Here is a 72,089-nt window from a genome sequence, read left to right as displayed (position 1 = left end):
TGCAGATTGCTTTATTAATCACAATAATTATAAACTTGCCCATTATTTGCACTTGTATACAGCTGTTCACTTTCAGGGAGCCATTACAAAATATTACTTGCTTCATTCTAATGTAGTGCCAGGAACATGCCACATTAAAATTGCTTTTAATTTTATTTTTCATTGTTCCCATTCATATTCATTGGCGTACTTTATGTTTTGCCACTTGTGCCTCTCCCTTCCGTCTCTTTTTCTGTTGTCTTTCACACAGTGATCATTTGGATTGTATGGTCTTCAGGACCTTAAAACAATGACACCCGTACCCGATTCATTCACATTTACATGGAAGTAATGACATTAGCATGCACGAGCCACAAGTAGGAGAGTTGGTTAGAATAGAGGGCCTCTCTCTCTCTTTTAGAACTGTGCTGATACAGGCATTAAGCTGAAGAGGTGGAATCCAAGATGGTTTACATACTGCGCATTATTGTGCTGTCCTCCAAAAAAGCTTGGAAGAACCATTCCTATTGTAGGCATGCCAGGCATAATTTGATAAGGCAATTATAAGTGGGTACGGAGTTAAATCTGGAATTGTGATTTCATAGTATTATCAGTGTTTCAATTGCAGCTACTTGTTGTAGCTGAGGTTTTAGGTTTCTGACACACCAGGCTAGGACATTGGAGGATATCCTCAAAGGCAATGGCTGGCTAATTCACACTAGGCTCATCCCAGAGCATGGTTCCTATACCCCTTGCCTGCCCCTGCCACTTACCAATTCTAGCAAGCTGTGACATTCCTCGTTCTAAAGAATCATACACAGAGATGCCCTGAAGGCAAATAAGGGTAAAGATTTCAGTTGTATAGGTTACACAAGACAACAAGCTACACTCAAGGTTGTGTTTGGGTTGTGGTCAAATCATGGGTTGTTGTGCTGTGTAAACCCAGCTGCGCTGGCAACCTATGGGTTGTTCATCACAAACAACCCACGGAGAGAGCCCATGATTTGTTATTGGGTTGTGAACTGTAGCTTGCTCATAGTTAACAAACCATGGTTTGTTAACAGGTCTGGGTTCATGTAGTGCAACAACCCATGATTCAAAAACAATGTATGGTTCAGCAAAAGCCCACACTCAACCCTCACTCTGGCTTGTTGTGCTGTGTGAAACCAACCATAGTGGCCATTATTGCAATGTATGAATAAATTCCAGGAGTTGGATGATTTAGAAACAGTGGTCTTAGCAGGATGGCAGGAGTGGCAGCATTTGTGGTATGAAGCTAGAGCTATAGAGTCTTGAAGTGACATTGCTACTGGCCCCATTACAACCACATAACAAACAGCTTAACCTTCAAACCCTTGCTCTGGCACAAATACCATTGAAATGAGCAGGCCTTTCCGTCATGTACCATTTTGAGAACCGCACCCATAACATGAGCCCAAGTGTCACTGAAAACCCAAAGAGCTTGAGTTGCCAAACGGCTATCATTCCAATCCTAAATATAGAAAGTCGGAAGTAAAACATTTCAGTGCAACTTGCTTCTGCTTAAATGCGATTAGGCTTTGAGCCTAAGGCCCTTGCTAGACGTGCCAGCTTATGCCGGCAGGGAGGTGGGGCCAAGGCGCGCTAACGTTAGCACGCCTCACCCAGGCTTCCAGACGTCGGACGCGCAGGGACGTTGGGTCCCTGCAGCGTCCGCCATTTTTTTTTTAAAGGGGCCGCGTGCGCCCCAAAGCCGGAGAAGGTAAGTGAGGTTTTTTCTTAACGGGGGGGGGGGGGGAAGGATGGCAAGGGGGGTGGCAAGGGGGGAGGGCGGGTGACAGAGGGAGCGCCGCACGCCGCCGCCACCCGAGCAAGCAGGCAAGCGGCGCTTGCCTGGGCAATGCCTGGCATGGGGCGACATTGCCCGGGCAAGCCCCGCTCGCCTGCTTGCTTGAGCGGCGGTGGCGCGCAGCACTCCCTCTGTCACCCGCCCTCCCCCCTTGCCACCCCCCCTGCCATCCTTCCCCCTCCCCTCTCTTCCCTCCCCCCACGGGCCGATGGGCACAGCGCTCGTATGAGCGCTGTGCCAGGTCCGCGGCTTTTCACAGCTACTCGCGAGTAAGCGAGTAGCCCCAGAAAGCCGCGGAAGTCACTAGACTTCCCCCAGCCCCGGCCTGAGGCCGGAGCTGGGGAAAAGGCGCGCCATAAGTGAATTCGCTTATGGCTGTTAGACCAGGCCTCAGTGCGGCCTGCCGCCGGATTCCCCTGTGCGTCATGTGGATGCACAGCAGGGAAACCAGCCCACAAAGTGCGCTAAGGCCTCTTTTAGGAAGGCCCTAAGACTATTCTCATCCATGCCTACTGTGGAGAGCAGTGGGAGCAAGGCAAATGATGGAATCATAATGAAAATATGTTGGTGCTGACTTCTGACACTTTTATCTGGCACTGATGGTGGGGCAGGTGGTATCTGGCACTGAAGACTCTTCCAAGTGGCATCACCGGATATTGCAGTGGGATACTACAGAGTAGTTTGAAAGGGTTTTGGCAAGCTTTTCCATTTCTTCATGAACATTCAAAGAACTGAAAATAACAACCCTTTTCATCACGGTCATTGGCAGGATCTACACTACTGCTTTATAATGGTTATAACAGTTTTGACAACTGTTCAGGCCCAGGGCACACTACATACACCGTTTTCAAAGTGTTATATTCTGTCTGAAGTCACATGATTTATTTATTTATTTATTACATTTATATCCCACCGTTTTTCCCCTCCAAAGAACCTAAGATAACATAATTATCCTCCTCTCCGTTTTTATCCTCAAAACAACAATCCTGTGAGGTAGGTTGGGCTGAGAGTCTGTGACTGGCCCAAAGTCACCCAGTGGGTTTCCATGGCCGAGTGGGGACTAGAACCCAGCTCTCCCGACTCCCAGCCCAACACCTTAGCCACAACACTACACTGGCTCTAGTAACTCTCTAGATCCTAGTGATATAGGGCTGGATACAAATATTTTAAATAAATAAATAACTTTAGTAACTCTCCAAAGATAAAAGAGGTCTCTGCCTGATTAGTGCAAGGGTGGACAAAGTTTGGCCTCTGATGTTTTGGCCTAAAATTCCCATAAGCCCTACTTAGCATAGCTAATGGTGATGGGTTATGGAAGCTGCATGCCAAAACATCTTGAGGGGCCCAAGCTGCACCCCTGGGTTAATACCTGGAAATGCTATGTATGCCACATTGGGTTCCCTGCAAGAAAGGCAGGATATAAATACAATAAGTAAAATAAAAATAAAAATGCATACCGTCAGAGCATACAATGAAGGAAAAGACACATGGGGTAAGATCCAGAAATTCTGTTGCATGAGTAGACCACATTTCTATTTCTGTAATGGGGTGGGGTTACGGTTTCTGCTGATTCAGACTATCCCAATTACAGCCCCAACTCCACATCCTATGTCGTTATGGAGTGATGGAGGGAACAGGAAGAGTCGAAAAGATTTTTTTTGCTGCTTGTATGAGTGGGGACTCCACATTCACTGCTCTGAATCCTGCCCGTTTGACAAAGCCCAGGGGAATCACCAAATGGTGGCAAAGCTGTCCCAGCTAACCGAGTGGGATTGCCATTTGGTGAATATGAATATTTAAGACACCCTTGTCACAGTTTCAAGGAAGTGCTCCGTTCCTTAGATGTTCGGGCACTTTTGGAAATGTTAACTTCTTAAGCCTTAGCTAGACCTAAGGATTATCCCAGGCAAATGGAGGGGTCATCCCTGCCTGCTCCCAGGATCCCCTGTGTGTCATTTGGATGCACAGGGATGATCCCGGGATCATCCCAGGATATAGGCCTGGTCTAGCCATGGCCATAGTCTTTGCTCATTCAAATACAAAGCCCGGGTGGAAATCTTAATTAAGAATAGCAAAGTCTGTCTTGCCAGAACTGATGACAGATCTGTTTCTTTAGCTGGTTTAGTACATGTTTTCTTCCTGAAACAAGAACCCTTGAACAGATTTGTGTTACAAGAGTAACTTTCCTTTATAATTAATTAATTGATTACTTAGTTAATACATTCTCTGTGTGATGCAGTCACTTAGACAGCATGCATTACAATCTCTTTTTCAAGTTGTTAGTGACCACGGACTAAATGTATGTCTGTTCAGTTACACAGCAGTGGAAAAAACTGGATAACCTGAACTTACCTGCATGGTACCAAAATATGTGGACTGTGGCAATAGCAAAAAAAAATAACTCATGATTTGCTTCTTATCCAAGGAAAAACAGAACTGATAGCATTTTATGCTATATGGTGGAGTTTCATTCAACATAAGTCACAACCGGACTTACAACAATATATGCCCACTTCGACTCTGAGCATTTGGACATTATAGCAACAAATGAAAATCACACAGCACACTTATTAATTAGTTTATTTGTTTATTTCTTTTTCCTTGCCTTGCCCCCCTTTCTTTTGTCTTGTTCCCCCTGTCCAAAAAAAATATTGTATTAACCAAGTTTTCTGTAACAGCTGTTTAAAACCCCAGTTGTTAGGGGACTGTTCTATTTTCTGTTATATCTAAAATAAAAAATAAAAAAAATGTCTGTGTGGGTTTTTTTTAAAAAAAGCTGTTTGAGAAAATAGGCCACAGCAAGGAAACCTAAAATGCAAAGGGAATAAAGTGTATTCATTTCTTTATACTTTGTTATTCCTTTATGCAATCTTTGAATGCCTTCATCGCCAGAGGTCATCTTCTGAATCTGCTTGTTCTTATGATAGTTATTTATTACCATTGGGTACAAGATAAAAGTAGGACAAGGTCTCTCACCAATGACTCCTGAATAAACTTAGGAATCATGAGCCAAGAGGATGGGACCCTTTGTGAATCGGTATGTGATTGCTCTCACAATTAAAGAAAGTAAGTAGTGTTGTTCCCTACAGATCTATAATAAGGGCCCTTCCACACGCCGTACTGAAGGTGCATGCATGCGCCCCAAGTACGACCCCAAAACGATAGTGTGGACTACAGCCAGAAGAGACGGTGAACGGCCCAGAGAGCTCCGGCTATTGGGCGGTATAGAAATGTAATAAATAAATAAATAAATGGAGGCGGCTGGGGAATCCGGGCGCGTCCTTGCCGCCGCCACCTCCCCGCCGGCCTCCTGCTGCCTGGGTAAGAGCGACCCGGGTCGGAGAGGTCGGCAGAGGAAGCCGAGCTCTCCGACCCGGGTCGCTCTTACCCAGGCAGCAGGAGGCCAGCGGGGAGGCGGCGCCGGCGGCAAGGACCCCAATCGTTTTGGGGTCGTACTTGGGGCGCATGCATGCGCCTTCAGTACGGCGTGTGGAAGGGCCCCACGACTGAGGCATATACAGTAGTGAGCATAAAGGTAGTGAGGATGAAAACCCAAGCATATTACAAAGACCTCTAAAAGGATGTATGCAAACTATGGTGATGGGAAAAAACATGGCAAATTATATTCAACATGGATCAAAACAACGTGGACCAAAACTTCACTTATAAACTGGTGGAGTCTAACAAGGAAAGAGATCTTGGGATACTAGTGGAAAACGTTGAGACGGTGTACAAAGGCAATGAAAAATGTTGATTTCATGTTTCAGATAATTAGGAAAGGGACTGAATACAAAGAAGCTCGTATTGTAATGTCTTTATAAAGATATTCAGTGTTATATTTAATATGAAATGCAGCTTACCTCTTCAGTATGCAGTGGACGTTTCTAACAAATCCCTGCGTCTTTAGCACATCCCCGTAATACTGTCATCAGGCCCATCCTAAAATCTTTTGTTACAGTATGGAATTATTCTATTGTTGCCCTGTCAAAACTCAGAATTATGAGGTCTAGTGTGGCTAGGTCAATTGTGCTTGCCCAAAGCCTTGGGCAAGTTGATGTGTTGAGAAAGCCACCACCCTCTTGAAGCACCAAGCGCTTCTCACATGTGAGGTGTGGAGTTAAGAGACATCTCCACCCTGTCATAGGTTCCTGCTTTTCATGTTATTTCTAGAACAGGCCTGGAACCAACAATTAATACGGCAGGTCCTGAGTCTGTTCTGGTTTCACTTCAATGCAGGTGCTGTTGGGGCAGATGTAAATTTGGTGTGAGAAATGATAGCATGGAGTGAAACTGAGGTCAAAGGCAAGGAAACTACACATCAGTAGATGGGCACATTTTAGCCATTAGATGAGTCAGAATTTTCATGAACTGAGAATTTTTGTACCCAATACAGTTTAAGTCAGCCTTCCCCAACCTGGTGCCTTCTATGTGTTTTGGACTACAACTACCATCAGGCCATAGCAGCATGTCCAATGGCCTGGGATAATGGCTGCTTTAATCCAAACCATCTGCAGGGGTTGGGAAAGGATGCAGTAATTTGAAGCAAAGAATGAGATAAATAAGAATAAGTCATGAGTGATGTGAGGATCATAGAATTATACTTTGATGCTCAGAGCCAAGAAACAGACAGATGCTTCTGGCACGCGAGGTGTGGAGTTAATGCACCAAGAGACATCTTCACCCTGTCATAGGTTCCTGCCTTTCATGTTTTTTCTAGAACATGCCTGGAACCAACAATTAATATGGCAGGTCCTGATTCTGTTCTGGAAGGCTTCAAACCCAGCTGGAATTCAGGGTTTCACTTCAATCCAGGTACTGTTGGGGCAGATGTAAAGCACTGATTTGGCATGAGATATGTTTTGTGCAGTTCCTATAATGCTGACATCCTTTTAATGGCACTAAGCAGCCAATAGGGATGCAGTTTGTTTTGAAACAGGCTAGAATTTTAAGTAAAATGTATCAAGTTGAAGACCACCAGTCAAACTCTTCAAAACGATATTGTGGAGAGAAGGTCTAGAATTGCAGCTCAAAGTTATGCTGATAATCTGTTTGTGTGGCATAGTAGATCCAAAATTCAAGGTATTATGATGGGGGAAGAATTAGCCACTGGATCCCATATCAAATTAACAGTTAACATTTTTTCCTGGTTTTTTTATTTGGCCTGGGGAAGGGGAATTATTCTGCATGAGACAGCATTTTGTCCGTTTCAACAATCTAGCAAATCTCTCACAGTCCGTATGGATTTTCAATATAGCCAACTAATGTCTCTGTTACACTTTAGAAGCTGAAAGAATCTATCAGAATGATGCCCTTTAAATACACCTCTTTTAGGGAACAGAATCAATCTCTCGGTTGGAGAACATGGCTGTTAAACAGACCATTTTGCACTTGGCTTAATCCAAAATCAACGCTCTTCCCAGTCTAAAATCCCTTTAAATCCACCAGACATTGTGACAGCCCATACATTTACTCACCAATCTGTGACCCCTTCTTTCCTCCTTAGTGATCTCCAGGCATGGCCACTTTCAGGCCTAATATAGGGCTCTTCCACACTAGACTAACCACTCCATTTCTCTTGATGGTATTGTTAGCTATTGAAGCATATTTTGTTGATGGTCACTCAGGCCTAGTCTACACCAAGCAGGATATTGCACTATGAAAGCGGTATATAAAAGGCAGGAGCCACACTACTGCTTCATAGCAGTATTGAAGTGTACTGTCAACTGTTGGGGCCCATTGACACATCCCATTTACTGCTTTCATACCTCTATATCCTGTTTGGTGTGGCTCCTGCCTTTTATATACCACTTTTGTACCTCTATAACCCGCTTGGTGTAGATGAGGCCTCAGTATAATGGAATAAAGTAGTTCACACCATTTCCACAATTTGCATTATTGTCCTTTCACTAAAGAGTTAGAAGCAACAGATTTTATTTAAAACTCACATAGTAACAACATATTCCCATTATTACTAAACACAAAGAAGGAAAACATGAGAGTTATTTAAAAACCATGCTTTCATTAGAATTGCATAGAAAAACTAGTAGTTATTAGGAATGCTACCCAAATCTGGAAATATATCGATTCCAGAAGCGGACTGTAGAGTCTGCCCCCATAGATTTAGGAAAGGATTTCTAGGAGAACCTACTGTGTCCAGTTCTGAGCACCACACATTAAGGATATAGACAAACTACAACAGGTTCAGAGGAGTACAACAAAGATAGTCAACCTCCCAGAGAGCTCCGGCTATTGGGCGGTATAGAAATGTAATAAATAAATAAATAAATAAATAAATAAATAAATAAATAATAGTCAGGGATATGGACAAATCTGTTTGCGTGGTGAAGAAAAGACTGAGGGAGGACATGGCCTCTGCAAAGATATGAAGGACTGTCACATAGGAGAGAACAAGACTTCTTTCTGCTGCGCCAGATGGCAGGACTAAATGGAATTGGTTTAAAATACAGGAGCTTTCCATTGAACACGAGTAACAACAGTTCAACAATGGAATTAATTGCCTATGGGTGAATGGGGTCTTCCTGGCTAGAGGTCCTGAAGCAGAGGCTGGGCAGACATCTGTTGGGGATGTCCTAGCTCTGGGCATCCTGCACTGAGCAGGGGGATGGAGTAGATGATCTACAAGATCCCCTCTAACTCGTCCCTGTGCGTCCACATGATGCACAGGGCATCCCAGGAGCTGGGAGGGAAGATCCCTCCCTTTGCCCTGGATATCACCCTACCCTTCTGTTGCAATTTTTCCATGGTCTTGGGATGATCCCGAGATGGTGGAACATGTGGCTGGGTGTCATGGTTTGTCCCGGCTCCTCGTGAGTAACCGTGAGGAGCCAGGAGCTCTGTGCCCGCCAGGGAGGGGGGAGGGTGAGGTTGTTGTTGTTTTTGTTTTAAAAAAAACCTCAATGTGCACTCCTTCTCGTTTTTAAAAAATGGCGGCCGTGGTGTCGCATGCCATGTGTAGACCAGGCGACGATCTCGCGATCATAAAATAATGAGATTGTCACCATAAAAACTCCTCGTCTAGCCATGGCCTATGATTCTAACTTGGAACATGGTCCAGAAAGACACATGGTTTGATGCAATAGTCTTGCTGCACATTGCTAGAGACAATGAAACATCCAATATAGCATGGCAACCCACAGGGCATCCGATTTCTTGCCTTGGTTCATTCTCTCTTCCCTCTTTCCATTTGCATTCAGCACCGTTGCCCCATGCCAATTGACTCTAGCCCTATTCCAGCATTAATAAAAGGACTTACATCAACCCACAAGCATGACAGAGTTGCTCCACCCTGATATCACATGCACCATTTAGCCCCTCCTCCATTGAATTATGTATTTAAATACTACTTTAATTGATTTTAATGAACAGATTAGTGGAACGGAACAGAATGGGATTATGGGTAAAACCTACAAAAGTGGCACAGAAATGGATATATTCACCCATTTCTATCTCTGGGAAGCACATCCTTTAAAGGAAAAGGAAAAAGAAAATGGTGCCCAAACAGCAGCAGATGGAGAAGAAAAATGCACAGAGATGTGGAATGTAGAGACATTGCAAGCATCCCCCTCCTCAGTACAGGAACATTCGCTGGGAGAATAAAACCTTGCAAACATCTGGCACAGCGTTACTGCGCTTGCTGTATGTTAGACCTCACAAGGAGGTCCCGGTCCAGAAATAATTCCAATTGACTGGATTATTCATGACTTCTAGCGGGTGCCCAGCGAAATAATCCAATAGATGTCTATTAATTCTGGAACGGAAGTGGCAGGGATCACTTTAAAACAGATAACGACTTTCAATTCTGGTTCATTCATATAAATCACTTTAATTTTTATTTATTTTTAGATTCAGAAGGATGATACGCATGCTTTAAAAAATTGACATTTTCTATCAGGTAAAATAAGTGCAATGTGTAGTGCATTTTTTCATGCTTAATTGGCTCATATTTTGCTCTTACAAAAGAAAACACAAATGATGTGTGTATCTCCTTTCTTTCCAACTGTGACTGACCTATATTAACCTAGCTATTCAATACCACGGGTTTCACCTTTCCAATACAAAGGACACAGAGGTTCGCTTCCTTGTCCCACTTTCTTATTCTCCCTTTTAGCTCTACGTTGTTTGGAAGAATGGAACATACCATTGTTTTTCCCTAATGATGCCTCTCCAAGCTGATCAGGTTAACTGTGGGTAGCAGCTGGAGTTTAATTTGTGAGCGTGCAATTGAAAATTATGCACTTATTGGATTACTGCATCTCACCAAGAAGTTGGTACTCTGCCTGCTTTGCTTAAAAAATAGAATTCATGAAGGCTTTGAAGGAATTATTGCAGACTTGTGTCATGAAGGGAAACCAAGTTTAGCCATGCTAAATTTTGTTACCATTTGTTTTAAGTAGAGGTGTGCCTGAAGGAGAATTGCTCACATCTTCCTGGAAAATTTAACAGCAGTTGCTTCTTTTTTCTTGTTTGGGATGTGTATCACTCATGTCCACTGCATCACCAACATAAATGAACATAGAAGTAGTTAAAATTCTATTTTTATTTTTTAAAAACAAATTCTTATCACAAAAAACTGGGTTATTTCTATGGTACTGGTTAGCCAAACAAAAAAGAGGATGCTCTTTATATGCTCTTGCGTACATTCTAAGCTAAATAGTAAATGAGCAGTATGGTGACTTTTTTGTAGATGTCACAATAATAACAATAGCAGTGCAAACAGGACAAGACAGTAACCCTCTCCTTTATTTTAAGCAAGGGAATTTGTGGCTTTGGCATGCATTTAATTGTTTATATTCAACAGTGCCCGAACAATCAGTGAGTTGGCCAGAAATGCTCCTGAGAAATAACCACACATAGATTTCCTCCTCCTGCCATCAGGAGATATGCCATCATGGCATTCTATGCAGCATATTCTAAGCAACGTATTGCCTTTCCTCCACTTTTGAATATTTATATTTATTTACATTCTATTATTTGGCTTTTCATTTAAAAATGCATAAATATCTGCAAGAATCAATGAGTCAGTGCAACCTTACAGATCAAAGCTAAATAATGAATAACAATTTGGGCTTTTTAAATTAAAAACAAAAAACAAACAAACTAAACAGTATATATGAGCTGACTCAGTTCCCCAGCAATATCATAATAAATACAACATTCCATCAACTCCCACATCATAGCTGTGAAATGCTCAGATCAGTTGCTCAAGAAAGAGAGAGAGAGAGAGAGAGAAATGGACTACTCATTAGAGGTGAGACCCAGATGGATTCACTTCTAATGTATCCAAAACTCCAGACTTATTCAGTTATTCTATAAATATTTGCCCATCTTTAGGAGTGCAAAGAAAACAGTGTTCTATTTATAAGAATAAAAGGCCATCCATTGAAAAAGAAAATGCCACCTATAATTAATGTGCGCTTGGTCAGGCATGGCCATACATTTCATAGATCTGCTGTAGTTCCAGCACAGAACTGATGTTTTGACATGGTTTTATTTTTTTTAGAACTTCATTGTTCCTGAACTACCTCCTTTCTGTTAACATTTGTCTTTATTCCTTTGAACTTGGTGGGTTCCCATGTAATGTGGCCAAGTACATACATGAGCATACAGCTCCTGTCCCTGGGATAACTGTATTATTTATTTATTTATTTATTTATTTATTTATTTATTTGTATCCTGCCTTTTGCCCAATACTGCATTATGCAGGGCTAGCACCAGACTCCAGTGGGCCTTTGGCACAGTGCTGTCGATGGGCACCCTGCTCATGCACCAGACATCCATTCATGACATCAGCACCCATTCATGAGCCAGAGTTGACTTTTCCTTGATGATGCACTTAGGGTGACCATATGGAAAGGAGGCCCGGGCTCCTGTATAGAAAAGGGAATTTCAGCAGCACTTCTTCATCACAACAGTTAAAGCTGCAGGAGCCATGCCCTCTTTTGCATCTTGTCACTCTAGTATAGCTCCTGCAGCTTTAACTGTTGTGATGGAGAGGGAATTTCACCAGGTGCTGCATGCATAAAAATGACACCTGCTGAAATTCCCTTTTCTGTGTAACTGTTAAAGAGACAGGAGCCCTGGCCTCCTTTCCATACGGTCACCCTAGATGCAGGTGCCACAACTTCCCAACACCACCTGTCATTTATGTCCTCAAACACACCCAACATGTTTTCAAATAAGTAGCAGTGGCAGCATTTCTTAATGGGAACTGAGCTGGGCCAGAACTCAGCTTGGCTCCATGCTAGAGAACCAAATGACCCAGACTGCAATATCCAAGCTGATGTTAATAGCTCCCATTCAGAAATGTTGCCGCCCACCAAGGAAAGCAGGGGAGGGGTGGGCAAGGTAAGATGAATGGCTGTGATGACGATAACTGTGGCAAGCTCGATATTGTCAGGGTTGGGGATAGGCCCTTCTGGAGCCCCTGCGTTTTCGGCAGCTGCCCTTCCATGCTGACCCCTGACCCCAGATCTTGCATTGGGCATGCAGGATGCAAATGATGATTATTTTGTTCCTTACAAGAACAGAAAGCCTAAATGTGATTGCTTCAGTGGGTTACCAAAAGAGCAGCTACCTAGACTTCCAACTATATGGAGACCGAAGTTGCAACAAGTGTGCAACTTCTTTTATCCTTTTAAACGTATCATGGATATATTTGGCAGGAAGGCTCAATACAGAATAGTATACAACTATAGGCCAAAAACTTCATACCCCCCCGCCCCACTTAATGAATGACACTACCAGTTGTTTCCTAGAATATGCCATTGCCCATACCAACCAAGCCCTCATATTGTGGGATCCAAGTGTGGATCCTGCCCACCATGCACAGTCATAGCATATAGAGCGGCTGTTCACACGTAATGACAAGCCCTCAGTTTAAAAAGTGATAGGTTGTTGGGGGCCTGCAGGTGTGCACTGCCTGCTGTGTACCTGCCACTTCTGCTTTATTGCACAATCCATGATTGGCTCCTTCATAGGTTGTGGAGTATGATGCTTGAACCTGGACCCCTGGGTTGTTTTAGGGCTAAACATCCCAGCATTTAACCCATGGTCTGTTGTTGGGTGAACCACTGGGTTGTTTAGCCCCTAAGCAACCTAGCAGTCTGGGGACACATGTCACACCACATAACCTATGAAGGAGCCAATTGTAGGTTATGTACTAAAGTGGAAGAGGCGTGTTCACTGCATGCAGAACAGATACACATCCCCAGGCCTGTCTTCAGTTATTCCAAAATAGAAATAATTCCTCGGAAATTTTAGGACTCAAAAGGAGGGACATGTGTCTGCCAGAACTGGGTTCAGAGGAAGGTTAAAGAAAATGGCATGCACTGCAAGGCAAGTGAAGTGAAGCGGTGTGATGGAAGTAAGTAGCCTCTCCCAGTGCTGAGAAGGCACTGAACGGAAGGAAGACCCTGCATTCCTACTGGTGGATATTGCACAATAGCATTTGAGGCAGGGCTGGTGAAGTCAGCATTATTTAAATGGACAACTCCTCACTGGTTAGTACATGGGGCCATTTACTGCCACCGTACCACTTTGCCAGCCTCTGCCAGAACACACTGTCCTGCATATATGCTCAAATATTCCATTCAAACACACCCCATACCAGGCAGGACAGAGAAAATGGTGGGTGCAATTATTATTTTCCATTAAATTTATGCACTGACTATAATCAGCACAACAATAAAAATACCACCTTAAAAACATCTAAATGGCCCCACATTGCAACACAAAAAGTATCCATCCACAATACAGAATCCCAACCCCCCTGACAAAAGCAGCTCACAATGAGCTGGCCATGCTTAATGTCCAAATGCTTGGGAAAATAAGAACATATTTGCCTGACACCAAAACCATGACAGTGTTGGTGTTGGGCAAGAGTCCTTATCGTTCCATAAACACAGGGCTATCACAGCAAAGGCCCATTTCTGAACTGCCACCTCTGACCTCCACCCCCTGCCACGGAGCTTCTCTCCAAGGGCCTCGAGCTGACCTAAAGGACCACATAGGCTCATGTGAGAGAGGCAGGCTTTGAAGTATTGGAGTCCCAACCCACATAGGGCTTTACATGTTAAAACCAGCACATTTAATTTGGCCTGAAAACCGATTGACAATCAGGGTAGGTGAGTCAGGACTAGACATCTATTTTCATATCGCCTAGTCCCAGACAACTTTGCCAGAAAATTCTGCACTAGCTGCAGTTTCCAAATTGTCTTCAAAGTCAGCCCGATGTACAATATATTGAATAACTTAACCTAGAAGTTACCAGAGCATAGACCACTGGTAACATGCTAGCCCTGCCCAGATACACACACACACACACACACACACACACACACACACACACACACATCCTCAAACCAAGCCTGTGAGGTAAGTAATGCTCAGAGGCCCTCATTTACAACCACATAAACTTAGTATAAATACCAGGGAAAGAAATAGGTCTCCCAAATTTGCGCCAGCATTTCTGACAGCAGAGAACAACTGAAAATATGTTCGAAGAGTTTACAAGCCACAAACCAACTGATAGCTCACTAGGAGCCTTTTTGTGTATGCATTTTGAAATCCGCGTTTCTAGTGTACGTTCAGATAGAAATATTAAAGTTCCTTATAATTAGAAATGCTGTGGAATGCAACTGACAGAAAATCTGTATAGAATTCATCCGCAGTCACCCTTGCCTAATCTATGAAGTACTAGGATTCTAAAGTGCACAGTGTGACTGAACGCAGCACACAGGATCCCCAAGGGGTTAATTTGCTCATGTACCTTTTCCTCTAAGGCCAAGGATCTTCTTTTTAACAAGTGAAAGACAAATATTCCCAGAGAGAGGCAGAGAAGAGGCATACAAAGTGTGGCCGTGCAACGTTTTTTTAGATACGGGTTTGGATGCATTAAAGGAAAGGTGTTAATAAAAAGGAGATTTTGATCTCCGGGCTCTTTCGAAGAAATAATGCTCCCCTCCCCACCCCCGTGCAGCTCTTAGGTGGTACAGTCAGATGAGGTCAAGCTGTTCAAAGAATCAACAGCCGTACGAAAGAGAAATGAAGTGAAAATAAGCTGTTTGCTGTTCCAAGAGGTTTTTTTTATTATTATTTTATTTTTGGCTGGGTTTCTCGAGTGGTACTCTGATTTCCCAAGGTCAGAAAAAGGCTTGTTTTGCTATGTTGGTGATCTCACCTGCCAAACATTGTACTCCATCATGCCAGTGGAAATAGTTGGCACTCCCAGACCTAACAGTTCTCCAGCAAAGCTTTTTATGTCATCCTCCCCTGGTTTCCTCAATTGTGGAATATCCACAGACTGTGCCATGCCCTGAGTCATGGTCAGTTCTGCAGGACTGTATAACAGTTCCAATAAATGGAGCCCATCAAGTGCGGCTCCTGCACAGAAGCATGCTGGGATGAATGGGGAACTACTCACTGTAAAGTCATGACTGCTGCAATCCAGCACATTGAAATGAATGAGGCTTGGCCATAGTTAAATGTGCACTGGACATACTGCATTCTTCACTTCTATATTGGTTGGCACCTCTAGGGCTTGGCCCAAAATGCAAAAATATGATGCCAAGAATTCAGAAATGAACTAGTGAAACTGTCAAATGTCAAAAAGGCCTGAAGATAATGAATCTGGCGTGCTCACAGAGCCATACTGCTATTTTGAATGGGCCATCTTCTTTTCCAGCACAGATTGGGGGTGGGGGGGGAGAGAGGAGAGAACCTCACCCTTCTACTCTCTCATCACCTAGCTGCAGCTGGAAGAATGACGTGGCCCTCAAGGAGTTAGGTCTTTCTCTTCCTTCCCCCTCTCTGGCAGAAGGGAAGCTGCTATAACAGCTTCTGGGTGCAATAGATGTGGTGAAATGTCCATGAAATAATTGCATTTCTAAACATCCCTGCCCCATCCCGGGAAGCACCATTCTGAGCATCAGGAAGGAAGGAAGGGGGAAGAAGAGAGCAAGTTCCCCAAGTATTCACACATATACACACAAACACAAAAAAACTGATCCTGTATCAGACCTTCTTAGATGTTTTGGGTTATTACTAAATGTAGACAATTCGGAATTATCAGGGGAATCTGGAGCTGGAGATAAATGTCCCTTCTGATGTTGTTCCCCACCTCGATCCAATCGGAGAGGCGGGTAAGAAATAAATTATATTATTATTATTATTATTATTATTATTATTATTATTATTATTATTATTCCTGGGTCCCTGCCAAGTCAGAGATCACCTCACCCCACCCCACTCCACCCATACACTTTTCATTACAGGCAAAGAGGAAGATAGATGGTGCCAAATTCACAAGTTCTAGCTATGATTTATTCATGCACTAATATCAGGTGGCTCCAGCAAAGGAGATCGTTACCTTGTCGTGGTGCTGGAGCTTGAGCACCTCAAGGATGCCATGAGCTAAACCGTGAAGGGACACCCAAGACAGGAAGTTCAGGGTAGAGAGGTCAGACTAAATACGATCCCTGGGGAAGGTAATGGCAACCCACCCCAGTATTCTTGCCGTGAAAACTAAATGGATCAGTACAACCAGAGATATGTTGGTATACCATTGGAAGATGGGACCCCCAGGTCAGAAGATGGTCAAAATGCTACTGGGGAGGAACAGAGGATAAGTTCAACTAGCCCCAGATGTGATGACGCAGCTAGCTCAAAGCCGAAAGGACGGCTAGCCGCCGACAGTGCTGGTGGTGAATGACAAATCCGATGTTCTAAAGATCAACACACTATAGGAACCTGGAATGTAAGATCTATGAGCCAGGGCAAATTGGATGTGGTTACTGGTGAGATGTCAAGATTAAATATAGATATATTGGGTGTCAGTGAACTGAAATGGACTGGAATGGGCCACTTCACATCAGATCACCACCAGATCTACTACTGTGGACAAGAGGATCACAGAAGAAATGGAGTAGCCTTCATAATTAATAATAAAGTGGCTAAAGCAGTACTTGGATACAATCCAAAAAATGATAGAATGATCTCAATTTGAATTCAGGGTAAGCCATCCCTGGATAAGCTATCATGGTGCCGAGTTTGAGGTTTCTAACGTTCAAATTGACGGAGCTATCGAAAGGGGTGTGAATGGGGTGCCCAATTTTCAAAAATTCCCCAAAAATTAGGGGATGATGGGATTTGCTTGAAACTTGGCATGCGTTTGTATACCCCCATGAGGTGTCATGATGCCAAACTTGAGGTTTCCAACTTTAACAGAAAAAAAGTTATATACTTTTTTAGCTTTCAATGCAAGCCTATGGGGGGGGGGAAACGGAGCTCCGATCCGGATCTGGAGCTCCACAGCGGAGCGGAGCAGACATAGGCAGAGCGGGGGCAGAGCGGAGTGGCCCAATCTGCAAATCGCGGATCTGGAAGAGAAGCGGAGCGGGGGGTCCGTGCACACCCCTACTAGATAATACACCAAAAAGAGATGTTATTTTCGTTACAGGAGACTGGAATGCTAAGGTGGGCAGTCAAATGACATCTGGAATTACAGGTAAGCATGGTCTAGGAGAACAAAATGAAGTGAGACATAGGCTGATAGAATTCTGCCAGGACAACTCACTGTGCATAACAAACACTCTCTTCCAACAACTTAAAAGACGACTTTATACATGGACTTCACCAGATGGCCGACACCGAAATCAGATTGACTACATCCTTTGAAGCCAAAGGTGGCGGACATCTATACAGACAGTAAAAACAAGACCTGGAGCTGACTGTAGTTCAGATCACGAACTTCTTATTGCACAATTTAGAATCAAACTAAAGAGAATAGGGAAGACCCACAGATCAGTTAGATATGAGCTCACTAATATTCCTAATGAATATGCAGTGGAAGTGAAGAATAGATTTAAGGGACTAGATTTAGTAGATAGGGTCCTGGAAGAACTATGGACAGAAGTTCGCAACATTGTCCAAGAGGTGGCAACAAAAAACGTCCCAAAGAAAAAGAAAACCAAGAAGGCAAGATGGCTGTCTGCTGAGACACTGGAAGTAGCCCAAGAAAGAAGGAAAGCAAAAGACAACAGTGATAGGGGGAGATATGCCCAATTAAATTCAAAATTCCAGAGGTTAGCCAGAAGAGATAAGGAATTATTTTTAAACAAGCAATGTGCGGAACTGGAAAAAGACAATAGAATAGGAAGGACAAGAGACCTCTTCCAGAAAATTAGAAACATCTGAAGTAAATTCCAGGCAAAAATGGGTATGATCAAAAACAAAGATGGCAAGGACCTAACAGAAACAGAAGAGATCAAGAAAAGGTGGCAAGAATATACGGAAGATCTGTATAGGAAGGATAATAATATCGGGGATAGCTCAGATGGTGTGGTCAGTGAGTTAGAGCCAGACATCTTGAAGAGTGAGGTTGAATGGGCCTTAAGAAGCATTGCTAATAACAAGGCAGCAGGAGACAACGGTATCCCAGCTGAACTGTTTAAAATATTGCAAGATGATGCTGTCAAGGTGATGCATGCCATATGCCAGCAAATTTGGAAAACACAAGAATGGCCATCAGACTGGAAAAAATCAACTTCTATCCCCATACCAAAAAAGGGAAACACTAAAGAATGTTCAAACTATCGGACAGTGGTACTTATTTCACATGCCAGAAAGGTAATGCTCAAGATCCTGCAAGGTAGACTCCAGCAATTCATGGAGCGAGAATTGCCAGATGTACAAGCTGGGTTTAGAAAAGGCAGAGGAACTAGAGACCAAATTGCCAATATCCGCTGGATAATGGAGAAAGCCAGGGAGTTCCAGAAAAACATCTATTTCTGTTTTATTGACTATTCTAAAGCCTTTGACTGTGTGGATCATAACAAACTGTGGCAAGTTCTTGGTGGTATGGGGATACCAAGTCATCTTGTCTGCCTCCTGAGGAATCTGTATAACGAACAAGTAGCAATGGTAAGAACAGACCACGGAACAACGGACTGGTTTAAGATTGGGAAAGGAGTACGGCAGGGTTGTATACTCTCACCTTACCTATTCAACTTGTATGCAGAACACATCATGCAATGTGCTGGGCTTGACGAATCCAAGGCTGGAGTTAAAATTAGGGACGTGCTCCGATCCGATTAGAAGCGGAGAATCAGAAGCGAATTGGCCTGCTCCGCCTTGCCCATAGGCGGAGTAGAAGCGACCGGGGACCCGTAGAAGCACGGCGAAGAGAAGAACCCATACGCGGAGCACTTCTCTTTTCGCGGACCAATCCGATCGCCATTTTGAAAAATTTCTCCCATAGGATTGCATTACGGAAAAGAATAGGGGATAACTGTGTTGTTTTTTAAGCTATCTTTCTGAAACTTCTTGTGCTTAGAGAGTCATGGCTGGGGGTCATTTTGAGCCTACTCTCAGCTCTCTGCGTGCTGCGGTTCGCTTGCTAGAGTTTTTGGAAAAATCGGGTAAAACAGCGGGAAAATACCTTTTTCGAAGGGCTGAGGGGCAGAGTCAACTCCCGGTCATGATCACATGATCCCAAATTTGGAGGCGGGGATAGGCAAAATGGGTAACGGGATTCTGGGAACTTCTCTTTCTTAGTCTGAACGGACTTTTCCCAGTGTTTTTTTAAAACAGTAGCCCCACCAAATGCACAAACACAACCTGAAATCATATACTAAGCCAATAATAAGAGATAGAAAAAACACAGCACTGCTACCCACCCTAACTTTGGGGAACAACTGAATAGATGTGATGCAAGGGGATGAGCTCCCCTAGGGCATGTGGACGTGCCCTGTGCACTCTCCTGTCCTTGGAGGGCCATCAGAGCCCTCCAAAGGTAAATCACTGGAGAGAATGCCTATCATGAGTTAAAGTGATCGTTTGCTTCTTAAAGACTGGTACCTAGACAGGACCAGTCAAATTGGCAGATGATTCCCCCTCCTCTTGGGCACGTCCACTCCCCTTTTACTGGTAAAAGACAGATATAGCCTTTTTTAAAAAAAATTCTTGTTGTTTATTCAGCAACACTGCTGCTTTTAATTCCACCCCTCCTTTGTTTATTTATTTATTTATTTATTTATTTATTTATTCCATTTTATATGCATTACTGGCATTGAAACTATCCTTGGCTCACTTCCTTGTGCCCCCAGAAATGTCTGCTGCCTGCCTGCCTTCCCTCCCTCCTCCCCTGCCCACCTCGCAGGGATAGTTTTTGTGTGTCTTGCTTTGACTCAGGGGAGAAGTCCTTCCTGTGCTCAAGTTCCAAACCAATATTTCAAGTGTCAAAGAAGATTCATATTTAGGTTTATCTCTACTCCACAATTCATGGCATGTTGGGATTTCCTTTGAAATGGGCCCATTGAGCTGTCTGCAGAAACTGGGGTGTCCAACTTTCATAAATTCCCCAAAAATCCGGGGATGATGGGATTGGCTTGAAATTTGGCGTCCCTGTGGACACATGGGTAAGCTGTCATGGGACCAAAGGTGAAGTTTCTGACATGCAAATTGACGTAGTTGTAAAATGGGACTTGATTTGGGGTGAGTTAAAAGGTTAGAGCCCCGCCAAAAATCAGGGGATGATGGGATTGCCTTGAGTCTTGGCATGCATGTGTATCCCTTGATAAGCTATCATGGTGCCAAGTTTGAGGTTTCTAACATGCAAATTGACGGAGCTATCGAAAGGGGTGTGAATGGGGTGCCCGATTTTCAAAAATTCCCCAAAAATCAGGGGATGATGGGATTGCCTTGAAACTTGGTGTCCATGGGGACACATGGATAAGCTATCATGGTGCCGAGTTTGAGGTTTCTAACATGCAAATTGATGGAGCTATGGAAAGGGGTGTGAATGGGGTGCCCGATTTTCAAAAATTTCCCCAAAATCAGGGGATGCTGGGATTGCTTTGAAACTCGGCGTGCGTGTGTATACCCCCATGAGGTGTCATGGTGCCAAACATGAGGTTTCTAACTTGAACAGAAAAAAAGTTGTTTACTTTTTTAGCTTTCAATGCAAGCCTATGGGGGGGGAAACGGAGCTCCGATCCGGATCCGGAGCTCCGAGCGGAGCGGAAATGGGCGGAGCGGGGGTGAGGCGAAGCGGGGGGGCCGTGCACACCCCTAGTTAAAATCACAGGAAGAAACATTAACAGTCTCAGATATGCAGATGACACCACTTTGATGGCTGAAAGCGAGGAGGAGCTGAGGAGCCTTATGACAAAGGTGAAAGAAGAAAGTGCAAAAGCTGGGTTGCAGTTAAACCTCAAAAAAACCAAGATTATGGCAACCAGCTTGACTGATAACTGGCAAATAGAGGGAGAAAACGTGGAGGCAGTGACAGACTTTGTATTTCTGGGCACAAAGATTACTGCAGACGCTGACTGCAGCCAGGAAATCAGAAGACGTTTACTTCTTGGGAGGAGAGCAATGACTGATCTTGATAAAATAGTTAAGAGCAGAGACACCACACTGACAACAAAGGTCTGCATAGTTAAAGCAATGGTATTCCCCGTAGTAACCTATGGCTGCGAGAGCTGGACCATAAGGAAAGCTGAGCGAAGGAAGATAGATGCTTTTGAACTGTGGTGTTGGAGGGAAATTCTGAGAGTGCCTTGGACTGCAAGAAGATTATTATTATTATTATTATTATTATTTATTTATATAGCACCATCAATGTACATGGTGCTGTACAGAGTAAAACAGTAAATAGCAAGACCCTGCCGCATAGGCTTACAATCTAACCAGTCCATACTCCAGGAAATAAAGCCGGACTGCTCACTTGAGGGAATGGTATTAAAGGCAAAACTGAAGTACTTTGGCCACATAATGAGAAGACAGGATACCCTGGAGAAGAGGGAAAGTGGAAAGGCAAAAGGAAGAGGGGCCGACCAAGGGCAAGATGGATGGATGATATTCTGGAGGTGACAGACTTGACCTTGGGGGATCTAGGGGTGGCAACAGCCGACAGAAAGCTCTGGCATGGGCTGGTCCATGAAGTCACGAAGCGTCAGAAACGACTGAACGAATAAACAACAAAATATCAGGTGGGAAATTCTAAGTGTTCGTCAAAGAAGCGCCTTTAGTGTTCTGTTATCCATTATGGTGTGTTTGGTTTGGTTTTTAGAAAGTTACCCACACCCTCAGCTGGATCTTGGCAGCACCATGACTTTTTTCTGCAGGGCTACAGAGGACATGCATAGGTAAATCTGCTTCACAGGGACAGGAGAATCCAAGGTCTCCTTCACACAGCTATTTGGGAAATTCCTTTCCAATTTGACTTTTCAATTTATTCAGTAACCAGATGTTGAAGCAAACCCCACAAAGTGGTTATCTTAACCTGTCCAGCACACACCAGCTGATTTAGCATGCCATTGCAAATGCCTCTAAAGATAGTTTGTGGTGGCCTGTTAAACCAGGAAGTCTTCGGATAGCTGCTTTCTAGTGTGTATTTTTCAGCTCATGTTGACAAACTGTCACTGCAGATTGAAGAAACAGGAAAAAAAATCATTCCTAAATCTAAGGGGGAGTCTACAACAGCCATTTATTGCAGGATTGTATCGCAGTCATCACTAACAGGGCACATGATGTTCACCTGCTCCCGTGGTGATCTCGGCTCCACCTCTCAGTTTTCCCAGAATATCCCTGACTGCTTTTGTCACATTTTTTCCAGCTCTCTCGATTCCATTCCAAAGAATGTGTACCGTGTGCCCACCCTTTTGTGAGGACTTTGCTGTTCGCTATGAGTTCCGGGCTCAGCGAACAGCCAATCAGCTGAGAGGGTTGTGTGCATAGGTATCGGAGGTGTCCGGGAGTGGACCTGTCCACCATTGCTACATACTTTGGATGGGAATCGGTGTGTTTTACCACAGTGTGTGTGTGTGTGTCGTTGTTTTATTACAAACATATCTCTGTGCAGGAGCACATTTAACGGAGATCCTATTCCCCCCTCCCATGTGTTGCTGCACATCTGTGCTCCTATGCATGTCTCACAAGTTAGTAAAAAATTAAAAAGCCGTCCACTTGCAGTGATACACATTCAGAAGCTCAGTAACAGGGCACACATGCTCCTGGAACAGCACTCCTATAATTGCGGGAAACATCAGTCACGTGAGCCCTGTGAGTCGTGATCGCAGAAGTGGGGTACATTCAGAAGCACCTCTCTTCCGTAGCAAAAGGGCTGCAGGTATAGATTAGCCCTAAGTCTTAAGACGTTTCATGAGAGACAAAGATATACTTAGACTGTGTGAGATCCAGGAAGAACACCATATTCCTATTATATTTTGCTTTGGAAACCAGAGAAAATTATATCTTGTTAGATAATTGTACAGCATCTGTCAAAATGAAATCCCTCCTAGTTGAGATCCATGGACAATTAACACAGCACAAAATCCTGTTCAGGACACCCAGCTGCAAGCCTTTAATCTATCCCACATTTATTTAGATTAATTATACAAACAAAGGAGAGGGAAAAATTGGTTTCTGTCATGTTAGTTTGAACCAAATGTTTGCATGAACTGCAATAAATATTTTCTCCCCGCCCCATTAAAAAAATGGAGTTGTCTGTTCCTTTTCAAACTATCCGTTATCCCCCAATTTTATTTTAAAAAAGAAAAGAAAAAAGGAGGAGGAGGAGAGATCAATGCTTTTTTAATGTGGAAATTTCATGCACCAGTCTCTCCATCCATTCAGCCAATTCCCATTTTAAGTTACTTAAAGATTTATTTACTGATGGGTTTTTGGCCTAGTGATGAGTTATACAACTTTGTATCATAGGCAGGATGGAACCACTACTTTGAAATCTTTTTGTTTTTTTGCGTCCCATGTAGCCAAATAAGCTTTATTAGTGTTACAGTGACATTACCGGGCATGTGATATTCACTTCATACAAGGGAAAATTAATCTGGCACACTCAAACCTTTGTCCTTTATACTAGTGTTCCTAAGGTTTTAAATATTTGCCCATTTAAAACTAACCAAAAATAGAAATCAGGGGGCAGTGATTAAAAAGAAAGAACAAAATGGATGTATTTTCTTTATAGGATTCCATTGCTTATATAAAGCTTCCAAATAGAGACTTCCCTATTTATTATTATTGCATTTATATTCCGCCTTTTTTCCTGCAAGGAACCCAAGGCGGCATACATAATCTTCCTTCTCTCCACTTTATCCTAACAACAACAACCTTGTGAGGTAGGTTGGGCTGAGTCTGTGACTGGCCCAAAGTCACCCAGTGGGTTTCCATGGTTTGTTCAGTGTGAACAGATCCATATGCACAGCAGGTATCCAAATGCAGAGAGATTCCTGACCCTGAAGTACATCCAGGCAGTGCTGCAGGCAACAGTCTGAGGCAGGCTAGGAGCCACAGGAACAAAAGATGAGGCAGGATTAAGCCAGAAACAACAAACAAGTAAGACCTTGTTGCCCAAGCAAGTCTGAACTGGAACAGGAAGCCCTCTTATACTCCTCCCTGCCCAGGAGTATCCAATGGCTAGTCTGAGAGGGTGGAGTCAGTCTAGGGCCTAAAGGTACTGTGTAGCTGCCACCTGCAGTTCTATACTTCACCACATAGGGGAGCTGCAGAGAGATGGGTGTATGGGCTTTTCTACATAAGGATTTTAATCTGACATTTTTCTGAGGCTTGTGCTTCTGGATTCTTTGTGGGATTAAGATCGGCTCCTTTACACATCTTTTTTTCCCTCTGCCCTTCTATATGTTCAATTACACAACCACTAGTAGGTGCTATGGTATAGCGGAATTGTGAAAAAATACCAGGGTTTCACGCTACCATTCACGGAAATACCAGACTTTTGTCGTTAGGGGGGAAAAACACTATAATGGTTGCAAAGAATAGGAGAGACTCTGGAAGATGATGATGTAATGTAAAGCACCCGCAAACTACTGAGTGTGAGGAATCACAAGCACACTATAAATGTCTCATGTAGAGAAGCTCAAACTCAGACCCCATACATGGGCACCAGAGCCATAAGAATGGGACCATTACTTTGCAAATGTTATATGGGTGCAGAGTAACCATCTATGGCTGTAACCATAGAGCTTTGATTCATTTTAAGGTATTCCTTGAAGCTGGTATTCCTGTGAGACTAGCTATGTCCCAGTTCACAGCCAAACTTACATCACGTATATACGCAATTGGATTTAATTACTACATTCATGAGCTCAGCAAAGGCTATTTGTGAAGCTGCCATTTCTCCTTCTGCAGCCAGCATTCTTAGCCATTTGCATGCTATACAGAGCTCAGACAGGCCAATTTTTGCCTGGCTTGAAGCCCCTGAATAAGTCCTGTGGTTTTACACAGCAGACTCTTCCTCTTCATTATATAAAAAAAAATATTGTACTTGACAAGCCCTTTGTTTTCCTGCCTAATTATGAACATCAATCCTGCTCTCTGGAGACAAACTCTTGAATCACAGGCTGCTTCTAACTAGTGTATTAACAGAGATTTAATGGAGTGTGGTTTGTGTGTGTGTGTCTGTGTGTGATCACAGCCATGATAATGCTGCAGAATTGGGAATCATCCTCACAGTATTCTGAACCTGAGCTTTGTGGTCTCAACTTGCATCCTTTTCATACTACACACACACACACCCCTCTTTCACCATTTGGTGTTGGTAATTACAATTGTATTCACTCTCTGCAATGAATAGCATAAAAGCTTCAACAGAAATGGAAGTTACTTCTTATGTTATAAGAACATAAGAAGAGCCCTGCTGGATCAGACCAAAGGTCCATCTAGTCCAACATTCTGTTCACATCGTGGCCAACCAGCTGCCTGTGGGAAAACCATAAGTAGGTCATGAATGCAACAGCACTATCCCACTCATGTTCCTCAGCAACTGGTGTACATAGGCATACTGCCTCTGATACTAGAGATAACACATAGCAATCATGATTAGTAGCCATTGATAGCCTTCTACTTCATGAATTTGTGGTGGCCATCACTACATCTTGTGGAAGTGAATTCCATAATTTAAACTATGCACTGTGTGAAAGAAGTTCTTACTTTTATCTGTCCTGAATCTCCCACCAATTAACTTCATGGGATGAGCCCGGATTCTAGCATTATGAGAGAGGGTTACACTCTGTAGGTTAGGACTGCCATGATGTTTACATGTATGGCTGTTTTATCTAGGACACAGCTCATCAGTGCCTAGGTACAATTTGTAAAGACCAAACTAGATGCCAAGAGGGGATATCCTCTCAATGCAAATATCATGATCGATGTTACAGCAGGGGAAGAAAGGGTTCAACTCCTCCCTCATTGCCTGCTGCAATTCTTAATCATAATAATGATCAGCATTTTTGAAAGACACATTGAACATCACATCTAATCTAGCCCTTTTTTCTCCTTAGGAACCTTTCTTTCCTAATTTCCTATTAATAATGTAAATTTCCTATTAATGATGTAAATTTATTTCAACAAATATTTTATGAAATTGAATCCGTGGGTTTCCAAGGTGTTATGATGTTGTAGGCAAATGTCTTTTGTAGTTCAGGAGTACTCACAACTCTTAGCATAGTCTGTTCCTAAACCTCCTTCAAGCTACAATCCTTCACACTTACCTATGAAGAAGAGGTATATTGTGGACCGATCAATTCTCTAGATTTACAATTATGCTGAAGACCACCATGGAGCAAAATGTAGGCTATTAGTTGATTGATTTCTCATTTACTCCATTTGCACTTGCTAAAATGAGCCACGAGTAAAGTGTAGAAGAAACAAATGAAAGTAGAGCATGTAAATGCATTGTTAAGACCAGTCTTCATTACAGGTGAAGGTCAGCAAGTGTCAATTGTATCAGATGTTTGGTATTCAGATACTTCCCTCTACGTTTATAGAGTACAAAAAATTCCATTCACGTTTCATTCAATTTTCCTGAGACTTAGGAATGTGGAAAAAGACGGGCTATTTTCCTAGGATGTACCAATCACACTGAGCAGCAATTGTCTTTTTGTGCTCCAGATATTCTTGATACAATCATACAGGCCAATCCAGAAACATTTGTGAAGAATATATTTTATTTCAGTTTGTTCAGAGTGTGCCTATAGTTGCAAAACACTCACTTTTAAGTTCAGCGATAGTTTTCTTTCAAGAAGAGGATTAAAAAACAAAACAAAAACACCAACAATGGGAAACTATGCTTAATAAAGGCCTTGTTTTTGAAGGCTACAAAAAGAATCAGTATCATTACAATATTTTAAGGGGGAGAAAAGAAAAACGGGAACAAAAGTGAAACAGGTGATAGAAGATAAATGTAATAATAATAATAATAATAATAATAATAATAATAATAATAATAATAATAATACAAATGTCATTATGTGTCCTATGAGGTATAAATGAGAAGAGGAATACAGCGTTACCTTGATGGGATCGTAATGATTTGACACAAGTCGTAGATCTGGCCAAAGTGTAGATTGTTCTGATTTGGCAAGAGTTATCCATGCCTTGATTACATCACATTTAGACTGTTGTAATGAACTGTCTATGGGGCTCCTCTTGAAGAACATCTAGAATCTACAGTTAGTGCAAACTGTGGCAGCTGTCATTGCCAATTGCTTCCTGGATGAAATTCAAGATGTTGGTTTTAAAGCCCTAAATGACCTAGACCTTGCTATTTAAGGGATCATCTGTTTCACTATAAACCCAAACTGTAGAATGCACTTCCTCAAGGACTACTCTCTTGGCTTTTAGAAAGTGTGTGCAGATGCATCTTTTTAATCTAGCCTTTTAAATCACATTGTTTTAATGTTCTATATAAAATAATAATAATAATAATAAAATATATCGTTTAAAGGTTTTATTGTTTAAAATGCTGATGCACTGCCTTGAAGGCTTTTTAGCAAATAAGGCAATAATAAATAAATAAACCAGAAGTTACAACAGTGCTGTGTCCAGCATTTATTAATGGGTCACACAGACATAACAACAAAAATTTTATGTGTCTATTTTAATACAGGTTTCCAATGTATATACATGTGATGAAACTGACACATGCACAATATTCACACAGGATCTTGTGTACCCAGGATTTTTTCTTACATGTGCATAGGGAAAACCTGATGTATGAAGTAGTTTTATTTCTATTTTATTTATTTATTTCTATACTGCCCAATCGCCAAAGCTCTCTGTCCAGTTTACAATAGTTTTAGAGAGAAGACACATGTATGGAGGATGAACTAGATCCAATGGACATGTGTAGTATAGTTCCAACAATTTACAGATCTTTACTTAATCATCCAAGAGACTGAAGACTATTGAAGTTGCTTGTTAAATGTGAAAAAAATAGAAATATAGAGAAGTTGTCTGAGACCAGGGCCTCAGCTAGACCTACCTGGTCTAGAGCAATGGAGGGCTGAAGATCTCGTGATATTATTATCATGAGATCTCCCCCTCTGTTTACACGGGGCACACGACGACCTCAGAGGGAGAGGACGTCACGCCTGCCATTTTGTTCTGTTTTTCTGTTAAAGAAGAAGAGCGCGCAAATGCTCATGCGCAAAAAGTAAGTTTTTTGTATTTAAAATATTTTTTCCTGCTCACCCCACCCCTGCGAGGAGCCAGGACAAACCGCGACGCCCGCACACACATTCCGCGATCTCAGGATCAGCCCGAGACTGTGGAAAAAGCAGGCTCAAAGGCTAGGGTGAGATCCCGGGGCAAGGGAGGGATCATCCCTCCCTGATCCCGGGATCTCCTGTGCATCATGTGGATGCACAGGGACGATCCCGGGGACTGGCCCAGGATATCGCCCCATCTAGCTATGGCCCAGGATTGGATATACTGCGATAATTCATTGCTTTCTGAACATTAATATAGGAACAGCATTAACAACTTTCAGCATATTCCTTCAAGCTTAGGAATCTTTTTGTTGCAATGGCTGTGGCTGTGGACTTAGAAAGCAGGAAGCATGGAATTTTCCTCCCACACATCTCTTCCATTGATGTGCTGAATATCCTAACAGCTTCTTCATTTCTCAGCTATTCTCCTTCCTTTCCCAACTTTTATCTGTTTGGACAATTTATTTTGAATAAGATCTGCAAGGCAGTCGATACCTGAAGAAAATATAAACAACACAATGTGTTTGTTCCACACAATGGTGTTGCTATCCAGTGGGGTTCCTGTTCTTCCCCAGAATAAATAAAAGCATCCTGGTTCACTCAGAAGTGCTTCACAAAACACTTGTTAATTAATATTTTAATTGTACTATTATCAGAAAATATTAACCTTATGACAACATTGACATGCCTTTCCACAGTCACCCAGTTTGGTTAAACCATCTTTCCCCAACCAGGTGCCTTGTGTTGGACTATATAACGGCTAGCTTCCCCAAGTCAGCATGGCTAGCTGGGGATACTGGGAGTTGTAGTCAAACACATCTGCAGGGCACCACATAGGGTTAAACGAATTGTGTCAAAGTATGGAAGTTTGGCACCTCCACTGAGGCAGGTAGGCCCAGGTAGGTTGTAGAGCTGTAGATCTTGGAGTCAGTTCTGCAAACAGGTTTGGAAAATTAGCACAAATACTCACATGCACATACATGCACACACTTGAGTTAGAACCAGCTGCTGCCCTGCCCTGCCCTGCCCTGCCCTGCCCTGCCCTCCCCACCCCACCATTCACCTGCACAGTTCATTTATGTAGCTGCTGTATGGGAAACCCGGGACCATGGCTGATTAGCGTGCTAATCATATTTATAAGTACTGTCACCAAACTGTAAAGGCCAGGTAGTAACAGTGACTGGGCAAGCACCAGTAGGCCATGAATAGGAAGGGCAATGGAGAGGAAGCAAGTAATCAGAGAGACCATGTAGATGACCCAACCATCTAAGTGTAAACTTTAGAATTGCTTAATCATCATTATTATGCCTATTGATTATGACTGTGTGGAATTTAATAAATTATTGTTTGCTTTCTCCCCCACCCCCACATCTACAGTGTTCATGTGAGATAGATAGATATATAGTACAAAACACTTAGCAGGGACAAGGGAGCTTGCCTTAAAATATAGTTGAATACTGTACACTGGGTAAATCCATATATTGAGCTCCCTACTTTTGAACTTCAAATCCATCACTAATCTAATCTGATGGGATTTATGGTTGTCCAGCCATCTATACACTTTTGAGAAGACTAGGGCCTTAGCTAGACCTAAGGTTTATCCCGGGATCATCCCGGGGTCATCACTGTTGATGTAAATGACACACAGGGGATCCTGGGAGCAGGCAGTGACGACTCCGGGACGATCCCGGGATAAACCTTAGGTCTAGCTAAGGCCTTAATTAATGTTAAGGATGTTCTTCTCATTTTACAGGCACACTGTGTCAATTGGATTGAAAACAAACATCTAACATACCAGAGATGATTTAAATTTCCCTAAACTTAACACTGCGTCTTTGTCTGTACTTTCGGGTCAGTGCAGAGATAATGTTTAATAAGTCAGATTCAGAAATAGCTTTCTTGTATGGCGGGGATTTTTAAAAATGAAATACAGATGTTTTGTGTCCTTATCTGGAATGAAAAGATACATTTGCATATATAAAGTGAATGTGCTGCTGATATTCAAGCTTTGAAATGCCCAATTTGTCTGTGCAGAGGCTTCTGTTCCTACTGAGGGACAGCTGTGGTCCTTGGGATCAGCCTCATTTTGTAATGTTTTAAAAATGATCAAGGTCCAGTTCCTGATGAGAATTTGGCCTTTAGGTTTGCCTTGCTCCAGACAGAGTTGTAAAGGTGGTGGTGGGGAAACAAGGTGTCCTCTGGCCCTATCTGCCTCTAAAAATCCTGCCCTCCAGTACCTCACACATGCACATACACACAGGCCAATAATATGCCCACTATTTTCTTTGCCAGCTGCCACAATCCATTCGCTGTCTTACTGACAGCAAAACAAAACTCAAATATGATTTTATGATGTTATGACTGTGTACATCATAATCCAATCTAATAACTTCTGTTAATAAATGGATATAAGTTTATTACACATAAGTAAAAAAATTGTCAATGACTATGCTAGCCCACGAAAGACTTGAGTGGTGCACCGAAGCATGCTTATTTGCTTTATTTTTTTGGTTGTTTGGTTGAATTGTATCCCACCATCCTTTAAAGAAAAAGTGCAAAGGGGCTGCCAACTAGTATGATAAAGCCATTAAAAATGAAAACAAATTACAACACCACTATGGGTTGGGTGAGACTACAGGAGCAGCAACAGCATCAAAAGCAATCACCAAAAGCTAGGGTGGCTACTTACAAGGGGAGTGGGAGGAAACTCATAACTTAAAAAAAGAGGACACAGATTTGCATCAAAATGTGGAAATAATTACTGTGATTTAAATAGACCTGATCTGGAGCTACACTACTGCTTTATAGCTATACTAGAGTGACCAAATACAAAAGAGGACAGGGCTCCTGCAGCTTTAACTGCTGTGAGGAAGAAAGAATTTCACCAGGTGCTGCATGCATAGAAATGACTTCTGCTGAAATTCTCTCCTTATTTTGCAACTGTTAAAGATACAGGAGCCCTGTCCTCCTTTTCATATGGTCACCCTAATATAGCCATGTATAAATCTGCAACCCACCATGTCCACAAATGTATCTTTCTGGTGCTTTTCATTGCTAGAAACAATAGTATTTTGCAAGGCTCTGACCTACGCCTCACTACTGAGAGGCGAAAGTGGATGAGAGGAATAAGAAGGCAGACTATTGAAAGATTAAGAAGGGATGTTGTGAGGATTTCTTTTGAAACGTGAAGGCATAGGCAAAGTCATCTTCACAATGGGTTGGGTACAACTGTGTAGGATTTTTATGAGTAAAGAAATACCATTGACATTGAGAAAGTATTAAGTTTGTTTTAGCACGTTTATACCCCCTTTTGTTATGTAAACTTGGTTAATTTCCAACTATCCCTTTCGTCCATTTCCCCCCTCCCCTTCTTTCCCCCCTGTCCTTTTGTAGTTTAGATAGTGGAGCAAGCCTTTGCTCCTGGAACGGGAAAGGTAGTTTAAAGTAAGTCTGCTTACATGTGTGCAGAATAAAGATCCCGACTGTCAGCTAAGCCAGCAAGTACCCAGATATATGCACAAAGAAATAAATCTCTTCCATAGCCCATTTGCCCTGTCTCAGTATCGTATCATACAAGCAAAGCGAATAGATGAGCGCTGTGTACCTTTGTGGTTAACACCTGGTAAACAGAAGAGATAAGCAAACTGCAAAGATGTGTATTGCCAGAACTGAAGCGGGGGTCAAGTCAGGAACATGGCGGGAAAGGAAATGTTCAATTTACTGGAGAAATTGACCAGATGAAAGTATGGGAATAAATCTTTGAGTTGAGGAATTGAAGGGAAGAAAGTACTTGAAAGTACCTTGTCCGCCATTTCTGTGAACCGCCCAGAGAGCTTTGGCTATTGGGCGGTATAAAAATGTAATAAATAAATAAATAAATAAATTCTTCTTTCCCACGGCCTGGCGGGAATTTGGGAAGGAATACTGGGCGCTCATTGGGTGAAGGAGGCTGAGGTGCGGAAAGTTGACTGGCTAAAAATCTTGCAGTAGCGACAGAGGAAAGTGCCTGCATTGGATTTCTCATCTGAGCATGTCAGGAGGGGGGTGGCAGGAGCTGACAGCCAATTATATGTATGCTATGTTTTCTTTATTTTCTTTCTTTCTTTCTTTCTTACATTTTTATACTGCCCAATAGCCGAAGCTCTCTGGGCGGTTCACAAAAATTAAAACCATAATAAAACAACCAACAGGTTAAAAGCACAAATACAAAATACAGTATAAAAAACACAACCAGGTTAAAACCACACAGCAAAATTGATATAAGATTAAAATACAGAGTTAGAACAGTAAAATTTAAATTTAAGTTAAAATTAAGTGTTAAAATACTGTGAGAATAAAAAGGTCTTCAGTTGGCGACGAAAAGAGTACAGTGTAGGCGCCAGGCGGACCTCTCTGGGGAGCTCATTTCACAACCGGGTTGCCACAGCGGAGAAAGCCCTCCTCCTAGTACCACCTGGTCTGTATAAAATCAAAGGTTAACTTCTGTTCTGTGCTTTCTTCCACCAATTGTTTACTGGGGAAGGGGGACTTCTTGTGCACGGAAAATCTAGGTACCTAAAGGTAGAAATAAATCTTTTTCAAAGGTGGCATCCGGATGGTTTTTTTATTTGGATCTAATTGGGTTGTAATCCATGAATTTTACAACACTTTCTATTAAAAGCACAAGGCAGTGCATAACAAATCAAAAACAATAAGAGCAATATCATAAAAACATTAAAAACAATAGAACATCATTCGAAACACAGCAACACTACTAAAACCATTTTAAAGCCTAGTAAGTTCAAAATAACCTAGATGATGCTTAACTACTACTACTGGTATTAAAGACTTGTAAAGAGATATAAACAATTGTATAATAACTTACTACTAACTGTGGAATCGAAGAATAATTTCTGTCAACTGCCTCAACCTCTCAAATACGGGATGTCAACAATAAATGCCACACATATAGTTTCTTGCGTTTGACGTCTACAGTATATAGATCCTACGTGTTCTTCCCAACAAAGCAACATTTTCTCTCTTTTTTCATCAGGTACATTCTACTGACAATAATGATTGTAGGAAGTAATTGAGTTTTGAGGGTGAAATGTAATTGTAGAGTTTTCTGCATCTCAGATTAAGAACAAAATACGAGTGGTCATCTGTAAAAAATAGAGAGGGAATTAAATGCTTTCTGCATTCAGTGATTATACGTTGCTATAGTACTGTTTTCATTTTTTTGTCCGGAACAGACAAAGCACGTACTAAGGAGTAGGCATTGCTTATTGAATGAATTTATTGATTTTCCTGCAGCCTAGCCCACAATGAAGATTTCTGTTAACACTGGAAGGGTAAATTAAACTATTTGATGTGTCTAAAGAAGACATGTTGATCTTCGTTTATTTGAATGGAAGTTCCAAGCTTAATTCTTCATGCAGAGTTACTTTGGTATTATTAATTCTATTTATTTTTGCTTTAGCCACCCTTATTATTTCTGTGATACATTTGGGCTGCAGTCCCATTGTGCATTGAGATGAAAGGCTTGGGGCGTGATCCTGTCCATATTTAGCCAGGGGGAAAAAATCCTAAAATGCTCAGCATTTCCCAGCCAGCATGACTAGCTGGGGCATGCTGGGAATTGTATGACTTTTTCTGTCTAAATATGCAATCTTAAAGCATTGGCTGATGGATTTCAGCCTTGAATGTATAAACTGCCTGAAATATCATACCTGAACAGGTATTTTACTGCTCCTTTATTGTAATTGGAAGTAGTTTTTTGCTGTGTTTTAATTCTGTTTTAATATTGTGTTTTTAATACTTTATTTAATGTTGTGAACTGCTGAGAGATTCTATTATATTCAGAGGTATATACATGTTACAAATAAATAAATAAAATAAATAAGTAAACAAAAAGGTGCCCATCTATTTCTATGTTTTTTTCCTTTGATCTCCAAGACCTGAAAAAGTTCATGGACTCCATAAACAATCAGTGGGATTAAAACTGCATCTAAAAGTTCTGGAAAATATATAAAAAAGGTCTTGACCTGGCAACGAAAGGACAATGAAATAGGCCCCAGACAAGCCCCACTGGTGAGAGTAGGGGAAATGGAGTATTATTTGTGAATGCAAGAAAACATATTTTCCTACTTGTGTATTTGTGCTATTTCAAATATAGCACTACCCCACCTATGAGGTTATGTAGTGGAAAGCAGAAAGGGGAAAGCTCTTAGGTAGAGCTCAGATCTCAATTCTGTGATGAAACTTGCATCGGATTAAGAGTCTCATGTAGAAAAGCGAGGGGAGAGGGAGAGAGAGAGAGAGAACTTCATATGCATAGCTGTAATTGTTAATACACACGTTTGGTAAAGGATGCAAAGATCTGTAAGATTTGTTATCAATTCATTCTGAAAAGCAAATTTCTGTAGATTTAGCGAGATGCTTGTTATCTGTTTTATTAATTCATTCTTTTATAACTCTAGAACAGTGTTTCAACTTCTTTTCCTCCAAGAAATAAAATATGTGTGTGTGTGGAGGGCGGGGGAGAAGCTATCAAAATCTCTTTATCTTCTTTTACCCTTTATTTTACTTTTTTTTAAAGCATGACAATGGTCTGATGTGATATGAGATACTGTAAGTCTATTCAGTGGAAACTCCTGAACATGGATGATATGGAAAAAGGCCTTGGGCTGTCAGTCAGCTAAAAGGAGAAGGTCAAATAAAGTCAGTGCTATAACCCTGTCATTGGATCTTAAATCCAGTAGTTCACATTGATTGTCAGTATTCACCAAGGGAATACTGAAACCAGTGACACAAATAGTGACATCAACCTGATGAAATACAAGCAGTGCATATTAAGTCTGCTGGAGCTGTAACTTCACTGCAATAACTGGGAGAAAATTAAGCTGCATGCAAAAGAGCTCATGGCAGCTGCTTGGTGCTATCATATATGGGGTGGGCATCAACAGTGTCCAGGAAGGAGGAAGGGCACTGCACAAGATAAGGATGCCACCATTTTTAAATGAAAGTGACTTTTCCTTCTTTCTTTTCCCCTCCCCCCTCCCCACCTCTGTCTTTGGCTGGACAGAATTCTTTCCCACAGCCTCAAAGCTAAGCACAGTATAATTTTTTATTTTAGTATTGTGTAGTATTTGTCCTTTCTTCAGGGCAAATGGCAAGCCCTGAAAAAGCAGCAGGCTCTCAAATTTCCGTCTATGAACTTTGGGATATATGCATATGTGTATAAGTATTTCTTTTTTCAGTAGAGTAGGATTTTGCAATTGAAACAACAACACAATCAATGTAATGAGGAAAAAGAATTTTACGTTGGTAATGGGACCCATTGGATTCTGTTATGTGGTCCAGCTGAACAGTTGATATATATTTGGATTCTGAACCAAAGACGTGCATCTGAAGGGTAGGATCTACATGGGAGCCTGTATTGTGTGTGATGCACCACTGAGCAGGTATTTCTTCAAAGTGCAATTGCTGTTCTGGGGGCACACATTACAGTGCAATATCCTGATGTGTAGCACAAATGTTTTCCAGAAGCCACAGTATAATGTTGCAACATTTCAGGTGGGATTTTTATGCCCTGTCCAGTAACTGCATGCACACCTTTGCACCTGTGAAGGAATGCGGGTTTTATTTTAAAACTTTAGTTATTCAAAGCTCTCCAGCTCTGTAAGTGTGCAGTGACAAATAGCCTTTAAAAGCAATCTGGGATTTTATAGGCAAATCACATCAACATCCATGCAAGGAAAGTTCAGGAAAAATATGATGGGGTGGGTGTGAAAATGGGGAGGGCAGGCTGCCTTTTCAGGCTATTCACAACTGTGCTGCTCTGTAAGCATAGTGAAAAGGGATCTTCCAAAGCAAAAACCATACATGGATTTCCTGCCTACAAATCCAATCAAAATCCCTCTAAGGAAAGAGCCAGGGAAAGAGGAGGAGGAGGAAAATGTTGTGGAGGAAGAAGAAGGAGGAGGGGGGAATGGTGCAAATCAGGCTCTACAGCTTTAAAGCCATTCTCACTGGTAAGAATTATAATACCGCTAAAGTAGAACACAAATGACTGATATTTCACAGAAAGCACAATCTCAGGGGGGGGGGGGGAATCATAAAAGTAGCTTGGAAAAAAGTGAAATATTGAGCAACTAATAGTAACCGGACAAAGGTTTTGAGTCTGTGTTGTGTGCCACAAACCTGAGCCAGACATTACAGTTCTGAGATAAAATGCTATTGTAGATTGGGTTTGCATCTGTGGTGAGTACTGAGCTCCTATTCAGCTCCTATTCCAAGATTCAAAGCAGTTTTTGATAAATGGGAGGGGGGCTGTCCTGCAGCTATCAGAAAAGCCCCACTGCATATACAAAAACCTATAAGCACTCACTGAATTGGGCTCAAAATGTTTTTCTATACCAAATAATAGCATATTGTGGAGGATCACATTTGTTCTCATATCAAAATGGAAAAATTAACCAGTCTAAAAAAAAATCAAAACAGTGCACAGAACAAAATAAAGGAAGATAAGCATCACTCCTATTTATTGTAACCAGCACCTTTATCTTTTCTTTTGGAATTATCAGGACACTGAAGAACATCGGAACTGTCTTCTTGGCAAAATATGCATTTTGTCCAATCTGTTTCATTTCTGTCAGGTTGAGGACCTGATGTGGATGTACCTTGTAAAAGTAACCTGTTGGCACTTTTATCGTTGTAAAACTCTTCATTGTGATCTAATCTTGAAACAAAAAAGAAAGAAAATTGTAAAACGAAATGAATACATCATACTTTACTTGAGATCAATCTCAAGTAAAAAGCAGCCCCTTATGGAAATTTTGCATTATTTTCACTAACTCCCCTTGCCCTGCGAATTGATGCCTCAATACATATTCTTGTTCAAAAAGGTGTAAAAAATATGATCTCCAACAGTTTCAGGCTTGCAATACAAGTGAAAGACTGAAATGAAGCAGAGATAATGAGATTCTTGTTGACTTCTCAGGCAAATGGGCAGGAATAAAACCTTAATATCTTGACAAGGCTTGCTTCTACGAAGATTGTTAAGGAGCTTTTAGTAGCAAATTTTATGCTCTTTAATTTGGTACTGAGACATCATTTTTGTGAGATTTAAAATAACAGTGTTACTGTGAGAAAACTGAATTTTGGTTGCCATTTTCCAAGATTATTTCTCAAGATGCCCCTGTATCTAATTTTAATCTACATGGTAATAAATACCATCATACCAAATTTCACACTTGTATCACAATGCGATATAATGAGGAATAAAGGGAAAGCAACCAAAAGCAAAGGAACAGCAGCCAGGAAAACTTCTAAAAAATAATTGGAATGTATTTTGTCACCGCTATTTTACTTCGATTTTGAAATTAATTTATTCAGAGAGGGCTTCATCTCAAAGGAGAATTAGATTGTTATGAAACTGTCAGAGAAATTAGGTTTTCAAGAGTTGCTCACTAAAGGGGGCTGTATCAACTGTAAGGGTTTGTTGCCAGTGTGTTGGAAAATACTGCAACTTCACTTGTTTAACAGTTCTGTCAAGGGTGGCCAGTCATGAAGCACTGGCATATTATTTACAGAGTAGCATAAGTAAAAACACAGATCTTTGCCCCAAGGAGCTTCCGATTCAGTTTTTAGCTGAGGAAAGCAAAAATAAATCTGGGAGGAATATGTGTAAATTCAGTTAATGTACATATGGAATGAGGACTAAGGAACTGAGCCAAAGGCTTCATGGAAGAAGTAGGTGTGGGGGAGAAAGACAAGACAAAGTTTTAATTTACTTCTTCAACAGAGTTTAGACTATGCATTATATGCCAAGAACTCAGATATACAGCCAGCTAGTTGTCCTGTCTATCTTAGGAAATTTGGCAATGTAGGCCAGCAGACTCTGGTACCTTTTGTGCTATACTGGATGATTTAAAATACACCTGCAAAAGGAGGTTCTGCTAAGATTCTATCAGATGCCATGAAGCCATTCCAAGTTTATTCCTCTGCTTGCTCAACACAAGGATCTGCAGTGAGGTTATTTCTTGAAAGTTGGATGATAAAACTAGACCTGCTACTTCATCAGGGCACCTCTTCTGGAAAAAGTGGTGGATTGTTCAGGACCAAACAGTGAACTCTGCATTCATAGGAACATAGGTGTGACAGAGAAGATGGTCAAGAACAATTTTCCATTGCCACAGAAATTAGGACCCGAAATAATGGGTATAAGTTACAGGCAGCTACCTAGATTTTGATTAAATATTAGGAAAAACTTCCTGGCCGTAAGCTCTGCTCTCCATCTCTGAGGGGTTTTAAGAAGAGGCTGGACACCCACCTCTCATGGACAGTTTAACTGGTTTTCCTGCACATTGCAGAGGGTTGGACGAGATGATCCTTATGGTCCCTTCCAACTCCACGATTCTATGATTCTCTGAACCTGCCTTATACTAAGTGACACCATTGGTCCATCTAAGCCTAGCATTGTCGACATTGACTGGCAGTGGCTCTTCAGGGTTTTAGGCATGAATTTTTCCAACCCTATTTGAAGATGCCAGGGATGAAACTTGGGACCTTCTGCCATCAAAGCAGGTGCTCTACCATTGAGCTATGGCCTCCCCCAATATGTTCGAGTCACTATAATGTTACCGAGTCAAACTCAAGGTGATGCTATTGACATATAAGGTGCTAAACAATTTGGAACCTAAATACCCGAGGCAGCACCTGCTCCCATATCAACCTGCCCATGCATTGAGAACTTCCTGGTGTTCCATGGACTATACATGAACATCTAACAGCAACCAGGGGGGAAGGTCTTTTCAGTTGTGGCACCCTGCTTTGATATCCCTGCCCCCATCTGCAGTACAACAGGCATCAAACCTGTTGACATTTTAGCACTTGTTAAGAATTTATTTGTTAGGACAAGCATTTTCTAATTTTAATGCCTAGTTTAGTGAGACTTTTTGTTTGGTTGTGGATTTTTTATTTCAATTTTAATTGCTGTTTTAAGAAATTGTTAAACCCCTGGAATTGTTTGTGAAGGGTGGTATATAAATATTTAAATAAATAGATAAAATAAGCAATAGAGTTTCAGGCATACCTACAAGGTGTGGCAGGCTTCCACAGAGAGAAGTTTAAACTATATACATACTTATGAGAAAGAGAGAGAGATCAAACCCATATGCTCACTTCACGTTCCTCACTGTGATCAAAACAGTTTTTCTTGATGTTGGGTTCCCAGGAAACATAGGACATACATTGTTCTTTAGCAGCCTGCAATTAAATAAAACTCTGCCTCTGAGAGCCAAGAATACTTGCCTTAGTAAAAAAAAAGAGGGGAAACTGATGTTTTACTTTCAATTATCTCTTAAATGTTTCTATTAATATTTCCAAACATGACTCTGATATTCCTTCTACGCCCAATGCTTAAACTAACAACCTACAGACCTTCCTCCCTCACCCCTCTCAGGATAAAAGATATACTTTGCCGGGTAAGGGGGTGATCTGTTGCCTGGCAGAAGAAAATTTAATGCCCACGAACGGACTAATTATAGCACTATATGAGAACAACCTGAAAGCAGAATGTTCCTTCCATCTTCTACAAAATCCCTCTTTCATAATCCAAGGCACCTGATCCCAGAAACAGATACAATGAAGTCAGCTATTCATTTATGCCTGCAAGGAGATAATTTCAGCTTTACTAGTCTAAAACCAGCCAAAAGTTTGGCACTCCTGAATGCTCTTTCACTTTTTAACATTTTTATAAAACCCTAAAGCAAATGGATATTAAGTAATTGGATTAGCTCCAGAAGGACAGAACGTGACTGCCACCTCAGACAGTGGATGCTAGGGGGCGAGAAGTGTTGGGCTTCTATACATAGAATGTGGGATACCATGTTGTCCTTCACCTCAGACTGAAATATGCCTTGGACCAGCTCTATGTTGCAGTGCAAACAATTTTCATGCTGCAGCAGCTGAAATCTATTGGGTTTGCAGCATGTAAGGCAGAGAAAGCTAATTTTGCTTCCCTTCCTTGCCATGCATTTCCGCTTAATACTATGCAAGAGCGGTGCACCATTTCTAGCTGCAAGCCTGATAAAAAGCCCATGAGAAAGCAACCAAAAGGAATACATAAGGTGAAGTGGTTAGTATCCAGTCAACGTTGAGCCCAGGAAGCCCAGTTGATTTCAGTGAAAGAGTTAATCATTTGCTTAAATATCTCCCATTGATATATGCTGGATGCAAACATACTTAAATTTCCCTGAAGTCTTGCTCAATAAATAACAACCAGGAGACCAAGAATTATTATTTTTTTTGCAAAGTGTCAGAAATACAATTAAAAAGGGGGTAAACGTGTTTCATGAACAATGCAGAGTTTTGTTTCTCATGGTTTCACCCTTACTTTTTGCTAAAAACCCTGTGTGTTTGTAAATCAGAATATTGGATTCTGTCAACAAACCACAATCTGGTTTTTAGCACATCGGAGGAAGTTGCCTGCTAGTGGCCTGGTTCAGACAACAGGCTAAACCATGCTGCTAAACCACAAAATGGTTAAGGGAATGCATTGCAGTGTGGTTTAGCATGTTATCTGAACCAGGCCACTGAGCCAAACCACTGGGGAAGTGTTGGAGGATAGAGTTTGGCTTCTATTATTATTATTATTATTATTATTATTATTATTATTATTATTATTATTATTATTATTTATTTATTTATATAGCACCATCAATGTACATGGTGCTGTACAGAGTAAAACAGTAAATAGCAAGACCCTGCCGCATAGGCTTACATTCTAATAAAATCATAGTAAAACAATAAGGAGGGGAAGAGAATGCAAACAGGCACAGGGTAGGGTAAGCAGGCACAGGGTAGGGTAAAACTAACAGTATAAAGTCTGCACAACATCTGTGTTACATCTAGTTCAGTACTGTGTACAGTGACTGGCAGCAGCTCTCGAGGGTTTCAGACAAATCTTTCCCAGCTCTACCTAGAAATGACAAAGCCTGAACCTAGGTCTTCTGCATGCAAAGTGCTATGGCCCTTCCACCCCATAAAAGCATATCTCTGTTTTTATTTTAGGTGTTTAGCTAGTCCTCTGGGGGTATTTTAGCCCTTACTTCCCATTTGTGCAGGTATTTTTTTAAAAAAATCATCAAGAATTTTCTTCGTAATGCTTGGAAATCAAAAAGACCTTAGGTATTAAGCAAATAAATTAAGCTAGGTTAAGTATATGTGTGGTAATATGGATGAAAAACAAAAACGGTCAGCCCCAGCGCCTATTAGATCATCCACATGGAGGGAAGAATGATAGAGATAGCTCAAACATCCGCAAAAGCATTAGGCTAAAACAGCTATTATGGTTTCATTTGGTGCCAAGTCAAACTCCTGGTGTACAGTTAGTATTTGTTCAGTCCCCGAAGTGTGTTGTTCTTAAGGGAAGGAAGTACCACAAGGGATGCTCTGTGGTGATCAATGTGCCAAGAGGCCAACATGAGCAATAGGGTTTCCGCCACAGCTTGAGAAAGATACTGGAGGATGTTCCAAATACATTTGGATGAGGAAAATCATGCTCAGATGAAAACACTTCTTATCTTGAGCAGCAATGGTAGAACATTTCCCAACGCAAAATGCCTAGCCCCTAGAGTAAGAGGTAGAATGAGCTATAGTTCAGTGGGAAAGCATAGGCTTTCCATGTAAATGGTTCCAAATACATTTCGTTGCATCTCTGGATGCAGAGGTTCCCAGGTTCAATACCTGGCAGCTCCAGGTAGGGCTAGGAAGGAATTCTGTCTGCAATCCTGGGTAGCCAAATGCCATTCAGTGTTGACAGTACTGAGTTAAATGGTCTGGCTCCCTATAAGGCAGCATCCTATGTTCCAGACTGGATGCTTATGCACTAGTAAACCACATAGACGTAGCCCAGATGCTATCCCAGTAGTGTACCCCATGTAATCTTCTTGATGTGTTAATGGCATATTTGGAAATAACATACAGAGGAAAGAATGCTGTGGTGTTAATGACCATAGAGGTAACCATGCTAAAGTTTTTTTGACTGAAGTATCATGGTCATGAGGGAACACACTGCAGAGGGACTGAGATAACTACTACCCATTCAAGGATTATGTGCCTCATTTCTCCTTAGCAAAGAAAACAGGTTGGTAAGACCAAAAATTTTGATTCCTCAAAATAATGCCCCACATTTCCTAGAGCTGCCATATAAAACAAAATGGCTGTTTCCTGCATTACGTGTTAAATCAAACATCCTTAAACACAGCATAGAAATAATTTTAAATAGATTTACACGTTCAAGAAAACCCTATAGTCTAAACAAGAAAGTATTCTTAGCATCATTAATGTGTGCAGACAAAGACATCTCAGAGCATACCTTGAAAGACATAAAAAGCATTTCTGTACGTATATTAAAAGAAATCCAAGTCAAGCAAGTAGCAAGGAAGTGCTGAGAAACACATAATAACAGCCTTTTTCACATATACACTGAACGCATGTGCAGGGGAGGGGGTGGTATTAGGATTGTGCCTGTTGCCCTGCTTCTGATTTCCATACATTTAGGCAATGATGTAAGAACAGAGCATAGGCACATGCAAGTGGTCTGCAGAAAGCAGTGTCCTAAATCACACGTACGCAGCCTGTGTGCATATAGAGCTGTATGTGTGCAGACAGTTCTTTTTGAGACTTTTAACTGAACTTGGAAAGGGTGATCTTTGGGTTCAGTCCTACTCCCGCTCTCCAAATGTTCACTGAACATGCATATGTTGTATGAAATGGGGTAGAGTGTTCAGACTCATGGAAGCATCCAGAGGAGGCAGACTTTGTAAGGCTTCTGAAGTGTCAGCAGTTTCATAACAATTGATGTCTTCACCAATAAAAGGCCTATAATATGCACTCTGCATTCATATAATTGTAAAGACTGCTATTCATGTTTATTAGTGGAAGTATGTAAAAGGTTTAAAGATGTACTCGTTGTTTGTATTTACAGGATGTTGGTAAGTATAGAGCCCTAGAAGGGGGAGTGAGTGCCCAGATGGAAGGAGAGTGCTGATTGGATGTTGGTGTGGAGTGTCTGGATTGGCTGGCTGTGAGAGAATGGGAGGAGTTGGAGGTCTCTCTGGTTGTATATATAGGGTTTTGCTGAGAGGAGTTGGGAGTGGAGTTAAGAAGTGATTGGAGAGAGCAAGACTAGAGCTAGGAAGGGTCTGTGTGCTTTATTATTTTGGTGGAATTGGTTGGAGGGAAGGAGAATAGAGTAGCCTAGAGAGGGGTAGAGTAGCCAGGAGAACCTTGAAGTCTCTATTTGAAACATTTTAAGAAGAACTACTTACTGAAACCGTTAAGCATTGTGCCTGTAACCAATATGCTGAACTGAGGAAACCATCAAGCTTTATCTACCTGAGCAATCATTTTGTGTGGTCTTTGGGAATACCTGAAAAAGGTACCGGTAAATGGTGGCAGCGGAAGAGAGATTTGGGAGCTAGGTTGCTGAGTTCTACAGCTGTGGGACCTGATAGAGAGAGAGAGAGGTGAGGCACAGGGATGGTTGTAGCAAGTAAAAAAACAACAACCAAAAACCCTTGTCATTTGCACCTGAGCTGGGTCCTTGTATTCAGGAACAGAGGAATAAAGCAGCAGTATTAGGTGGGTTGACACCACAAGAAGACGGATGATAGTAGCATAAGTGGATTGAAATAGATCCAGAGTGACACCAGTGTAAGTCACAAGGACTAACGGGAGAATGCACAGAAGGTGTAAAATTAACAACTTTAATAAATAACAATGCTGAACAGGGGGAAAAACCTTTCTGTTCCCCCTGCCCCACTCCCTGCAAGGTAGAATTATGGTGCGGAAAACAGTGGGAGTGGGGAGAAGATTTGATCTTCCTCTCCAGGTCACAGTGGTCTAAATCCCAATCAGGGCCATGCTTGCTTACACTAGAGTAAATAAAAAAAATACATGCTGTATGTTTAGTATCATGTGCAGTTTGGCTCTAAGTTACTGCTCTGAAAATGTGGTAACCCATATTTAGAAGGATGGGAAACCTCTTGATCATGAAAATCAATTACGTCCTAAGCCAGTGACACAACAGTTAAAGCTGCAGGAGCTATACTAGTGTCATGAGATGCAAAAGAGGACAGGGCTGCTGCAGCTTTAACTGTTGTGATGAAGAGGGAATTTCACCAGGTGCTGCATGCATAGAAATGTCATCAGCTAAAATTCACTTTTCTATTCAGCGATTAAAGATACAGGATCCCTGTCAACCTACACACACACACAGGCACCGTTTAGGGAGGGTGGTGGCAGGCACTTCCCTTTTACTAGGTTTCATACCACATGTGGCTATTTCTCAGGCAGACCTAAGATATTTTTAAGTTACCGCTACAACCAATACTCTTGAAAATGCACTGCTTTGCTCTCTTTTTGTTTTTTTATGCAATTTAATCTTTAATACATTTAAAGGTAGGCTTTTGAATCTTGCTGTAAAATCTCTTCTCCCCCCCCCCCCAGTGAAATGAGAGTGCTACTGGGTGCAAGGCAATTGCTTTCTCTCTGCCCTAACAGCACTCCAATTTATATTCCTCTATATTAAGTAGCCTCAAGAGGTGACCTTCTTTCCTTCATATCCTGAGGGGAATGTGCACTCAACGCCAGCAGAAACAGATGCACGGGCTCTTTTCTCTCACAAAGCCAAAGAGGAGGGGCTAGACGGCCATCTTCTCTGCAGGAATGGGCTGGATCTCTCCTTTCCCCAGCCTAGCACTGTACAGTGACAGTTAAGCCCCATAGGCTAATCCTTTCTTAGCAGGAATGAGGAGGGAGGGAGGATGTCTGTGGGACAAACAGGACCTCTGTGCTGAGAGGCAGTTTGTAAAATAGCTGAAATCACCTTAGGATTTGGGTCCTGATGATTTGTTTCACTACTGGGGGTTGAGGTTGGGTGGGGGCTGAATCACCAATATCTATTGCCTCCCACTAATTACCAATGCTCATTATTTATATTGTTCCAGAAATGGGAAAGGGGGGAAATATCCACTACTTGCTGCAAAGACGGGAGAGGGGGGAGATTGGGCTCCTTTCTTTATTGTACTGTAATTCTATACACAGTTAGAATATCTCAGTTACTCCTAATTCCATGGACCTATATGACCCTCCCCCCCCAAAAAAACCCACTGACCCTAGTGTTAATAGCCTGCAAAGTGACAAGCAAGAAAGCAAATCCTTGCAAGGGGATGGTGTTCTTAATAGTTTTATCGCACTTGCACTTAGCAAACAATCTTTAGATGCGTTATTTGATACCTTTCTGATTAATGATGTAACTTAAGAACCAGAAAGTGTGCCAAGGACTCCCTGATCTCTGAAAGGCCTAGTTACCATTAGTGAAGCCCCAGCAAAGCAAGATGCAGAAGATATATTGAACACATTGCACCAAGATCGTCTCTGATCCAAAGCCTGTTGAAAGAAACAGGAGACATACAAGGTTTTGCTTGCTTCTTCAGCTGGCACTAGTACTCTAGTACTGTCTGGGTGGGGCACTCATACCTGGCATAACTGGACTGAATTTTTCTTAACTTCTGTAGCATATATCTCTACTCTATAATCCTAGACAAATACTGCTTTTTCATTCATATAACACGTCATGTTAGATCTATCATCATTCATTACTATGTTTTACTTCCTTTTAGATTTTTTTCAGTGATGTATTGAAAGATCTGTGTAAAGTTAGTGTATTCATCAAAGGCAGGACACATTAACTCATACCTCTTCTTTAGATAACACATGTGGTGATATTGATTGTATCTGGTTTTGCTTCCTGGAGTGGAGTAGTCTGTCTACAGTTGTTGCATTTGACTACAATGGAATTGAATCTCGTGGACTGGAAGAATTCAGCTTCTTAAGAATGTAAGAGCCTTGTGGGCTTCTCTAAATGAGCAGTTTATAGCATGTTCATGATTGGTAACTCACAGAAGTTTGCGGGTTGATTACATGACATCAGGAATAATCAGGACATCTCCCACAGTATCCGTTGCAAATCCCGTCATAAACAGAACCACTTTTAAAGTTGTAACATCCTTAACACATCCACTAGATGGCGCTGTCTCAGTGGTAGTGGACGGAGGAGAAGTTTGGTCACCCCTCTCTGGGTACGTAATGCAGCCCATAACAATCGTGCCAAAAAGCAGAAAGCACAAACACGATTTCCCCTTAATGTAAAGACACTCTAAGAATCACATCCAAAGTCAATTTAGTCCATCATTCTGTTTCCAACTGAGGCAGGAAAAATACTTCTGGGAAACCAAAAGCCAACCATGCCATCAGGACAGGACTTCAGGGGCAGAAATCCAAAGCTCTAACAAGGAGAATGATCATGAGGTTTCCCATCCTTCCAAATATGGGTTACCACATGTTGAAGTAAATAAAGTAATACACATTACCATCTAAATAGGGGGCTCCCATAAGGCCATTAAGCCTAGAGCCTAAAATTACCTAATTGCACTACTACCCAAAGCAGTCACTTCTTAGGGACATTTCTCACCCTATGATAGTTTTCCTACATGCACATAGGGCTTTTCTACATGAGGCATTTATCGTGTGGTCATCTTTCCCTTCACATTTTTATGGGTTCTTTATCAATCAATCAATCCTTTATTTACAGTCAATAGACCAGAAAAAGAAAGGTACAGTTATTCCAAGCAAAAGGTCAATAGGATAACCTAAGCATATAAAATATATCATTAGTAATACATTTTAATACATAAAAATCAAGGGTAAAAGGGAGTAAGATCAGAGCAAGAATGGGACATGTGTTAAACATTAGATCTTGAACAGAACATAGGAGGAAAATTCAAGCAATCATATGTGGTCTGATGAGAATGGTCAGATTCTTTATATGACATCGGGCGTTACTAGACGAGGCTCTAGCGCGCGTTACCTTCCGCAGTCACGTCGAGGCTTCCAGATGACGTTCACGAGGATCCGCCGTTATCCCGCGGTGAAGCCTCTTTCTCCCGACTTTAAAAAAGTGAGTTTTAGGGCGCCTTTTCCTGCTGTCCCGCGGTAATTCGGAGTACGTGTGGGAGGATGTGAGGTCACTGCGGTCCGCACTGGGCAGGAAAAGGCGTGCTAAGGGGGAGTGGTCAGCGGCTTCGGTCAAGCCGCCTCCGCCATTTGCGCGCAGTCCGCCAGCTGGGGCAGCGCGGCGGAGCGGCTTTTTTTTTTTATTTCCCCAGTGACAGTTTGCGCAGGACCGGAGGACCGGAAAAGTGGCTGGTGACTCCTTGCGGTGGGCAGCTACCGTGGCCGCATAATGGCGGTGCTGTACGCTGCCTGTTAGTGTGGGTACCAGGCTGGCAGAGGGCAGAGCTGTTTGTGGGCTGCTGCCATGGCTACGGCCAGATGTGGGTTGGCTCCTTGGGATGGGGCACAGGGCACAGAGGCGGTCATCGCCGCCGACACCTCAGAGGCATGATGGGAGATGTAGGCACAGAGTGGCCATGCAGACGATTGACCTCGGGTCATATGACACCCGCCACGACCCCCATCAGGAAGTGAGCGCATCAATGTTGACCCTCAACAGCACCAGCAGCACTTCGGCTGGCACTGGCACTGCCGCCGCTGCCGCCGCCAGGGCCGGCGGCGGCATCGCTGACGGCTGCGCAAGTTTGCGGTCTTTCGGACGTGCGCAAACCGTGCAGCGAGCGAAAAAAAAAGCCGCGGCAATCAGGCCGGTGTGGCTGCGCAACCGTTCTCGCGGCGGCAGCAGCACAACCGGCGCAAACTTCCGCCACAAATCGAAGGCAGGTGTGGAGCATGAGGCGTCACGGCTGAACGGGAAAAGCCGCTTTCACCGCTCCTCAACGACGGAACACCCGGTAGGTCTAGCAACGCCCATCATGACCCACCAGTTTTACTTCTGTGTCTAACAAGCATTTTTGGCTATTTTGTTTATTTTATTGCCTTTATATCCCACCTTTTTTCCTCCAAGGAACCCAAGGAGGCATACATAATCCTCTTCCTCTCCATTTTATCCTCACAGCAACAACCATGTGAGGTAGGTTGGGCTGAGAGTCTGTGACTGGCCCAAAGTCACCCAATGGGTTTCCATAGCTGACTGGGGACTAGAACTTGGATCTTCCAACTCCCAGTCCAACACTTTAGCCACTACACCACACTGGTTAGTTCTTTTAGAGTGTGGGAAATGTGGCATTTAATTGTAAAAGCAAAAGAAACAGCTTTTTTCAAATGTGTATTCACATGGGAAAACAGAAAAGGAAATACTCTTTATATAGTGCTTGGATCTTAGTTCTGAAATGAAATCAAAAGTAGACACTGCAGAGTAACAGCCTAGTGTAGAAAAGCCAATTATGTTCATTATGTATATCTATGTATCATATCTGAAGGCAGCACACATTTTTATTTTCCAGACTGTTGTCTGGAGTGGCTTCTAAACATGTGTAATGACATTATAACAAGCATTGGCTTTGGTACTATTGGTTTTGGCATTATTTCAATCTAACTGTGTCATTCCAGTGAAAAAATGACTTCAGCTTTTGTCTCTTGGGAGGGTGGGGGCTAGAAAAAAGGCCCAGGGAGCTTCAGATATTGAGTGGTATAAAAATGCAATAAATAAATAAATAAATAAATAAATAAATAAATAAATAAATGGAAAAGTCCCAGTTGCACTAGCGGATGTCCACTAGCATAATATTGGGTTTTATTTTCTGTAGGCTGTCTTTGAAGAGTTTTCAGAAGCTACAGTATATTCAGAATACAATCACCAGAGTGTTGACTAGGCTGGGTCTCAAGCAGCATATGATACCAATGTTTAAATAACTTCATTGGCTCCCAGTTGGTTTCAGAGCCCAGTTCAAATTGCTGGTTTTGATCTACGGAGATTTGCTGATTTTTGGACATTTGTGCAAGTTTTGTTTTTTCAGAGAATTTGGATTCTCATGAGCTTGAGGGACCTTTTCCTCTCTTTCTGCTGGTTTTTACTATTAGAATTACTAAGTTTTTCCTTGTGTTATGGTTTGATTCTCTTGTTTTGTCTGCTTTAGCTATTGTTTTAACTGCACTTGGATTTTACATATGTACACCACCTTGTAGCTCTGTGAGGCTCAAAATAAATCAAAATGGGACGTAAGTATTTCCATAAATAAATAAAACTAACATGGAAGTATAATCTATCATAGCTGAGTTGTGCATACAAATCCAGCTAATAGAATTGGCTGTTTAGGGCCAAACTATTTTAAAGCATTTATTTTATATATCACTCTTTCAGCACATGCTCAAAACAGCTTATAACAACTTTTTAAAAATTATATAAAACCAATTTTTAAAATTAAGGAATTAGATATGACAGGGTCAATTCGTCTTTGTTCTTCATGTGTCTGTCTCACTTCCTTATGTGAAGTGGAGATGAAGTATATCTTTTTTTTCTTACAAACAAAAGCTGAATGCAGATGAATACATTGCATTTTGGTGGTGGTTGTGTTGCTATTATTATTATTATTATTATTATTATTATTATTATTATTATTATTATTATTGCTTAGAAAGCTCCCTCCCTAGAAAACCCAATGCCTGCATCAGTTCAGAACAGTAATGGAGACGTGCTTTTTGCAAAATAAGTTCCTGGTGGTTAAGTGCCAAATGCAGGCAAGTGTCTGTCACTGGCTATTGCTCCCTTCATTCCAAATTTCCCTTGAGAAGACTCTGCTGGCTGTGATATGTATAGCTCTCATAGTACCAATAATATTCCCTGTATGCATGATTTCATGACATTTTTTTTTCCTAATGCGAAATATGTAGTTTTCAGGCACTGTATTTTACAAAGGGCCTAAGAGAAGGATTATCATCGGAATAGACTTCCTCAAGCTGAGGCTCTCCACATCGACTGCAACTACAAATTCCTGCCCATTGGCCATGCTGGCTGGGGCTGATGGAAACTGAAGTCCAAAACTGGAGGGAACCATGTTGGGGAACGGTGTCTTTGACTGTAAAGCCCCAATACATAGGAATGGGGAACAATCCAATTTCACTGGTTTATGGATTCCAGTTCGAGTACTTCTCATTCACAGCAACCCCAAACAGCAGCATACTTATTTGCTTCTAGAAGGGATCTGCACGTCGCTCCCAGAGCGCTTCTATGCGACCCCAGTGCACCCCGAAAACGATAGTCTGACTTCCCTGTAAAAGAAATGATGAAGAGCCGTCCATGCCGCCGGCAGCGAGGAGAGCTCTCCGCCGGCGAGGAGAGCTCGGCAAAAGAAGGCGGGGTAGAGAGCTTCTTCCGCTCTTCACCCCGCCTTCTTTTGCCAAGCTCTCCTCGCCAGCGGAGAGCTCTCCTCAGCGGCGGCGGCGGCATGGACGGCTCTTCATCGTTTCTTTTACAGGGAAGTCAGACTATCGTTTTCGGGGTGCACTGGGGTCGCATAGAAGCGCTCTGGGAGCGATGTGCGGATCCCCCCTAATTTTCAAGTTACATTGCATGCACAACAGAAAGCGGTGGGAGAGAGTTGACCTCCCTTCTCCCACTCCCTGAGGATGTTGTGATAATATGCCCATGTTGGGTCAGATCTGAAAAATCTATTGAAGTGGATAGAGAATTCTATTCTGTTTTGTAACTGAAATATAAAGAACATAGATCTATATATTTCTGGAGGTATATATATGCGTGTATAAAACCAATACGCACGAGAGACAGAGAGAGAGTAGTTGTTTGCCTGACTATGAATGACAATGCATTCGTATGGAAGCAAAATATCACATGAAGTTGAGATTTGGTAATGGTTGGGAATTTGCTATTTTTAAAATTCCATATACTTTTAAGGGATACCATTAAATAGTAAATCATACTGAACTTTAAGAGGCATTATGATTAAGCATATCACTAGTAATGTTTTTACATATATATCCTGCAGTCAACAAAATCAATAATTGAGAGAATATAAAATTTGAGATTTTACAGGTTCCTATCATCATCATCATCCTTATACTGCACCATCCATTTAGTTGATAGGCAACTGCCTTGCTTTGTCTGGCTAATTAAGCTTAGAGGATAGCTCCTAGCCTGTGGCTTCAGGTGTGAAGAGATGGTTTTTGTTTGTTTATACGGAATATAGGCTTTATGGATTGCACAGCAAATCTCTTTTGTTGTCTCACATTTTGGGTGTGTGTGGAGGGCTTGGAATCGTGACATTTAGCTGCTATGCTACACCAGCCCAATCCTATGAAATACTTGGGAAATAAATTTGCCATTAAACATTGCAATCAATACTAGGTTTTCTTATAATGCTATTAATATGTTCATCTCCCTTCCCATTCCCAGGACTCAGTCTTTCTCAAGCCTTAGCTAGACCTAAGGTTTATCCTGGGATCGTCCCAGGGTCATCCCTGTGCATCTAAATGACACACAGGGGATCCCGGGAACAGGCAGGGACGACCCCGGGATAAACCTTGATCCTGGGATAAACCTTAGGTCTAGCTAAGGCCTCAGAAGGGGAGGGAGCATTGGAACTGACAGATTCCAGAGTCTACCGCAGGGTCAAGTGGACAGAGTTGAGAGGAGGTGGGAGATCATCCGCCAGACTAGCTGCACATCAGAAGTTGGGTCAAGAGGACCTTTCCTGGAGGAGGAGTCTGTTGTAACTGAGCCACATCCAAACACTGTTGTTGCATCTACTAAACCAAACAACACTTTGCACTTATGCGATGACCTGTTGTTTTAAAAAGGGTCTAGATGCAAAATGTGCAAGAATACTTTATTTTTATTTATTTAGAAATAATAAAATAAGACATAATATATTCATATATATAAAAATCTGTACAGTCCATGATTTGTGCAGTACATTAGGAAGACTTTGATACAAAAGGCTGCAAACAGGAAAATAGTAAGGAAGAATGATTGTCAAATGCCTATTGGTTTGTTCACCTTACACACAGCTGCAGGACAGAAAATCCATTTATGAGAAAAGAAAGAGGGATCTCTCAGGTTGCCTGTGGGATGGCAACAATGAAGCACCCTCCTATCTTGAAAATGGTCAACAGCAGCCAGATTTTAAAAAAAAGACATTACAGTACTTCTCAGTTCTACCTTGTAATCTCCCACCCGCCCACAAAAAGGGACATAAGAGGACAAAAATATCAGATTCAGAACCCCTTGTCTTTACCAAAAGCATGTGCAATAGAATAAATAGCAAAAGAAGACAGACTGAACTGTGCATCCAGAGAATACACACATGCAGTGATTATATTAACTAACAAATTGTACAACAGACATGGATGAGAAAAAAATAATTCATGTCCTATCTTGGTTATGCCTTTTGTAAGATAGTTCCATGTAAGAAAAGGGCCCCCATTCAAGTATTTTTAGGGAAGAGGAAAATTACTACTTGTCTCTTAAATCATGTTTGTGGCTTGGGGAGTTAAGTGTGCAATCCACATTCCAGTGAAGTTAGTGGGAAATTTCCTATCAACATAAGTGGTTGTTGATTGCATCACAAATCTGTACTGTTCAATACTTTGCAAAATTGCCCTTGTTTTCAGCTACATAAAAATCCGCCCCCTATGTAGCTTCTCAATGATCTTAGAACCCAGAATGAGCCTCCCATGGCATGTTCATTTTATTTATTTTTTAAAGAATTAGAAAAACAAGGGCCAATAGGTACCATGATATATACAAAATGAACATTTCTTCCTAGTCTCCACATGCAGAAGTGAACAGGTAAAGACAAAGGGTTACTTGAAGGAAAAATATAATCCAACCAAGAGTGCAATAGATTATTCACTCTCATCAAGTCTCTAGCAATCTGAAAGCAGGTAAAAATGCCAATAGCAAAGAAAAACACAATCAAATGAAACATCCATGCCTAAATAAATAACAAACAAAAACTCATAGCATTGTAAATCCCATAAGGCTTGCAAATATTTGCTAAAAAACCATGCTATCCAGTAGCATCATAGGTTCTAACTGATGCCGTCTTGGCTTTTTCTCCTCTCACTTTCTCTTTAAATGGATTTCTATTTACATTTGGCTTTAAATATGAAAATACTTGATAAACTTTATAAAAGTGTACATTTTAGTTTTTTAAAAAATTCTGAAAACACAAAACCCTGCATCTTGGAAAAGAAAAATCAACTCTGCACCAGAAAAGAAGAAGAAAAGAAATATTAGATTGTTAGAAAAATCCCTTTCTCTGTGTTTGTTTTTAAAACAAATATATTCAACACTTTCTCAATCCACAGTTCCATTTACTGTCTCAAGTCTCATATGTGGGAACTTTGTGCATTTTGGAGGAGCTTCCTCCCTTCTTTGTTTAACATGTCATTAAATACTCTTTGGTTTGCACTTTATTTTCCTTTGCAAAAAATATATATATCACAATAGCAGCACGAGTCACGTAAAATCGCTTTCATGGTTTCTCTGACCCAGAGACTCCAGTCAGGTTGCCACGCAGATTTAGCTCCCCACTTTTTTGCAGACGTAGCTTCAGTACTTGGTATATAAACTATCTGGTGTAAGAGGAAAAACAAGCAAACCTGTCTTCGTTTACACTATCCAATTTCTGCAGTTTAGAACCCACCTACTCTGCTTAAAGTAAATTCCATCCTATCTGGGAAATGCCACTTTCCTGCAATCTATCCCCTGATAGGGCAGGCAGGGCCCCAAAATCTCCATAGTTTTTTTCATTATTATTATTATTATTATTATTAGCAAACAGCATTAGGCCCAGAACAAGCTATTTTTAATGGCATACAATGAGATCCAATACTGTAAAAGAGTTTCATCCCTTGGTGTCTCCCTCATCTTCCACCTATTAGGAGGGCTCACATGTCTACAGTCTATGGGTGCAGCTAAAATGGTACACTTGATCTTAGAGGCACAGAGAAATTTTAAAGCATTCTTGGCAAGGGAACCAAAAATACCATTAAAGTCATGGTTCAACATTAGCTGTGCAAAGATTTCAGTACAGATATTGCATCCACTGATCGTCTCACCAAGGCTTATCAAGTTATTAAAAACAAGAAGGGACTCTTTTACAGTATTGTTCCCTACAAACACATGATCCCTCCACAAACAATCTAGAAAACAGTAGCACACATACATTTCCCACACTCTAGTCCTGGTAAGAAGTGGTCCCATCACAAGAAAACGACTAAGGTCGTTGCAAACAGACTATTCCGCCTCAGTTGCTTCTCTCCTGGGGCCAGCCTGTTACTTTGATCACAGCAACCTACTACACTCAAGTTAGCCTTTATGGCTGGATCAATAGTTTTGTGAATGTCTAGCAAACCTAAACTGGTTTAAATATCAATTGGATCATAACCTTGACCTTGGTTGCCTTTGATGGCTTAGGCCCTCAAGATGCCGTTCCACTTCTAATAGGGTTCTGTGTTCCAGGAGCTACTTTGGAATGTATGCATGGTTTAACATTTGGCTTTCTTCCACAGCCTTGCTGATGTTTAGCAAACAGGAAAGAACAGAGGTTTGCTCCCCTTCACTCAACCTTCCCCCCACCCCTACCACCTTAAACTAAAAATAATAACCGGAAGCTTATTTCCCAAAACTAGGGGATGTGGGTAGAGCAAAAAGAGGACTCTTAAATGTATCCTAAGCTTTACTTTTGGACTAAGGTGCATTAGAAATACTCCACACATAAAGGACCTTTGGGGATGAAAATAGTCTAAAAGCAGCCTGTTCTATTTAAATAAAAAGTTCACTGTGCAAAAGAGTGCATTTTTTCTTTGGTATTCAGTTAGGTAGTTTTGAAATTAAAACATATTTTAGATGGAAAAAATATCTTATTCCATTCCTATTTTTTTGTTTTTTAAAAAAATCTTGCTGTAGGGCTACTGCATGGCCTAGCATTACATAACACTCCTTATGTAACTGGATAGTACAGAGAGAAATTGATTCTAGCCACCAAACTACTGGCCTCAACACATATTCAGATTCCCTAGCATCACCAGTCACTTTGTTTGACTGACCGAGAGCTTTGAAACAAAGAAGTTCAACACTGCAGGTCCCCCCACCCTTTGTTTGGTTTAAAAGTATATAACGAATACTACACTGCAACAAAAAATAATTACCATTTGTGTTCATGTAGTTAGCAGCAACTTAAAAAAAAAAGTAAGGCAGTCTCTTGCCTTTGTTATGCCATTAAAAACATTCTTGTTCCCAAGACAGAAGCATTTTGGGGAGTGCAGGGGGGTGGGAGATGACCAACAATACAATTCAACCAAAGCTTGCCTGCAAGTTCAAGTTTTGTAAAAAAATATATACATAATTTATTCTACAACATATATGTGCCTTCTAGTATGCGTAGACATAGTGCTTCATGTTCCAAGTTCATGCTTTTGCTGTACCTCTTCTGAAGACAGCACTTAAAAACCAGCCTCAGTTGACCCCTCAGGGCTGTATGCCTGTCTTTGTTCAACAGTACCATCATCTGAAAAACTGTTTGCAGCCACTTCGCATTACTGACAGATATATTTTAACAATAGCAGAAATCATATATTTCAGTCATATTTCAGATTCTCGCCTTAAAGGTCTAGGCTCTAAGGGCACACCTGCTTGGCTGTGATGGTCCATGTCTGGATGGGTATCTGTACTAGTGCTTTCAGGCACCCCATTGTCACTGTCGTCTTCCTCTTTGCCCGTGAGGGCCACTTCATTCTCATAGCAAAATGAATTCGCGTTAGAGAGGATGTATTTCTTTTCTGCTAAGTCTCTGGCACTACAAAGGGGTGTGTTCGGCACTTCATATGTTTTGTGGAACCTAGAATAATCCACTTTGTAGTAGTTTTTCTCTTCAAATAGTACAGGCTCATAACGGTGGCCCCAGAGGATTTCATTTGCCAGATATGAGCTACGGCACTGGGTGGTCATGGCAGTGGCTTCCACCATGCCTTCTAATATCACTACAATTTCAAAGTCTGCATTGTCCATGTCCTGCTTACTGAAGTCATACAAAGGACTTTCTTCATCTATTTCATGGACAATTGTAATGGGTGAGACCAAAAATATGCGGTCTATTCCACTGTCAAACCCAACATTGATGTCTATTTGATCTAGAGGGATGTATTCACCTTCAGTGGTGATTCGAGACTTGAGGAGTTGCGCTCTCACATGTGCTTCCACCAAATGGCTTTTGCGCAGATTCCCAACCCGCCACATCAAGCACAGTTTTCCATCCCTCATGGCTACCACAGCATTATGGCTGAAGATGAGAGTTTCGTTTCTCTTTTTCGGTTTAGCCATCTTAGCCATGACAGCACCAATGATGAAGGCATCAATGATGCAGCCAACTATTGACTGGAAAACCACCATGAAGACTGCAATGGGGCATTCATCTGTGACGCACCTAAAGCCATAGCCAATGGTTGTCTGTGTTTCAATGGAGAAAAGGAAGGCTGCAGTGAAGCTGTGCACTTCGGACACGCAAGGTTTTTCTTTGATCTCTGTAACCTCGGTTACCTCTGTTACCTCTAGGTCCCCGTGCAATAAGGCAATTAACCAAAAAACACAACCAAAAAACAGCCATGAGAGGATGAATGCCAGACAGAAGATGAGCAACATCCACCTCCAGCGGATGTCCACACAAGTGGTAAAGATGTCTGCTAGGTAACGCTGGCCTTTTTCACCCACATTAATGAACTGGACATTGCAGTGGCCATCTTTCTTGACAAACCGGCTCCTGCACTGCTGTCTGGTGTGTACCTTGCTCTTCCCATTTCCAAAGCCATTGGCAACTGCCATAGTTGCCAGCTTCATGCCGTCCTCTTCCGAGGAAACTATGCTGTAGCGGTTGGTTCGCACACTGCCCATCGCTTCCGCTGTGGACTGTGGTGCTTCTGCTTTAGAAAACAGTCTGAGTTTCTGCAAAACCCTTTGGAGAAACAGTTTTGAATGTTCTAGTGGAACACACTCAGAGGAAAAAAAGGGAGAAGCCGGTGTCTCCGTCAAACCTTGACTGCGCCGAGGAGAGAGTCTTCCAATATTCGGAGCTCACCTAGCAACTAATCATCTGCCTCGAGGAGACATGGCCTGGAATAAGAGGGGGAAAAACATGTGTGTTAGCAATTGTTAGAAACATATCCCAATTTTTCTGACTCCTACATGAGGGCCCCAGTCCTGTCTGTGTACTGACAATCCCAATTTTGTTCATTCAAGGAGCACATATTTTATTAAATGGCAACTCAGAATGGCTGAAAAGTCAGACTCTTCATCTTAAAAGGAAGGGACACCAAATACCTTGAGCTTCTATGTATTAGCATACATAGATGTAGCCAACATATAGGATGTCATCTTGAAAGAAATATGATATAGTGAAATCACACTAAAATTGAATGCAAGGCACAGAACAAGATTTTGGGGATCTCATCTAAACACTGCGAGACAAATATGCAAAACAATACTTTCCAAACTGTCCAGTAAGAACACCTCTCTGAGCATTGTGTTATTGGCGGAGTCACTTGTCAATTGTGGCTTATGATTGCTAAAAACCCTTCTAAGGGCGTAAAGGGGAATTCCTTCAACCCCTAATACTACATTGCCACCAGTATCAATTGGCAATAGCCCGGTATCACACCACTTGATCTTAGCTCAGCCACTTTGAGATCTTGGAACAGGAAGTCTTTGAAGTGATTTGTAACACATTTTAATGTAATTTCATCCAAAGTTAACCCCCTTATTTTATACAAGCCTGTTAGAGAGCAATCACTCTTTTATTTTTGCTATTTCAAAGTTGTCACCTGTATTATGTATAAGCCTGTTGATAAAGCAAGCAGCAATTTTTATTTTTGCTATTTAAAAATGGAATCCATGAAGCTCTATGTTGGTAGTGAATTTGGAGCTGTTTGATGGGAGACATTTATCATAATGATGGCTGCAAGATGCACTTATTGGTAGTGGAGTAAATATGTATATGCTAATCTCATAGAAATCTGACACCCATATTTAATTTGAGGAGGGGGATCAAATGCATTAGATGCTTGTGCGTTATTTAAAACCAATAAGTATACTTTCCTATCCAAATATGGTAACCACTGTACACAAAGATGCTTAAACATTAAATGTATGTTTCAAGACCAAGAGGTGCAAGTACCAAGGGCATTTAGTGAGCAAATTGAACAATGACCCTGATCTTGCTCTGCTTATGCACAAGAACTAGAGCCCCACAGCTGAGGATGTTCATTCTTATCCAAATCAAAATATATAGCCAGCCATTGAGGAGTTAATCAACATCCATATTGCCTTTGCATTTAGAAGCCTTCTCACTCACTAGATCTCCCTTACTGGATCAGAGCATACGCTTTGATTAACTTCAAAGTCTATACAACCCAACTTAGGCCACAGCTAGACCTAAGGTTTATCCTGGGATCATCCAGGGTTCGCCCCTGCCTGAGCACTGGATCCCCTGTCTGTCACCTAGATGAACAGGTTTGACCCCTTGACGATCCAGGGATAAACCTTAGGTCTAGCTATGGCCTTAGTCTTCAACAGGACCAGTGGCTGGATAGTATGGATTTGCAAGGTTAAAGAACTGTCATATGGTTTGGACTGACTCATGTCCCCAAACTTGTCTTGTGTGTGTGTGTTTTTATAAACCTAGCTAGTATTTATTCATATGCTGACTGATCACATGCAAGTTTATTCCAGAAGTAAGTCCCACTGTGTTCAAGATGGTTTGCTTTAAGGCAAGTGTGCACAGGACTGAAACTATGCAGCACAATTTTAAGCATTCTTTTTCAGAAGTTAGGGCCACTGAATTCTACTCGGAACGAAAACCCATTAAATTCAATGGTGTATAGGATTAAAGCCTTACTCCCTACTGGTTAGGACTGTAGCCATAGAGATGTTTCAGTTTCTTCTTAAGAAATTCATCCATTCTTTCTAACCTTCAGTCTCTCCATAAGAATCTAAATAACTTGTTTAAAGATACAGCAGGTGACACAAGAGTAGACATGCTGATTTGATCTGATATTTTTAATATTACCTGCCTTTTTACTCAAAGCTCTTGTTGATTTCTATAGACATTAAGGCAACTTCTTAATACTTTACTTTTAATTTCAAGAAGGCCACTAGTCTTGCATCATATGAAATACCCCACACACAGCCAGATTAAAATGGTGAAATGCCATTGGTGAAATAAAAATTCACGCAGGTCATCCCAAAGTAAAAGTTCCTACTCAACAAACATTGGATCATACTACACTTAAACAAAAGTCTAGAACAGCAATAAAACAGAACTCAATTTCCTTAGATCAGATGACCTTCAAAGCACAGCACCAGATTATGTTGTACAAACTTCTAATTTCTTGTTCACAGTTGTATAAAGTAAAGTACTTTAAGCATTGCATACTTTGCCTGATAACAGAAAGTAGATCTTCTCAAATAATTAAAGATGGAAAACATAGCCAGAATATATAAAAGTAGTCTGAAAACAGAATATGATAGGTAACATCTTCCTGAAATTAGTCACCACAAACCTTGTGCTGCGTGGTATCTTTTGGGAGCTTCCAACACCTAAGTCTTATTCAAACGTGCATTAATTCTTCAGTTATAGCATAACATCTGAGGTCTAATTACCTTGTGCCCACCTGATGATTTGCTCACAAGGCGGAAGTTCAATTTTCCAACAACCAATGATTTAATTTTTAGTTCAGCCAATATCTAATCCTTTAAAGCAAAACTACTTTGAGTGTTCAATTTCCACTATTTTACTGTTGGCTTATGAGTATGTTCTAAAGATCAATATAAGCGTGCTACACACAATTCAAAAGTTACATGAGAGATAGTTTTATCATTTCCAAATTAATCCTTGTCAGAAACCACATCATATAATTGCCATCATGATGCACTTCCATGTTCAAATTACATTTGTATGCATACTAAATTAGGGATATATATCCCCAAAGGAGGAAAACAAGCCAGCTTTAATATCTGAAAGGCTATCTAAGAGTCTTTCCAAAACCACCTTGACTGCTGGGTATTTGATCAACGTCCAAGCATCACTCAAACATAATACCAGCTTCCTATGAAATGCTTGCTCGATTTAGAACCCTGGAAATAGCACCAAGTACCTATTATTGGCAGATTTCCACTACCAGTAATAGTAATTGTTCCATATGTTGTACATTTACATGGTATTATTAGCTAATAGAGTTTCACCACTGCAAGCATTATGCCTTTGAAACACAGCATTATTCACACAGGGTGATTAAAAGTGATTCTTAAACAAAGAGCCTGAGGTACAAGTCTTTCCTTCGTTTATAGACTGCATCTGGGAGTTTATGCAACACAACTCTAGCATACCACACACACACACACACACACACACACACACACAGTGCCTTGGTTATAGAATAACTATCTTCTCTCTTTTAACAGCATAAATTGCCCATGTCTGCTTTAAGTAACTAGGATACAAGCAGGAGGTGTGAGATGGGAGGTTAACATTCACAATGAATCTCCAAACAAGGCTGACAATGGCATATTGCTAGATGCAGAAATCAATCCCATAAAATGAATGGCAGAATTTGTATTATTTATCCAAGCAGGATGAGGGTCTTGAAAGATTTAGGAGATACTTATATAAAGATACTTTTATATAAGTATCTTTTACACACATGATTTTTGTGAGAGATGCACATACTCCAGAGCTACTAGTGTTATCCTTACTGGTTCCCCTCCACACAGATATGAAATGTGGAGCGAGCCAGGATAAGGCTACGTAAAATGCTTTAACTAGCATATAATTCCAGCACTAAAAGAATAATTTCTTAGTGCCAGGAGATTCTGAACTCCTCCTCCCCTTCTCTATCTGCCTATTACACACATACATGCCTCTTTCTTCAGAAATGTAAATGCCACATCAGCCTCTCTATCCAAAGTGAATATCCAGCATCATATCTGGCAGTGCATTTTGGTCACATAGCCACAGATGATTTACCATGCACCCTTACACTGATTGCCCCATTCATGTAAAACAAGTTCATAGTACTGAGAGGTGGGCAAATGTCTGTAAGTCTCCCCCGCCCCTTCCAACCTGTACCTGCTTCTCCTGCCCACCACCAGTCTTCCCACTCTCTACTAGGAGAAAACTCAAGTTGAGTGCAAGACCTCATGCTAGAGAACTATACTACAGTTCTGGCTCCTCCACTCCCCCCCACCCAAAAAAAAATATGATTAGAATCAGCATCATTGAGAATCAAACTACAGTGGCAGTGCCAATCTTATGGTCTTTTATTAAACTCCTCCTGCATAATCAGGCTAGCCTCATACAACCTAAATACGCCTCATAAATAACCTCATAAATAACCTCAGTTCAGACAACATGCTAAACCATGCTGCTTAACCACAAAATAGTTAACGGAATGCACCATTTTGTGGTTAAGCAGCATGGTTTAGTGTGTTGTCTGAAAAAGAAAACAGACCTATACATGTACACACATACACATTTGCCAGGAGGTGTTGACAGATGGAGCAAGTCAGGGGCAAAGTGTTTAAATGATGGGTTCTGTATCTGAGCAAGCTGCACCTCCTGAAGTTGAAGCATATTCACATTTAATGGTTGAAAATTGCAATGATGAATTAGGAGAGAAGCAAGTTAAACACAGAGAGAGAGAGAGAGAGAGAGAGGCTGATCAGAGATTTGAGATGTTAAAAGGGTTGAGAGAAGGGGGGGGGGAGAGAGAGAGCGCGTTAATGAGCACATAGCAGTTATTCCCCAGTTGTCACCATACACCTCTGCTGAGGCTGTTCAAGGCACATGTTGCTAAGTGAACCTAACTGCTGCCTTCCTGTGCCCTGGGTAAACAGAATGGCAGTGAGACAGAGCTCAGATCAATGACCAGAGTGTGCCCTGCTCTTCAAGTTGTTCAGGAGTCTTTTCAATCTCCCATTAGTCTTTTCAGTCTCCCATTAGTGACAATCTATTCATCTCAACTCCACTCCCATTTTTCTCCTGTTTTTTCTTGAGATAGTAGAGAACTCTGTGCATCCTATTTCATTCTGATACTATCAAAGTTTTCTTTCCAGTAACAATGAAAGTGGTTTTAAACAAAAACATCAACAGCAAAAAAAACAACACGCTGATGTGTGTGTGGGAAAGGGGCAAGGATACGTCCCTTTTTTATCTGATATCCTGCTTTTTTGGAGAAGATGGCAAGATATTTCTAGATGATGACAAAGTAACTACAAATGACAGAGTCATCACCAGGGGGTGTCATTGACAAGCTGCTCATGAGGATGGAAAAGCAGAGGAGCCTAGAAAATATACACCGCTAGATGGGGGGTGGCAGGAGAACTGGGAAGTGAAGATATTTAGTGTATGTGCGCAAGAGAGAATGATAACAAAAAATAGATTATTCAGCTGCAGGATCTGCTCCTAGCTCTAAACAGTCCAGCTAAAGCACAAACTATTTTCAGATGGCAACAGGCTACAGCAGATCCAAAATGATTTGTTCTTCATATTTTAAGAAACGAAAAACCCCAAACCCCTGACGAATCAAGCTAAAGTGATGCAATCTCTCCATATCCCTAAGATTCTCACCAATCATTTGCTCTTCAGTTTTTGCTCTTGGCACAAAATAATTAACAGCAACTAAAAAGAAGAAGAAAAACCCAAAAGTGGCCTTGGTGCATCTTGGAAGGGGGGGGGGGACAGTCAACATGTGGTATTTGGGGCTGTTGTGAAAGATGTTTTAGAGAGCATTGGGAGGACCTACGGATCTAGATGCTGTGACCTTTTCCTGAGTCACAACACAGTTGCAATTGCAGGCACAAAAAGGAAATAGCGAAAATAATCCAGAGCTCAGTGCAGCTGGCAGCATTCTTTGCTAACTTCCATCCAGAACAGTTCATTGCAAAGGCAGCTCGGCGCAGTGAAAGTTCAGAGCACAGAATAAAACTCAGCAGTTCCAAACCAATCTACCTGGAATTATTTCGTCACCTTTTGAGACTAGCGACTGAACCTTGCACTTGCTGAACAAGGTATATAAATTCGGGGCGGGGGGCTCCCCTCCTTCTAACCAGTAACACACTTTTCTTTTTTTAACAGACACTCAGATATACTGATCTGTTGCACTATGCATATTCTTTTTAAAAAATCCATCCACGGGTAGCAATTCATAAGTTGTTGAATACCTTGAGAGATTCTGCCCCCCACCCCACCCCACCCCACCCCATCCCACCCTGCACTCCCGCCAGAGAAAGTTAAGTGTTAGGTTGAAAAGAAAACCTTCCTTACCTGTCGGTGAATTTTAAGCTAGGCAATTAATATTGTTAAAAGAGGGTAAGTTCCAGTGGTGAACAAAAACCATGCCCAAGCTCCCTAGCCTCAGCCCGCCGCTCGCTGGCTGCTGCTGCTGTAGCTGCTGCACCCTTTGCAAATGAAACAACTGAATAAACTACTGCCTCTCTTTTGAGCTCTACCCATGTGATTTTTAATACCGGTTCCCTTGTCTCCGCCCACAAGGGCTTCCTTAGACCAATGAGAATCGGGGGGCTGTCTGGGCTGTGCCTGGGGCTGAGTTGCAATTTTCCCCCTCCGGGATTCTTGGAGAGGAAAGCGAGAGCGGCGGAGCTGCCGCTTCTCTATACGTGTGGGAAAAGAGAAAGGGAAAGAACAAAAAGATCTGGGGGCAGTTCGCAGCCTCCCTCCGCGGCGCCGATCTCCACGTCCACCAAGCCCCAGAGATCTGCTGCACCTCTACAGAAAGCAAAGGGTGTTGCATTGACCCTCCCCTCCCACCCCCCGCGCCCGCCCCGGGAAAGTGTGTGATCGAGCCAATCTGGGGGGCTGGGGGGCGGGAGGGAAAGGCCCTGGCATCCTTCTGTGCCCCCGGAGCAGGCTCTTTTGCGGAGCCTCCCTTCTCCTCCAGCTCTTCTGCCTCTCCACGTCTTGGGATCGCCGCTGCCAGTTGCAGGACGTGGAGCTGCCGGCTTTTGCCAAGCAGGTGGCGGTGGACGCCAGGCGGGGAAGGAGACGCCCGGCGTGCAGAGGTCCAGCCATAGGCAGGGAGCGCAGGAGGACCCAGGGGGGCGTTGTCCGAGAGAGCGCGCGTAGCGGCAGGACGAGGAGTGGGAAGAGCGCAGCTGGAGAAGGAGGATGGTTGGGGGGCGGAGGGGAGGCAGGGAAAGGGTCGATCATCACGGGCTTGGCTTGCCTACCCTTATGAGCAACGATCGAGTCCGCTGCTGCTTGGGTCGATGACAGGCCGTGGCACTGGACGGTGGACAAGCTTGTGCGGAGAGAGCGCAAGTCGAATAAGAGGGAGGGAAGACTGGAGAGAGAGAGAGAGAGAAACTAAACCCCTGAAGGTACTCCAAGCAGGTGTAGGGGGCAGGCAGGGACAAGAGCTGTATCTGGACTAGGATCTACATTACTGCTTTAAAACGGTTTATAAGAGTACCGACAACTGTTGGGGCCCAGGACGTACTCCATCTACAGCTTTCAAGCCGTTTTCAAAGTGCCATATCCTGCTTGGTGTGGGTGGAGGATCTGTGGCGATTTTGGAGTTCTCACTTCTCTTTCTCTCCTTTTTTTTTTTAGAAATTCAGCAAATGCAGCTTTTCCTGGCATGAAAAAAGAGACCTGCGAGGGTGGCAGGGAGAATTTCTGCCCTGCTGAATGTCTGCCTATTAAAAGAGGCATAGGACCTCTGCTATTAAAAAAAAAGGTGGCAACCTTCTGTAAGTGGGGGAGAGAAGGAAAGAGGAAGTGAAGGGCAGTGGTCAGGTGAAGGTGGGGGGATTGGGGAGAGGTCTGCTTGGGTAGGGGGATTAAAGTGGGGCTCCTTTTTAAGAGGGGATTGAGGGCAGTATGTGGAGAGAAGGAAAAAGTGGTCATGGTGGGGAACATTGAGATGGGCTGTTTAAACTGGGAATGGAAAAAGAGGATTACAGGAAACCAAGAGAAGATGGAAAGGTGGGGATGTTGCCGGGGGTTGCAGGGAGAGATGATTAGAAGGGTTTGGTGTAGAAAAATCAAAGAACACTTCGGGGAGATATTGAATTTACTGTTTTTAAAGCTCATTTGAAAACTTTTCTTTTTTCGACAGCTTTTAGAACTTGAATTTGTTCTTACTTTCACACTGTTCGTTTTATTGTCCCCTGTGCCTATTTGGTGCGTTCTCCCTCTCTTATTGTTTTATTATGATTTTATTAGAATGTAAGCTTATGTAGGTGGCAGGGTGTTGCTGTTTAATTCTTTTACTATGTACAAGCACCATGTACATTGATGGTGCTAAATAAATAATAATAATTTAGGTAAAGTAACGTAGGGAGAAAAAGAGAGCAACTGAGGGAGCAAGGAGAATATTCTGTTGTGGAAGACTGAACAGATTAAGGGGGTTGTTTTGAGGAATGATGGGAGCTGCTAATGTTGGTGAGAGAATCTGGGACCTAGTGGTCTAGCGGGACGGATGGGTGAAGATCTAGCGATTTTTTTAACGCGAGATCTCCCCTCAGTTCACACGCGGTACGCAATGACCTCAGACAGAGAGGCGTCGAGCCCGCCATTTTGTTTTGTTTTTTAAAGGGACAGCAGCGCACGAGCACTCGTGTGCAAAAGGTATAATTTTTTTTAAAAAAATACTTTCACCGCTCCCCCACCCCACCCCCAATGCCCCAATGCGGGTCTTGGCTCCTCACGAGGGACCATGAGGAGTCGGGACAAACCGCAGCACCCTGCCACACGTTCCGTGGTATCGGGCTTGAGACCGTGGAAAAACCGGGCCTAAAGTGGAGGGCAAGATCCCGGGGCAAGGGAGGGATCACACACACACACACACACACACACACCGATCCTGGGATCCCCTTTGCATCATGTGGACTCACAGGGACGATGCTGGGGATTGCTCCGGGATAAAGCCCTGTCTAGCTAAGGCCGGGGTCTCTTGACATGAAGAGATCCGAGCAAAAGAGAAAACCTGGATCATTGTTAGCCAAACGTAGGGTGCAATCCTATGCATGTTTAGACACATACAAAACGTCCTTCAACTCTCAGCATTCCCCAGCCATCCATGCTGGGAATTGTAGGACTTTTTTTCCCCTATTTAACATGCATAGGACTGCACCCGTAATAAATTTACCATCAGTAAGAATCAATGTTTTATAACTGCAGTTCCTAAAATCTCAAAATATGTTCAGATAATCAGACCATTGAAGGTCACAAGCTGGTTTGTCTAGAAGTAAATAACTTCTTGACTACCGTTGTTGCAATCAGATAATATACTTTTGAGTGTGAAATACTTGAATCCTGTTCCTTGAGTCTCTCCGTGATTAATTTTCCTTTAATATTAGCCCATCTCAACCAGTACCCATCTTCAGGCACAGGTGGAATCATCTATATGCAGAATATTAAATTTTGCACTTACTAACATTCTAGTGTATCACCAAATGTGTCAGTGAGTACAAGGGTTCCATCAATAGGTATCTCAAGACGAGGAAAATGCTCACATTTCTTTTCATGGAAATTTTGGGAAATTGTACTTGGAAATTGTACTGAATACTTTGATTGTCATAATCTGTTGTTGGCATTATGTGCAGCGCTTTTATTACTGGTTATTGTCATATATGTATTTTGCTGCTGTTGTCTTAAGGAAGTATATAATGATGGCAGGATCTACAATACTGCTTTATAGTGTTATTGAAGTGCACTGACAACTGTTGGGGCTCATGACACATCTACACCAGGCATGAAAGTGGCATATGGCATCTGTCATGGGCCTCAACAGTTGTCAGTGCACTTCAATACCGCTATAAAGCAGTAGTGTAGATCCTGCCTTCTTATACTGCTTTCATACCACTTTCATAGTGCTATATCCTGCTTGGTGTAGATCTGGCCGATGTGTTCTTGTTGTTTTAATTCTGTTCATCACCATTGCTTTTTGAGTACCTACATAATTAGATTGATGAAATATGCCTTCAAGAAAGAAAGAGGAAGGGTCAGTTCATACAATAGGGAATCGAATGTACAGTTTATACTGGATCTGTGCTTAAGTTTGAAAATGCTGATGTGGACACAATCAAAACTATTTTCACGACATTAGTCACAGACTCACATATCAGGATTTGTGGGTAGTAAGTACCTGTACTATTCCACACATTACTGTCTGGAGGACCGAACCGGTGGGGGTGGGGAGAACATTTGCCTGGTCTCAGTACAACTGGCAGATCATATCTGAAGGACATTCTAAACAAAGATGATGGCAACAGCTCTAGAAGACATCCTAGCAACAATCTTCTCATTCTCCAGCCAAGTTCAGTGTTAGGAAAGGGCAGCTATTCATTGTTTTCTGCACTAACAATGCAATCGTAGACATGTCTACTCAGATGTAAGCCCCATTGAATTCAGTGGGACTTAGTCATCTAAATGTGAGCTACATTTAGAGGGTTGATAGAAACTAACACAAATGACTGTATTCATGACATTAATTTAGAGTGCTTCCAGGCAGAAGGTTACCAGTCAAAAGGCACTATGCCACTATTCCCTCCTTAACAATTTTTTTTAAAGAAAAATGATGGAAGAAGCAGTGGGAAAACAGAGGAAGGTTACAATTAGAAGACTGTATTGTCTGGACGCCCTGGAACGTTCTGTGAGTCAAGCAGAGTGACTGCACAATAAAACTTTATCTTAAAGCACCTCCAGTATACAAATGAAGCTCTCTGCCATTTGAATGACTTCCATAATTCTACCACATTAAAAAGAAGAACAACAAAATGGCATACGTCACAAAACAAGCCCTATTCAGGGATTCCATTTTTGGTTTTACGCAACACAGGAGGAGAAGAAGTGCTCTAACTCTGCCTCCTCTTTTGCCCTTGACTTGTGGAGGGTGACCGACTGAAGAGGAAACCCTCCTGTATCCTTGGTGACTTTCCACGCAAGCCAGAAAGCTGGAAAATCAACATTCTGGGTTATAGTTTCACCCGAAGAGCGTTTTAATGCATGCTCATTATTGGGCACTCAAGAAATACTTACATGATGTTGTCCACCTCTCACGCCTCTTGCGCCCCTTCTGGCGGAAGACGCGCAGCAAAAAGAACCAGTAAAAGTCCGGTTAGAGCTCTCCCCTACCTGACTCTATGGTGCTAATTACTTCCTGTTTTCAGGAAGCAATGTTGCAGCAGCGACAGAAGAAACAACAGGAGCCACTTGTTGATGCTCGTTAGATGAAGCTTTTACATGGAAAAGCTTCACAGATGCAAGAGGCTTTCATCTTTAGACAGTCTCCATCCATGAGTCGAAGGCGACAAATGTACAAAGGAGAGGGGTAGGGCTGGAATTTTCCTTCACCTCTCATGTAGAATAAAACTAGAAATAGAATACCTGAATAGGGCTAGTGTCCAGGAAATCAACAAGTTACTCTAATGGAAAATGTGCTATATGAACTTACCTTAAATACTCTTCAAGTTACTCCCCCAAACAAGTGTATCACTGGAAAAGAAAATGAAGGAATAATCCCATGTATTTTAGCATCTCAGTTACTTCGTCTTTAGTTTATTGGAGCTAGTCCTTTAATTGTGAGGAATAGTTTTCATACATAATGGCAATGTGTGGATTATCTAACCAGGCTGACACGACTTTTGAAAGGGGCAGATTAACCACTGTGCTTCATACGCTGGAGAGTTAAAAGTCACAGCCATCGTAGTTATCTGAGGATGAAGGGAGACATACATTTTAATATTTGCAAGAACGGGTCACTGCATTGCAGGATACTTGTTTTCAAGGTAGAAATCCATTATACCATACTTAGAATATATGTCTGACTTCACCCAGAGAGTATCTCAGCTCCCCGGAGAGTGTGTCTGTTCTGATCCTAATCCTTTCAGACAGTTCCTTGAAAGACAAAATGATATCTCACATTGCCCCAATCTGGCATATGGCAGGGGATCCCAGTTCAGTGGTTATGCTCCGAGTCATGGAAAGTTGAAAATGCTGGTATGACACTCAGTGCAGGGGAGAGATGAAATATGTTCCTGTGTGAACAAAGAAGAGTGGAAGACATATATATCAGAAAGTTTTAAGATCTAAAATACAGTGTAAAGGGACCACCATTTAGGAATGATTGGAGGAGGAGTTGCCCTCCACCCTGACCCCATGTCTCAGATCTGATAGAATCATTCTTAGCAAGCAGCTATGGCCTTAGCTAGACCTACCTGAAAGTCCAGGGCAGAGCAGGGGAGACCTCAAGTTGGAATTAATGCAAGATCCCTCCTCTGTTTACATGTAAGGCGCAACAACCTCAGGAAGAGAGGTGTCGCGTCCGCCATTTTTAAAATTTTTAAACGAAGAGGAGTGCACAAACACTCATGTGCACTGGTAGGTTTTTTTAAAAAAACAAATGTCATTTCCCTTTTTTCCCCACCCTACCCCCGATGGGCACAGCACGCCTGAGGAGCGCTGCATGGCTCCCGGCTGCCCACGAGTAATTGCATGGAGCTGGCTCAAGCCGTGGCAACAGGCCACACCTTCCGTGGTCCCCTGCTCAGCCCGGGACAGCGGAAAAAGCAGGCCAAAAGTGTAGGGCTGTATCCCGGGGCCAGGGAGGGATGATCCCTTCCTGATCCCAGGATCCCCTGTGTGTCATCTGGACACACAGGGACGATCCCGGGGTTTGCCCCAGGACAAAGGCTGGTCTAACTAAGACCTGTATCTCTGTCTAATCTGACTGAAATTTTTCCACCTGCTGAATCCTGAAATGGCAGCATTGGTACCTTAGCTCCTGCATCCCCCCTCTTTAATTCAACTGAATGTATTTATTTATGTATGACTGGCCCAACTTAATGGCTACAGGATGTTTGTGACTCTCTCCCTGCCTATCTGAAAATATATAAGACCCACCCATATCTATTAAAAGGGGGGTGGAGTTACAGACTGATACCTACATTGCTCCTCCCTTATGTTTCAGAGGTTTCTGAGGGACACTGGCTGGTTGCACTAAGCCAGCCACCATCTACAACTCACCTATGTTTTAAGCTCAGGTGGAGGGAGAGGAACAGACAGAAACAGAAAAATAAAAGCTCCTTAAAATTGAGCCCAGCCTAACCCGGCCCCCAGACTGCACGCTTTCATGGCCACAGGGAGATTGGAGGCGTCTGCTTTTGTTATAGATGAAACACAGTTTAGCATGTCATCCAGACTCTAAACTGTGGTTAGTTTTAACTATGGTTAGTGAAAACAACCAGCTTCATAAGATCCTCTGGCCCTGTTCAGAAGACACCTTAAACCATGGTGGTTAAGGCTTTCTTTGTTAACAAAAAAAAGCCTTAACCACCTTGGTTAAAGTCTTAACCACCATGGTTAAGGTGTCTTCTGAACAGGGCCACTGTGAAGTATAAATAGAATGGAGGATTAAGAGAGAAGAATTGTGAAACACCTGTGGCTGTGCAGATAGAGGAAAATTTTATGGGCTTTTGAAAGAAAAAGAGAAGTTAACAGCAAAGGTTAAAACTGCAAACATTTAAGAAAAATGAATTTCCACAGATAATGTAGCAATGTGGCCCTTTTGATATGGCCCTCAGAGTGCTTTGTGTTGTGCACCCCAATCTATGACAGCCTGCAACCCTGATGTCAGATAAATGTTTATTGTTTCCCTGTACATTACTTACATTAAACATTAATGACATAACACAGCTAAAGTTGGACATTGTGTTCTTAAGGTTACCAGGCCAGTGTGCCCAGCACATCACTGCAATAACTAGTTTTCATATCTTTGATTTACAGATGGTTCACACCAGATTTAGGTAAGTGCAATTGTGGTTTTAAAGCGAATAAATATTAAAAAGTGCCTACAAAATATCCTTCCTCTTCCTTTGCACGACTTGGAATAAAACATCTGATAAAGAAAACAATGATGCAGTGTTCTGCCAAAGGCGATAAAGGAACAGAAGCAAGCTTGCTCCATTCACACTGTGGTTATGATGATGATGGTCAGGGGGTGGTATTAAGAACTGCCACTCCGCTGCTCTTCTTTGAAAGCTGCAAAACCCCTGCTGTCATATGGAATCCTTGCTTCTAGGCATCCTATTTGGTGGTGAAAAATATAGGAAAGGATGGTTTGGTAAGTGGAAAAGTTTATAAATCAGAATACCTTGGATATGGGAGATTATAGTTACTAACGGGGTCAGTTGCATTCATCTTGGGATGAAATGTTATCCGTTGTCATTGACGGAGACCAGGAGGGAAAAGAAGTTCTGGCTAATGTTTTGAGAACTCAAGAAGACATTTGGGAATTGGTTCCTTCCTCCCCCGCCCACCCCCACTGCCACTTTTTTATACAACTAAATCAAAGTGAAAATAGATTGACTGACTCAAATATTTTGATCAAGGAAGGTTATCAAGTTATGAAAAAAGTAATTTTAATGCAAGAGTTACAAAATCTATTAAAGTGTTGATAATGTATATATATATATATATATATATATATATATATATATATATATATGTATGTATGTATTACTTTACTCTGTAAATGTTACTGTATATATTGTTTATATTTCCTAAAAATAGTAAATATTTTTGGCTACTGAACACTTGATTTGTTTGTTAAAACTTGATTGTTCATGTACGTTTGGTATTTCCTAGTTTTGAAGGTGAAATAAACATAGGTTTTAGCATTCAAAATGTTTCTCTAGTTAATTTCCACAAGGATGAAGCTGCATACAGTTGCTTGTGGTTTGCATTTAAAACAGTGGTAGCAGACTATAGAACACATAGCCCCATATTTCTGCAGGAGACTGTGAT

The 72,089-nt window shown here is 41.9% G+C and overlaps 1 protein-coding gene across 3 annotated transcripts; it reads right to left on the bottom strand.

The window, feature by feature from the left end:
• Positions 1-36,785: 36,785 nt before the first annotated feature.
• On the bottom strand, positions 36,786-57,399 carry KCNJ2 (potassium inwardly rectifying channel subfamily J member 2). Of its 3 annotated transcripts, none has more exons than XR_010025182.1 (2): positions 53,736-57,399; positions 36,786-37,069 (listed from the first exon to the last, which is right to left on the bottom strand). XR_010025182.1 is itself a non-coding variant. In XM_063120059.1 (2 exons), the coding sequence occupies exons 1-2, from the start codon at positions 57,161-57,163 to the stop codon at positions 53,825-53,827; spliced, it is 1,281 nt and encodes a 426-aa protein (XP_062976129.1). In that variant the 5' UTR covers positions 57,164-57,399; the 3' UTR covers positions 52,142-53,824. The 3 variants fall into 3 exon arrangements, 1 of the variants encoding a protein (XP_062976129.1); XR_010025181.1 differs by having other exon boundaries at positions 36,786-37,064; XM_063120059.1 differs by lacking the exon at positions 36,786-37,069 and having other exon boundaries at positions 52,142-53,847; positions 55,906-57,399.
• Positions 57,400-72,089: the final 14,690 nt, after the last annotated feature.

This window comes from Elgaria multicarinata, chromosome 3 (assembly GCF_023053635.1).
Source record: "Elgaria multicarinata webbii isolate HBS135686 ecotype San Diego chromosome 3, rElgMul1.1.pri, whole genome shotgun sequence".
NCBI lineage: Eukaryota > Metazoa > Chordata > Lepidosauria > Squamata > Anguidae > Elgaria > Elgaria multicarinata.
Note: the sequence above shows the minus strand (reverse complement) of the source record. Positions and strands in the feature narration are given on the sequence as shown.

What these genes read in the sequence shown, in the direction of transcription:
- KCNJ2 (XM_063120059.1), bottom strand. Translation starts at nt 57,163, where the DNA reads ATGGGCAGTGTGCGAACCAACCGCTACAGCATAGTTTCCTCGGAAGAG. An exon ending in GGACCATCACAGCCAAGCAG is followed by an intron (nt 53,848 to 55,905) that starts GTGTGCCCTTAG and finishes CTCTTACACCAG; the next exon opens with ATAGTTTATATACCAAGTAC.